Source organism: Quercus suber, unplaced genomic scaffold, assembly GCF_002906115.3.
Source record: "Quercus suber isolate HL8 unplaced genomic scaffold, Cork oak 2.0 scaffold_1004, whole genome shotgun sequence".
In the NCBI taxonomy this organism is placed as follows: Eukaryota; Viridiplantae; Streptophyta; class Magnoliopsida; order Fagales; family Fagaceae; genus Quercus; species Quercus suber.
Window position 1 is genome coordinate 43,826 of NW_027070419.1, and position 72,089 is coordinate 115,914.

Below are 72,089 nucleotides of genomic sequence, written 5' to 3' on the forward strand. Positions count from 1 at the left end.
TCTTTTTTTCTTTTTTTTTTTCCTTCTTATCCCTTTTTCCCTACCACTCCAGAACATTCCACTTCTCATTTTGTCTTCATTCTTTCCTTTTTCCTTTCACTTCCTCCACAACGTTCCGGTCAGTTGAGCTCTTGTTTTTTTTTTTTTTTTTTTTGACAATTCGAAAGCCGAGAGGAATAGAGCAGAAGATGATGATGATGAAGATGAAGATGATTGAAACCTTTCACTTCCTCTCAGAACGTTCTGGTCCGCTGAGCTCTCTTTTTTTTTTTTTTTTTTTTTTGACAATTCGAAAGCCGAGAGGAAGAGAGAAGATGATGATGATGAAGATGAAGATGATTGAAACATTGGGTTTGTATTTGATTTTGATTTTGGGTTTGGGTTATGGATTTTCAGTTAATAGTTTAATTTTGAGTTGATTTTCTGTTTGATTTTGATTTTGGGTTTGGGTTTGATTTTGAGTTGATTTTGTTTTGGGTTGATTTTGAGTTGGGTTTGGTTTGATTTTGTTGATTTTGTGCGCGTTAAAGAAGACGAAAGAAAGAAGAAGAAGAGGAAGAAGGTTCACGGAAAGGGCAGAGCAGAGAAGAGATGGACCTCCGCAGGGTAATTTCGTAATCTGAAAGAGGCAACGGGTAGAAACGCGCATTTCCTTTTGATTATGGACCTCCTCAGCTGCATTTTTCATGCGCGTTTTCAGATCAATTTTTGCCTTGGCCCAAAACGCGGCTTTTTTCAAAAAGTTGCATTTTGGGCTGAACCAAACGCAAATAAGGAACGCACATTTTGCAAATGCACATATTGGCTTCAAAACGCCAAAACAAACGGGCACTAGCTCTCTCTTCTCAATTCTTCATCGTCTCTAGAAACTCAATCACACTCTCTCTTTCTTGCCCAAGCTATTCTTCTTTCTCTCTTTCTCGCAACAAGGTTTGTCTCTCTCAACTCTGTCACGCTCTCACTTCCTCGCCCAATCTTATAATAAACCAGAAGCTATTTTGACCTACTTGCATGCTTAGCAACAATTAATGGAACTGAAAGATATAAGGCTGAAGACTAGATCTCTATCTCTTTGCAATCTGTCAAACACAGTGAAATTCGGATTTTTTTAAAATAAATTTTTTCGTAATTATTTTCTTTAGGCATGCATATATGATTGGATGTGTATTTCATCGATTTCTAGAGCGATAATATATTTGCTATAGCACCTTCGTCACCTACTCGGTAATTAACAATATTAAATGATAGCTAATTTCTAAATTAAGAGCAACTTTAGTTTTTAATTTGTATGTGGGTTTTGTTTGATTTGTTTTTGCGTTTTATTTCATAGTATTTTCAATAATTTATTTTGGGTTTGGCTTTATTTTCTATTTTGGGTTTGTAATGTAAATTATGTGTTTGATTAAATGCTTCTATGAACGGTAGATATACATAAATAGAGCATGTGAATTGTTATATGACTATACTGCAATACATATTATATTATCCAAATAAATCAGTGATCAGCTTGAAATAATTTTCACCGAGGACAGAATCATAACGTGATTAGTAAAGTGGTTCTTGTTATAATTATTTCTGAATAGAATTGCCATTGTTTCTTTTGGATTAGTTGTCCGGTATTTTCAGTGAGGCTGTTCAACTAAGAATTTTTCTTTAATTATTTGAGAACCAAAAATCTTGGAATCATTTCAATTGAGGACGGAATCATGGTTTAACTAAAATAAAATTTCTTTTGTTTCTTGTGAGATATAAGCTTTTGGTTCATTTTTTTTTTTTCAAGATTCATTGTGTTTGTGAGACAAAAGCTTTTGGTTCATGTTTTTTCAAGACTTATTGTATGTGTGTGCAAACAGTTCTTGTCGGCTATTTGTTCAATTGTTTCAATGAAGTTGTTCAACTAAGTGTTGGGGAGATAAACACCTTGGGAAGCTTTCTTGAATAATTAATATAATATATTGAGACACACTTTAACCCAAAAGGCCTAAGCCTCAATGGATATGTGGTCAATTATGTTATATTAACTACTCAATTATGGTATTGGCGATATTTATTTCCAATGGTCATTAAATTGGATTGAAGATGACCATATACAAGTCAGTGTTTTCATGAGTTATTCATTCACTTGTATGTCAGATCAGAGCCAGAACTTATGTGAGCTTTCTCTTATGGTGTTTAAGGGGGTGTTTGGTATTATTGTTTAAACAATAGTGTTCAATGTTTAAACAACATTATACGTATTTCCATATACTTTTTCACCCACACATTTATCCACAAAATAACAAAATCTCTTACCAAACGAACCTTAAGGTTTTCATGTCAACTCAATTTATGACTCTTGTTTAGCATGCATGTCCTTTTGTCTTTTCTACTCCTATTTGTTTGCTGTCTTAGTTAATTGGATTATCAATATTGCCTCATTTATTTAAAATTAAAATATAGAATGATTAAGAAAAATAATAATTAAAAATATATTTTATTAATCTTAAATCCAAATCCAAATCCAAATTTAGGTATCCAAACAATGAAATTTCAAATGATGAATTTCAAAAACAAAGAATTTTAAAATCAAAGGATTTCAAATCAAGACACTTTAAATTAATGGATTTCAAATCCAAATTCAAATCCAAATGTTGTAATCCAAACACAACCTTGCTGTTTTTCATTATTTGCATAAATCTTCAATCAATGAGGATCAACTCTAGCCTATGGAATGCTAATGACTGAGCCACAAGGGGTGGGCTAGAGGTTGAAATGGGTTCAGAACTCAGAAGAACTACTTGAAAAAAATACAAATACTGCAGACTCAAAGAGATTCCCCCCCCGGGCTTCCCTCTAGAATGCACCATGCCCTAGAGAAAAAGCATAGCTTTTACTTTAGTTTTAGTTCAATTGTTTTCTTTTTATTTTTTGGACATTCCCAATTCATTAAGTAATTATATCACCCTACGCCATTTATACAATCAAATTCTTTTATTCTTTGACATCTACTTTCACATCCCAATATTGCCTATAAAACAAGTATATTTAAACATCTATATAGCCACAATTATCTAACGAATCATATATCATATTTTTTATTGCAAAAGATATTAAAGCATTCACATCAGATCATCTAAAATACATCTACAGTACAAATTTTACACATTTTGAGCAAAAAAACACCCACATCAGTGGGTGTAAAATTGTGCAAAATATATACCGACTGTGCAAATGAGCAGTAACCCGTGTATATATACACGGTTACTGTTCTCGTGTAAACGATTTTTTTAATTTATTTTCTCTCTCCTCTCTCAAACTACCTCTCTTCCCCAACCATTACAACAACCCAGCGCGCCAGATTAACTACCCAACCACCAAACACCGCAATCTAGCACAGAATATTAACCAAAATCAACTGAAAATTAACCCAAAATCAACCCAAAAATCAACTGAAAATTAACCCAAACACATCCACACAGACAAATTAACACAGAGATACACTTGTTCAAAAAAAAAAAAAAAACACACANACAAACAAACCCAAATAGACAAACAACAAAGAGAGATCGGTGCTTATCGAAACTGTGGATCGAAGCTATGGGTCTCGCTTGATCAGAGCTTGTGGGTATGGGTCTTGCCTGATCCGAGCCTGATCAAAGCTGTGGATCGGAGCGGTGGTTCGAAGAGCGTGGTCAGAGCGATGGTTCGGAGCTGTGAATCGGAGCTCGTGAGAGCTGTGGATCGGAGCGGTGGTTCGGAGTTGTGGATCGGAGCTCGTGGGAGCTGTGGATCGGAGCTATGGAGCGGTATGGACCGAGAGGGAGAGTTGATTCAGAAATACCAGAGATGGGTTATGGGTAGAGATGGGTACAGAGAGAGAGCAAAATCAGAAAAAATGGGCTGAGAGAGAGAGAGAGAGAGAGAGAGAGAGAGAGAGAGAGCGCACGCGTATAATAAGAGGTTAGTTGAGAAAATAATAAAAAATTGAGAAAATTGATTATTTAAATTAAAGAGGTGATAAAATAAATAAACTGATGTGGGTGGTTTGTAAAAGTGGATGTGTAAAATAGAAAAAGTAGGTTTTTAGTGTAAAAATAGATGTATAAAATACACGGACTGATGTGAATGCTCTAACATTTGATTTGATTTGATTTTTTTTATTGATAATTGAGCCAAAAAAAAAAACTCTTGGCTTGAATTTATTAATTATAATGAAACTAAAGTATCTCCTTGTCACGTCAAAAAGTCTCGTGTATGAAAATCTCAAAATTCAGAAAATTCACTCTCTCTCTATTTTCTCTTTCCACATGACACTCTGTATCCAAATTTGGCATTTTATCTGCCAACTTTTTCTCACATTTTCTATCTTCTAAATCGATTTTAATTCAACCAAATTTGGTCAATCTTCTCCCTCCACTCAACTCAAGTAGGAAGAACGGTCAGGTTTGGGCTGAGCAAGGGAGAGGGAAAATCAACACCAACTTTGGAAAACTGAATACAAAATTTGGTGTCAAGACTTCTCTCTCTCCCTCTAATTCAGAAATTTGTGTGCAAAATTACTATAGAATTTGGCAATTTAAATGCCAAATTTGTTATCCCTCCTCAATTCCCTCAATAATGACCTGCAGTATTTTTACTAACATTCACCCAAAAGACTAGCTAACCCAACTATTTTGTTTCGCAATATCAATGCAAAACCGCGTCCCATTAATTTAAAAAAAAATAATTTAGAGACACTAAAATTAATAACAAATTTCATACCTATTTGAGATGACAAGTTATTAATGGTGAATAATTATAAAGTAGTGTTTAAAACGAGACTATATGAGAATCAATAAAAATCTATCAATTCAGCAAGTATATATAAAATTTATTGTATCGGTAACCTTTCAAGTTTAAAAATAAAATTTGGATAGCTAAAGCTAGGAAGCATGATCCTAATAGCCAAAAATATATTTTCCTTAGTTATCATTGTACATACCTGTTAAACCCAACAAATGTCAGTACAGCTGACTTGATTAGTAGACCTTCCTATGGAACTTTAACCTACGTTACAGTATTACACTATAAATAGTTAGATACCAATTAACCAAAGCATACCCATCCCTTCATTTCATAAGCTTTTTACTCCTAATTTCAATTATACACTACTATCAAATTTCCATGGCTTCTTTTCCTTCAACTTTTCCGGTGATGCTGACGATCAGTACGCTCTTGGTTGGCTCTTTTATATTGCCCACATTTGCTAGTAACTTCTACCAAGATTTTAATCTTACATGGGGAGATGGCCGTGCAAAGATACTGAACAATGGTACACTTCTTACTCTCTCACTTGACAAAGCCTCTGGCTCTGGGTTCGAATCCAAGAATCAATATTTATTCGCAAAGATTGATATGCAACTCAAGCTTGTCCCTGGAAACTCTGCAGGCACAGTCACCCCCTACTATGTAAGCTCTCTTGCTGTTTTTCGTTATTTGCATAAATCATATATTATACCTAGATATGTCCCATATTCCCATGCTTCAAGGTATACTTAACATATGTTATCCTTTTATACTTTGCAGTTATCCTCAAAAAGAGTCAAAATGGGATGAGATAGACTTTGAGTTCCTCGGCAATTTGAGTGGTGATCCTTATATCATTCACACCAATGTGTACACCCAAGGCAAGGGCGACAAAGAGCAGCAATTCTATCCCTGGTTTGACCCAACTGCAGATTTCCACAACTATTCTATCCTTTGGAACCCTGAGCGCATTATGTGAGTATCTAGGGACAATTTAACTGAAATTCATTTCACAGATAAATTGCAGTACAACAGGAAAGATGAGCGAAGGAAAAAGACAATTAAAGACATTCCTGCCTGAGCAGCAACTGAATACAAGGAGGGTCCATCCCTTTCCAAATCTGAGTTACCCCGCTAGCTCTAGCTAGTTGGGCAAGCTCATGAGCTGCCCTGTTGGACTCCCTTTTTAAGTGCTGAACTGTGATCGAAAGAACATTATTTCATCTTAATAGTTCTTTTATATATTATGCACCAATCATAACAAATTCATGAAAAAAATATTTTGTATTCAAAGGCTTGTTGCTTCAAAACTACGAAGTCTTAGTGTTTTGTTTCCTTTTTTTCTAGCTAATCAAATTTTATGTTTACTGTTTCAGTTTCTATGTGGATGGCAGTCCCATGAGAGATTTCGAGAACCGGGAGTCAATTGGTGTAACATTCCCAACCAGCCAATGAGGATCTACTCCACCCTCTGGGATGCTGAAGACTGGGCCACAAGGGGTGGGCAAGTCAAGACAAATTGGACACTAGCTCCTTTCACTGCCTCCTATAGGAACTTCAATGCCAAGGCATATGTCTGGTCCTCTGGTGCATCATCTTGCAGTTCAAACTCCTCCACTAGCAATGCATGGCTCACGGAAAAGTTGGACTCACATGGTCTGGAGAGATTGAAATGGGTTCAGAAGAACTACATGATATACAATTACTGCACAGACAAAAAAAAAGATTCCCCGAAGGCTTCCCTCCAGAATGCACCATGTCTTTAGAGAAAAAGAACATAGCTTGTACATGGAAATATTTTGGCATTAATTAATTAAGGTCTTGTTAATAGGTGCTTTTAATGTATTTTTTAATGAACCATTTTAGTAAAATTTTCATACAATTTTCGTGAGAAACATAAAAAACTATAAACATAAAAAACTAGAAACTAAGATTTAATGAAGTAGACAACGCTTACTTTGGACTAAAGATGGTAAGAAAGTAAGAAAGAACAATGGAAAAACGAGTGTTGGGCAAAGAAGTTCTTTCTCGGCAATGTCCGAGAAGAGTAGTTCTTGAATCTCTATTTCTCTTAAATTGGGTTACAATTATAATTCTCAATGCTACAATGTTTTTACACAGATTCCCCGATCTCCCACTGTAATGGGATTTTTCTCCTTTATATTACCCTCCTTTATTCTATCTCCACCATTCACATGTAGATCAAATGGCAGACTCTTATCCTTGTCCCATCAACACCTTCCTAAAGCTTTTAGTGGCAGTTGTAAGGCTGAACATCATTGTTCAAGTATTACTTTCACATTAATGCAGCCAGAGAGTTAGTTACAGAACATTTAATGCGGTGGTAACAGCTTTTCCTTAGATATTTCTTACCTTCCCCTTCGTCTTATTCCTTCCTGATATTTGTCCTTTCCATTAGAACTGCCCAGAATGTTGCCGTTGACGACACGTCAACCCTTCTGACCTCTGCTCTGTTAAGCCGAGGATGCATTTGTCCTCGAACCACCTTCCGGAACCCTTATGACCAACCACCTTCCTCCATTCACTACCTCTTTATCAATGTTCCCTTATCCTCGAACTACTAAATGTTCTCGGACAGGGCCTAAGGCCCAATATGCATTTCTAGGCCCATCCTTCCTACAACATCCATTAACTTTTTCCATTAATTAATATACCTATATAATCAAATTCTTTTATTCTTTGGCATCTACATTTATCTTCATATCAAAGTATTTTCTATTAAACATGAATAGTTAAATTTGTTCAAAGCGTCAAATGAGATTAGCATTTGAATCCATTTTGAATTTATTGATTGTAATGAAGCTGCACGAGTATGCATGCTTGCCGCATGGCCCACATTAGAGTCTCGCGAGTATTTCCATAGTGGTAATTGTTGGTTCACTTGGTGTTCTATTCAACAAGATTCATATGCCCTTAAAAATAAAATAAAATAAGAGGTGCTGAAACTTTTCTTGTCGAATCTTTGTATTTTGTATTTTATTTATGAATGAAAAGATTGTATTACATCAAATGAATAATGTATTCTTGTCGAAATTGTTATGGTATTCTAAATATATATGTTACTTGTAGATTTTATGTAAATATTTGTGTAAGTCGTCATGCTTTTCTTTTTTTCTTTTTTCTTTTTTTTTGGAAAAGTGTAAGTCGTCATGCTAGTTGTGAGGAATCTGACATTATTCTTTGCAGCCTAAAAACACCTAAATAACCAACAGTTTAGACCCGATAAACATTAATAGGCCCGACCCATCAATAATCAAGTAAGGGTCATGAGATTAACAACATACTTTAGTCTGACCTAAGGGTCGTCAATGGGCCGAGTCGGGCCAGTCCAGCCCATTTTTACTTGGCCCATGGGCACAATGGGCTGGGCATAATGGGCTATTAACTAGTTAATGGGCCGGGTCGGGCTGGGCCGAAAGAGGAAGCCTTAGCCCATGACCCTGCCCATGGGCAATGCCCATTTTGTCTTTAACGAGATGAGCTATTGGGTTGGGCCTAATGGGTTACCCATGGGCTTGTGTTAGCATATTATTTTATTATTTTTATAAGGAAAGAATCAATTTTTTATAAGGGGATAATCAATCTATTTTTTTAAAGGAAAGAATTAAAGAATTTAATACTTAATTACAAATTTTTTTTATAGTCAAATCTATTTAATTTTTTGTTTTGTTGATGGAAACCTATTTAATTTTTTATTTATTAAGGCTTTAAATAGTTTTTTTTTTTAATTTTTATCTTTAATATAAAAAAATGTCAAATGGTTAATTCAAATTTGATAGACTACTAGAAAAATATATATCTAGCAAACTAAGTTTAGCACAATTACTTTATGTATCTTATTGGTTGAGGGAGTTCTTTTAAGAAATTTCTCTATAATATCTCAAGATCAATCCTTCATACACTTCCTATATATTTTTGTTATGAATTATGGGTTATTAGGCTGGGCCAATGGGTTAGGCCAACGGGCTGGGCAACGGGTTGGGCTACTGGGCTAGCCCACCGGGTACCTATGTGCATAAAACTAGCTCACGGCCTAACCCACTGGGCTAGTGGGCTATCCATGGTCCTCAATAACAATGAGCTAGGCCGCCCATTAGCCCGGTGGGTCATCGAGTTTCTGGGTCGGGCTGTGAGCCATGGGCTATTTGATGACCCTTAGTTGTGGGTTATTAGTGAAATGCAAACCCTGTGTAATCTAATGCTTTAAGCCCTTGTGATATTGTTTTATATATAAATAACAGAGAGATTTGTGTTACACTAAAATCTCAAGGGATTTGAGTGTTACATAATTAATAGTTTATACATTAAACAATATCACATGAAGGTTAAGTCTTGCACTCAAAATCTCAAGGAAGTTTTGTGTTTTGTTAGGAGAAAACACAGGGAGTTATGTGTATTTTTTTTTCATTAAAAATTGAATGAAAAAATGATAACTGAAGTAGCAGTGCTCGTTGAGATCATTTCATTGTCAAGTTTTTATTTTAAGGATTGAACAGTGTACAATCCACAAAATACTGAATTCATCTTTAATTTTTTAAATATTTAATCTAAACCTTGACATAAGTCCATTTCAAATAGATAGAATTCTTTTCCGTTTGTTGGTGGCCTTGACTTTCTTTAGCATCTTGTCAATAGCCTCTTGCAGTTGAGTGTCCCATGCTCCCAAATGTATTAAAAATGACAAAATGAGAGGGATTAGATACAAAATATTTCTTGAGAAACAAACAAAACAAATTAAGTGTATACTATAGTTCTACTTTGGAGTGAAACTTATGCAGTTTATGAAGGGTGTTGGAATAGATCTAGCTACACCATCTGTTTCTGATATCATTGTACTTAATAATTTAATCTTGTTTTTCTTTTACCATACATTAAATAGTTAAGTTTGGAAAGTTTTTGCCTTGTACACATGCATGCTGGACATGTTTGCACCATCTCAAGAACAATACCAAGATTTTCCAGTTCAATTTCCCATTTTTTTTTATTTTGTATTATTGTGGTTTTTTTAGGTTTGTAATGAGAGGCACTTTTCATCCTGAAATTAGTTACCATTTTGTCATAGAAGTTTGGCATCATGGTATAAAATGGAGTGTCTACAAATTCAGATCTTCTCAGTTATTATGTTTAAAAATTTTAGGTCAATGACACAAATATGTACGAGCAGTTACAAATCATTGTTATAGCATCATTTCACCACTAATTTTACTGCGTCTTCAAGGAACATAATTCTTTGACAAAAATATTTAGATATAGCAAAAAGGTTGGGACCTGTATAATATTTTGGAGGTGAGAAAAATAGTACACATCTTTTTTTTTTTTTTTAATTAAAATTAAACCGCTTTAAAATATTGAAAGTCTTAAAAATAGGGCGTGGCTTCTATCTAATGTCCTGTGACACTGGACCCGTTACAATCATGACACATATTTGAAAATGAACACATGTCATGATCGTAGCAGGTCCAGTGCACTGAAGGCACTGGACAAAAGCTGTGCCCTTAAAAATACTATAAATTTTACTATATAAAGTATACAAATTAATATGGTAATGAATGCAATTAGTGTGCTAAAACCAACTAATATATAAATGTTTATTTGTTTGTTTTTTTTTTTTTTGGTGAATGGTACGCAAAAAATTGTAATATTCCTAACATTACTTTACAAATTTGGGCTTTTTTATATGAGATGAGGCTTTCTTATATAAATGTTGAAATCATTAAAAAAAAAAAAAAATTTGGGGCCTTAGGCCCAGACCTAGAGCCACTACTGAAAAGTGATATTGTGAAAAAAAAAAAAAAATACTTACTATAGAACAAAATTGAACCGATTTGTATGAGAAATTATGAAGAACAAAATAAAGAAAATAAGGAAAAAAAAAAGGAAGAAAAATAGAGAGAACACAAGGTATTTATAGTAGAGAACATGGTTCAATCTTAGAGAATTACATCCACAACAAATAACCATTGATGACCAAATCTTTGCTATTATCCTCTATGTTTATAATGAACCACTTGGAAGGATCTTTATAGTTGGCTAAACTCATAAACTAAACACAACTCAGGATTATGATTATTTTACTTCCATTTCAAGTAAAATTAGATACAGTGAAAATGAATTTGAGTTATGCAACAAAAATTTTTAGATAATGAGATTTTGTATTGTTAAAAAAAAAAAAAAAAAACCTATAAAAAAGTGGAAGACAATTAGATTTTTGCGATGAATTCAGTTAGTTCAATTAATAGATTATTTTATTCCATTTCTAGTAAAATTAGATACAGTGAAAATGGATTTGAGTTATGCACACAAAATTTTTAGATAATGAAATTTTATATTGTTAAAAAAAAAAAAAAAAAAAACCCCATAAAAAGTGGAAGACAACTAGATTTGGCAATGGGTTCCATTTTTTTTTTTTTGAAAATTGCGATAAGTTCTAGTTAGTTCAATTAATAAAGTTTCTGATAGTTGAATAAGAGATTTGGGATTCAATTCTCACTTATACCAAAACTGATTGATGTCTTGTCTGATATAAAGATATAAATTAAAACTCTCTAAAATAAAACTAGGTTTTGCCATCTTGTAAAGCTACTATGCAGCTATTAAAGAGGTTGATTGTACTTAACATTTTAATTTATCTTATAAGTTAACAAAATCATCATTACAAGGATTCTTTATATATATATATATATATATATATTTCCCGTTAGCTTATTCAAAAGCAGTCAAAGTAACGTAAACAAATGAAGGAAATGGAGGATTAAGTAACCCCTATCTCAGTCTCAAAAAAAAAAAAGTAACCCCTATCTACTATCTTAACTAAGAAGGGTGAGGGACAATTATCTCTTTTGAAGATTGAAGGGCAAATGTATGTTTCAAGAAATTAAAGCAAAGGGTAAAAGAAGAAAGTGCTAATGACATTTTTCGCATAAATCTTTGACTTATACACTTCTTGCTAAAAAACCTTTGACTAATACAAAAAAAGGGCAAAAGAAGAAAGTGTTAATTTTGCATAAACCTTTGGCTTATACAAAAACTTGCTCAAAAAACCATACCGATTCCTATTAATTATCTTCTTCTTTTTTAAATGTAACTGCAAGAACTTTTTTTCTTTATTTATTAATTTCGTTTCTAAACGAAGTAGAAAACAATATGAGGTTTTTTATTATTATTATTTATTTTTTTAATAATTTGAAAGTTGGGAAGAGAAATTTGAATCTTGGATTCTACTTTAGAAATACTAAGATGTGCCAACTAGTTGAGTTATAAGATTTTTGAGAAGATAACAAAGTTAGATCAAATGAAAATTAGGAGATTCATCATCAATATGTCCTTCACTTGCGCATTTGCTATACATTCTTTACTTGTATTTACTATTTATTAACTTTTTATTGGATTAATATTTTAAAATTTCTACTACTGGATCATAATCTCTCATTCTTCTTAACACACACACTAAATTTCATGTTAGTTTGATGTTATAGCTTATGCACAATTCAATCCTTAAACTCTTTTTTTTTTTTTTTTTCTGCATAATTTTAAAATATAAAATAACCTTGAAAATTTAAATATTTGGTAGATGAGAGATAATGATTAATCTCTAATTATCTTCAAATTTTGCAAGTATGGAAGGTATAAGAAAAAAAAAACATATTCCAACCATAGATGTTTCAAAATGCACATCCAAGTAAAAAAAACTATTAAGTGGTGTAACTTTCTTAAAAGTTATTGTTGGTGTAATTTCCACATACATATAGGGCTAGATCAAGTTACACCAAATATAAATTTAAATAATGTTACACCACCTAATAAGTTTTTATTAATTTAATACTTTGAAAATTATATCATTGGATATATGTTTGCAGCTTTTGTGTCAATAAGATGTTATTTTTTATTTGATCTATAAACTCATCTTTTATGCATAATTTTAAAATACAAAGACTTGTTACATATGAGAGAGAGAGAGAGAGAGAGAGAGAGAGTTGTAAAGAAATGTTACACCACTTAATTTTTTTTTTTAATTGAATGTGAATTTTGACAAATTTACTATTGGATTAAATTTTTTATGCTTGCAAAATTTCAAAATAATTAAAAATTAATAATTATTTCATTGATCAGTTGTCCTTTTTTTTTTTCTTTTTTTTTTTTTTGTAAGAAGTTGTATTTCCTTTAAATCTTGTAAACCATTGGAAAAAAAAGTTACTCACTTTCTCATAGATCAAAGTGCACGTATCTTAAGCTATAAGTGCTTTCTAAATTTTTTTTGAAAAAAAGAAGAAGCTTTAAGTACCATATCCCATATCACTATTTATACTTAAGAAAAATATTATTCATTTTTCATATGAACATGTAATGTAAGTTCTAATTAACTTTGAATAAGAGAGTTTTTATTTTAATTTATTTTATTTAGAGAAACAAAAATACACACATAAGAGAAAGGAAAAATGGTTTTAACAAAAAAAAAAAAAAACCACAAAATCCTTTCAAAAGCTATGGTAAGTTTTAACTTTTAAAGGAGAGCAAGACAAATTATACTACACACAACACACTCTCTTAAGCAATATAAGAAAATGATAAAGTTTAGTTATAAAATTAGTTGTAACCTTAGGTTACAACCTTACTCAATAAAATAAACATTACCATATATTTTGAAAATCTAATCGTTGAATTGCATGTTCTTTATACTCGTAATACACATGTAAATTTTTTTGTCAATTAGATATTATTTACTGTATGATTTATAAGATTATATTTTATGTATAATTTTAAACTACAAAATTTACAATTTAATCAATTTATTAATGACTTAGCTATTGATCTTTAATTTTCTAGAAATTTTGCAAACATGGAGGATATAAGAAGAAGATGTAATCCAATGGTGGCTTTGTCAAAATTCATCTCCAATAAAAAGATATTTAGTAAGGTTGTAGCACAAAGCTATAACTAATTTTGCAGCTAAACTTTGTTTATAAAAAAAAAAAAAATCTATTCTTTTTATTAAAAATAACACATACACATGGAAAATAAAAAGTGTTTTGAACTGATTTTAAAAAACAATTATTATGAAGCGTACACTAAATATTCGTAACACCATTACACCAATTAAGGTTAGTCAAAAGTCATAAGAGCATTCTTATCAAGAATGCTAAATATTTTAGCATTTACTATTTGAAAATCCTACTTTATCAATTTTAACATACCACTTTACAATCCACCAAACATCAAAACTTCTATTATTTTACCACTTCATTTAAATATTCTTTTTTTATTCTTTCTTTAGGTTTTCTTTATTCTTTCTTTTTATGTTTTCAAATAACTACCATTAAACAAATATTAAACAATTTTTTTTTATAGTATTTATAGCATTTTGAAGCTGGATTGCAAAATAAATAAGATTTGAGAGTATTGATGGAGTATGCTTTTTAGTATTTATAGCATTTTGTATGTTAAATTTTAGCATTTATAGCATTTGCCCTTCTTGATAAGAATGCTCTAAGCTGTAGTGTTTAATATTGGTCAACCTATATGCCAAAACCCAAAAGATCCCATTTATAAAAGTCTTGGTCCTCTTGGATACTAGCCTCCTAGGATAAATTTAAAAGTATATAGACTAAAATGAAATACTTAGAGCATCCACATCAGTGGATGGAAATCTTGTATAATAGAAAAAACTACCATTTTTACACATTTTGTCTCAAAATTGCTCCATGTCAGTGCTTCCAAAATCTTGTATAATCATGTATATTTATCCATGAGCTACATAGCTCATGTATTTATTATTTTAATAATTTCAGTTCGCACCAATTTTTCTCTCTCTTCTCCGTGCACAACGACTTCAGCTCCTCATCATCTTCTCCTCAGATGCACACAAACACAAACACACCCACACACAAACACATCCACATAGACAAATCAATACACAAATACACCCACACACAAACAAACCCACACAGACAACCCACGCTACAGTTGCTTGATCGGTGCTTGACCGAGAGGGAGTGGGTCTTGTTGGAGATCGGTGTTCAGAGATCGGTGCTTGTTGGAGATCTAACCGATTAGTGCTTGCTGGAGATCTAATCGGGAATAGAGTTTGGTTTTGTTTGGAGATTAGGTTTTTTTTGGAGATTGGGTCTTATTTGAGAAGTGAAGCTGTCTATGGAGATCTGATCGGTATAGAGATGGAGATAAAGAGAGAGATGACCGATTGGTGCTTGCTGGAGATTTGACCGATCGGTGCTTGCTGGAGATCTGACCGGGTATAGAGATGAGTTTTGTTTGGAGATTGAGTCTTGTTTGAGGAGTAAAGCTGTGGAGATCTGACCGGTATAGAGATGAAGATAAAGAGAGAGATGAGTAGAGAGAGATAGCAACAAATCAGAAAAATGGGTAGAGAGAGTGAGAGAGAGGGAAAAAGCATATGTAAATAGGTAGTTGAGAGAAATAATAAAAAATTGAGAAGAATGAATATTTTATTAAAAAATCTTGTAAAATAGATAAACTGATGTTGAGATTTTGTAAAAATGGAGGTGTAAAATAAAAAAATAGGTTTTTAGTGTAAAAATAGATGTGTAAAATGGATGGACTGATGTGGATGCTCTTAGAAGGCCAAATGACCATTTCTTTTTTCTTTTTCTTTTTTGGTTTTTTTTTTTTTTTTTTTTTTTTTTGTCAAAGGATGAGTAATTAAACCTTTTAATATATATCTTTATATCAAAAAAAAAAAAAAAAACCTTTAATATATAAACCAACAGAACAGCAGAGGGAAAAACAAACACAAGCAGCGTAGCGGAAGAGAAGAGTCAAGAGACAGAATGGCGAAGATGAGTTTGACCGCTCCAATGTTCCTCTTGTTGCTCCTTTCCACACTAGGTTAGTACATAGATGAAAAGAAAGACAACATTTTTCAATGAATGATTACCTTCTTAATTCTTGTTATATGTAATTAGCTTTGTTTTTTAATATGTAAGTCTTATGGTATGGGATTAGATCTGAACATTCACGTTAAACATATGGGTTTTTGATCTAATATAGTTTTAAGAATGTCATTTCCAATAATGGGTTCATTTTTTTTCCCTCTTTTCTTGTTCAGTTTCTGCGAAGAAAGGCGATGTCACTGAGTTGCAAATTGGGATCAAGGTAAATTTTCTCATTTCGTTTTTGCTTTTGTTTTTCTGTTTTTGTTTTGGGTTTTTTGAATCGGACTCTTTATGTGAATTGAGGTTGTAACTGGAAATGACCTATATCAGACTTGCTTGTATTGGAATGTTGGGTTAGTGGTGAATTTGAAAATTAACAAAATGAAAATACGTACGTGTGTTGTCTACTAAAGTTCCTCTGTGTTGATTTGTGATGGCATATGTTAAGGTATCTCATTTATCCGATATAGACATCCTCCCTCTTAGACTGTGTAAGTCCACACGCTATGAGAAGGAGGATACATAAAAGATAATTATTGAAATATGTGAGAGTGAAGAATTCGCTAGACAGTAAATTTTTGATGGATAATAGGGTTGAATAATTGAATTGGTAAGCTTTCTACACCGGGTATGACCTTTATTTTTTGTAAGTTACATACATAGCTGGTCAATCTTGAACCCATGATCCCACTCTCCATCCTATTGTTATGGAAGTAGGATGCGCTAGGATTTTGACGGTTTTGATCGTTTGTTTGGATATTACGGAGAGGATAAGGACCCCTGTGAAAATTGGTTGATAACCATAGAACCTAGTAGTTTGTTGGAACTCTAATAGTTTGTTTGGTACTCCTTGTATACTTATATCGTAATATTCGCCTAAAGTTTCAATCTTCTTATATTTGTATTATTCCCATATGAATTGCCTGATATATGCCTAACTTTATTTTGCATCAAATCTAATATGGTCAGATGTCATCAATGAATTCTAGCTCAACTTGCACCTACTCTTCTTATAAGTTCTAGACGAAGCTTCAGGTCATGGGTTTCAGACTCATCTGGTGTCTATGTAACTTACCAATGATAAAAAAAAAAGAAGGTTGGACGTCATTCAAAAGTGAAGATTCTCTGTTATGATCAATGCCATTCAAGATTCATAGACACCCGATGAGTCTTAAACCCATGACCTGAAGCTCCACCTAGAGCTTACCAATAATAAAAAGGTTGGATGTCATTTAAAAACTGAAGATTCTCTGTCATGATCAATGCCATTCAAGACTCATATAAGAATTCATTGCTTTAACCTGTCTAGCATGTAAGTTACATTTACCAGGACTTCTTGGACCTTCGTTCGTCTTTAGAATGAATGATTTGACGGTTAACTCAATTTTGACATACTTATAAAAAATAAAATAAAAAACTCAATTTTGACATGGATTTGGGAATGACCATTGATACACCAAAAACGTGGCAAATCTCAGGAAGTCTTTTGTGTTCAACTGCTAGACACACTCCTACACCTGACACTATAATTTAAGTCTATGCACCAAGGTTTATATATGCATATTCCTAGTAAAATCTATTTATTCCTTTGGAATTTCTTAGAAAAGGATAGTTTCATACTTTCTCTATCATACTTTTTAAATATAATTATGAAAGAGAATTTGTGAGGCTTGAGCTTGACTTCTGCTGATCATGAATATCTTGTGAGTAGAATACATGGTTGGAACTGCTTTACCTATTTTGAATTTCATCTAGCACCATGCAATGGTACTGTCTACAGCACATTTATTTAAATATGTAGGAATGCCTGTGCAAAGTCCAAGAAACATCTGGTTAATAGTGGAAAAATTGTGGAAAATGAAACTAAAAGGTTTTGTGTGTCCCTTATGAAGAACATGTAGAACTTCTTTCTTTCTCCTCTTTAACAGAAAGGACTATAGGTTATTAATTAATTCATGCTAAGATGTTTATGGTTCTATTATATGAACTTGATACTTTTTTATTCCTCCATGCTACCAAAAGTGAAATTACTATCTTCTTCCAACTTCAACATCTGAACTAAGTTTGACATAACATTTAAAAAGTGAAAGTAGTGTATTGGATGAAACGAAAGGAAAACACTGTAGAAATTGATAGTAAGAAGAAATAGTGACCAACTTAAACTTGAATTGGTTTTACCATTATAGAATTACATGTGTAAAAGTGGTGTAGGTATAGGAGTAATTGATAGTTGGTGACCATGGTAAACCAAACCCACTGGTACAATGGTTAAGTTGATGGTGTTTGGTGAGGGAGCCTGCCTGGTCACGTGAATGGGAGGTTTGGCATTTGCAGGCTATATAGGGATAATTTGGAAAACATAATGAAAAAGGATATATAAAACTAGAAATGCTTTTATATGTATGTGTGTGTGTGTGTGTGTGTGTGTGTGTGTAACTGAACCATAAATTTTGGGACTAAGGCTTGGTTATTGTTATAAATATATCATTTGGATGTTCTGGATATGGATATGCAATTAGTTGCAATTAGATGACCACTTTGATATTATTCAGAATCACAGATCATTAATTACTATTTTCAATTTTAGCTCATGCATATGGGTAGGTGCTCATGCATGTATACATAAACAAAAGACATAAGTCCACTATATCTTTTACCAGTCTTCCTAATATGATTTTTTTCTGCTTACTAATTCTTAGCGTCATTTATTTTTGCAGTATAAGCCAGATTCTTGCGAATTTAAGTCTCACAAAGGCGATAGACTTAAAGTACACTATCGAGTAAGTTGCATTGCAGGTTTAGTTGCATGATTGATTACGTGATAATTGTTTCAATAGAAAATGATATTTTTTTGTTTATCAACATATCATTACATGAAAATCACAACATTTCATAACTTGGTCTATGTTATTTTTATTAAGGTTCAGAAATTCTAATTGCCACATTTGTTGAAAATGCTTCTGGTCTGGAAAACTTAATTATTATTAAGGAATTAGCAACTTGCTTGCTTACTGGACAGAAGTCATTTGATGAACTGATCTGGTTAAGAATTCACCTCAGTTATGTATTTAAAGAAGCATAAGCCTCTGTAACAGTTTGAATAAATGTAAAACCTCATCAAATTTTATAGCTGTTGTTATAAAGAAACAACTCTATTTCCTCATAGACAAGGAAATATTTCAGAACCAGGCAAGACAAGTGCATTAAGGGTATGCACAATTCAGTTTGATTGGTGTTGAGAGGTACCTTTACATCAAACCATTTTTTTCAATTTGAAGAATTCTCAAACCGACACCAACTAGAACTGAGTTTCTCCTTTCTAAGTTTCTCTCCTTTCCCCCTCAATTTTCATGGCAAATAAATAAAGCAAAGATAACCTAAAATAAATAGAAATTTGAAGATTGAAAGACATATCTAAACACAAACCGCGGTAGGCGGTCGTCCAATGGGATGATCAAGTTGAGGAAGGGTTTGCATTTGGTTGGAGTGAGTGGAATGGAAGGGTAGTAAATCTCTGCCTGAATAGAGCCAAAAGTAGTGAGAGGCTTGGGTTGATGAGCATGACAGCCATTGCCACCAACTTCACCATGCCATCAAATGAATTGCTTATTTGCATTGACTATTATAGTAGTTTAGATTAAGTTTTTGAATAATCAATTTCATAATTGAATATCGTATTGGATAATTTTGGTCAATTGCTTATTAGTAAGTACAAAATTTATGTTAGATTGCCTCTTAATTAATTAATTAATTAATTAATTTTTAAAAATAGTATGAATTTATTTATTTATTTATATAGAAGTATTGGTGTTGATTAAATTATTATTCTTGAATTAATTATGTTTAAGTTTCTCAAGAGAAAACCAGGGTCAAAGCAAGTACCACTTAGAAAACAATATTAATAATGCATTTAAGCTTTTTGTATTATATTTAAAGTTTGCACTGCAAAATCCTAATTACTAGAGATGATTGATCTCTCATTTATTGTTGACTTCCTGATTTTCTTTAGGTTTTCAGTAACATGGTCATAGTAATTCAGTACGAGTGATAATTTCTTCCCTTTCCTTGACATTGCTTGTATTGGAGGCCTAATTGCCTCATTTCTCACGTTGACTAAATTGTTCTTTTTTTTTTTTTTTTTGATAAGTAATAACTTTTATTGATATCAAAAATTGTTCCACACACACACACACACACACACACACACACACACACACATACATTTATATATATCCTTAATGTAATTTGGTACTGGTAGCAGTTAAATTTGTTCATGTCATTGATTGAAAATACAGGAAGGGTTGGATTTGTCCAGTGAATGAAAAGAACTATATTTCCTTGAATGTCACCAGAAATATTTATTTAAATACAACTTTTATGTATGCATAGATACATTCACATGTATACACACAAGATTAACTTTTTCTTGTTACAAGGTAAAATATTAGCTGAATTTATTTTAAATTGCTATATGGTTCAGTTGTAACTTGTAACTCTATAAGTGCATTATAGTTTCTACTTTTATTTTGCAGGGAACACTTACAGATGGAACTGTTTTTGACTCTAGTTTTGAAAGGGACTCTCCAATTGAGTTTGAGGTTGGGACTGGTCAAGTTATAAAAGGTATGTGGTGCATTAACAACCACGTACTGTTTAAGTACTGATTCTCCTTCAGTCATTGCAATTACCTAGGTCTAGCATTTGAATTGCTCATGCATGCGTGTGCATGAATATGAGTGTGATGAATGAAACATCAATAAAAATGATCTAGAGTGCAAAAATGGGCAACAAAACAGGGATTTGAATCCATACCCTATTCAGAGGGGAGAGAGAGCTGTATCACAAGGGTTGGTGGTAATGCTCATTATCATGGAATCTAATATTTGTTAAATCTATAAGTTACAATGAAGACAAATGATTTGCAAGCCCCTTGAAATCCGTTAAATGATATATGATGCATTATAAAGACCTTAATATGANTATTTTATTTTATTTTATTTAGAGAAACAAAAATACACACATAAGAGAAAGGAAAAATGGTTTTAACAAAAAAAAAAAAAAAAAAAACCACAAAATCGTTTCAAAAGATATGGTAAGTTTTAACTTGTAGGGACTCAATTTGGATTGACCCTGAGTTTGGATGGGTTTTCAGCCCAACAAGCCCAAACAATAAATTTATAGAGAGTGTGTTAAAGGTTTAGGCGCTGGCCGTCGTTCATCAAGCATGAACTTTTATTTATAAAAAGATACTTAGAGTTTCTATACAACCGGGAGGACGCTCCTCGGCCCATGGCCGAGGAAGCCTTTTTCTTCTCTTTTTTCCTCCTCCCTCCTTTTTTACTTTACTTGCTTTCCTTATATAGTCTTTATCTTCCTATCTCCTTATTCCATCTGTTGATCATTCATTTGCCTCTCTTCTTGCCGTCCGTCCCATCAGAGGCCTTATCAGTACTCGAGTGGTTCACTCTGATCAACGTTGCCCTGCTAAGGGGTTATATTCCCATTAATGCGGCCAGGGGGGTTAGGTGAATGCATTAAATGCGAGGGTGACAGCTTACTTTGGGTCTGGTCTTTCCCGAAAATCACCCTCGTCAGGCCGAGGATAAGGAGGTTCTCGGCGTGGATTGGGAAAAGAATCTTTCCCCAATTTAGCCTTGAATAGTCAGTGTTCCTCGGCATGGGCCTTGGGCCTGCTACCCGATGGGCCGAGGCTATCAGGCCCATGGGCCCCACATAACTTTTAAGGGAGAGTAAGATAAGTTATATTACACACAACATACTCTCTTAAGAAATATAAGAAAATGATAGAGTTTAGTTATAAAATTAGTTGTAACCTTAGGTTACAATCTTACTCAATAAAATAAACATTACCATATATTTTGAAAATCTAACCATTGAATTGCATGTTCTTTATACTCTTAATACACATATAAATTTTTTTGTCAATTAGATATTATTTACTATATGATTTATAAGATTATATTTTATGTATAATTTTAAACTACAAAACTTACAATTTAAACAATTTATTAATGACTTAGCTATTGATCTTTAATTTTCTAAAAATTTTGCAAACATGGAGGATATAAGAAGAAGATGTAATCCAATAGTGGTTTTGTCAAAATTCATCTCCAATAAAAGGATATTTAGTAAGGTTGTAGCACAAAGCTATAACTAATTTTGCAGCTAAACTTTGTTCATAAAAAAAAAAAAAAAAACTATTCTTTTTATTAAAAATAACACATACACATGGAAAATAAAAAGTGTTTTGAACTGATTTTAAAAAACAATTATTATGAAGCGTACACTAAATATTCGTAACACCATTACACCAATTAAGGTTAGTCAAAAGTCATAAGAGCATTCTTATCAAGAATGCTAAATATTTTAGCATTTACTATTTGAAAATCCTACTTTATCAATTTTAACATACCACTTTACAATCCACCAAACATCAAAATTTCTATTATTTTACCACTTCATTTAAATATTCTTTTTTTATTCTTTCTTTAGGTTTTCTTTATTCTTTCTTTTTATGTTTTCAAATAACTACCATTAAACAAATATTAAACAATTTTTTTTTTAGTATTTATAGCATTTTGTAGCTGGATTGCAAAATAAATAAGATTTGAGAGTATTGATGGAGTATGCTTTTTAGTATTTATAGCATTTTGTATGTTAAATTTTAGCATTTATAGCATTTGCCCTTCTTGATAAGAATGCTCTAAGCTGTAGTGTTTAATATTGGTCAACCTATATGCCAAAACCCAAAAGATCCCATTTATAAAAGTCTTGGTCCTCTTGGATACTAGCCTCCTAGGATAAATTTAAAAGTATATAGACTAAAATGAAATACTTAGAGCATCCACATCAGTGGATGGAAAATCTTGTATAATAGAAAAAACTACCATTTTTACACATTTTGTCTCAAAATTGCTCCACATCAGTGCTTCCAAAATCTTGTATAATCATGTATATTTATCCATGAGCTACATAGCTCATGTATTTATTATTTTAATAATTTCAGTTCACACCAATTTTTCTCTCTCTTCTCCGTGCACAACGACTTCAACTCCTCATCATCTTCTCCTCAGATGCACACAAACACAAACACACCCACACACAAACACATCCACATAAACAAATCAATACACAAACACATCCACATAAACAAATCAATACACAAACACACCCACACACAAACAAACCCACACAGACAAACTCACGCTACAGTTGCTTGATCGGTGCTTGACCGAGAGGGAGTGGGTCTTGTTGGAGATCGGTGTTCAGAGATCGGTGCTTGCTGGAGATCTAACCGATCAGTGCTTGCTGGAGATCTAACCGGGTATAGAGTTTGGTTTTGTTTAGAGATTAGGTTTTTTTTGGAGATTGGGTCTTGTTTGAGAAGTGAAGTTGTCTATGGAGATTTGACCGGTATAGAAATGGAGATAAAGAGAGAGATGACCGATCGGTGCTTGCTGGAGATCTGACTAGGTATAGAGATGAGTTTTGTTTGGAGATTGGGTCTTGTTTGAGGAGTAAAGCTGTGGAGATCTGACCGGTATAGAGATGGAGATAAAGAGAGAGATGAGTAGAGAGAGATAGCAACAAATCAGAAAAATGGGTAGAGAGAGAGAGGGAGAGAGCGTATGTAAATAGGTAGTTGAGAGGAATAATAAAAAAATTGAGAAGAATGAATATTTTATTAAAAAATCTTGTAAAATAGATAAACTGATGTTGAGATTTTGTAAAAATAGAGGTGTAAAATAGAAAAAGTAAGTTTTTAGTGTAAAAATAGATGTGTAAAATGGATGGACTGATATGGATGCTCTTGGAAGGCCAAATGACCATTTCCTTTTTCTTTTTCTTTTTCTTTCTTTTTTTTTTATTTTTATTTTTTTTTTGTCAAAGGATGAGTAATTAAACCTTTTAATATATATCTTTATCTAAAAAAAAAAAAAAATTTTTTTTTTTTTTTTTTTTTTTTTTGTCAAAGGATGAGTAATTAAACCTTTTAATATATATCTTTATATCAAAAAAAAAAAAAAAAACCTTTTAATATATAAACCAACAGAACAGCAGAGGGAAAAACAAACACAAAGCAGCGTAGCGGAAGAGAAGAGTCAAGAGACAGAATGGCGAAGATGAGTTTGACCGCTCCAATGTTCCTCTTGTTGCTCCTTTCCACACTAGGTTAGTACATAGATGAAAAGAAAGACAACATTTTTCAATGAATGATTACCTTCTTAATTCTTGTTATATGTAATTAGCTTTTGTTTTTAATATGTAAGTCTTATGGTATGGGATTAGATCTGAACATTCACGTTAAACATATGGGTTTTTGATCTAATATAGTTTTAAGAATGTCATTTCCAATAATGGGTTCATTTTTTTTTCCCTCTTTTCTTGTTCAGTTTCTGCGAAGAAAGGCGATGTCACTGAGTTGCAAATTGGGATCAAGGTAAATTTTCTCATTTCGTTTTTGCTTTTGTTTTTCTGTTTTTGTTTTGGGTTTTTTGAATCGGACTCTTTATGTGAATTGAGGTTGTAACTGGAAATGACCTATATCAGACTTGCTTGTATTGGAATGTTGGGTTAGTGGTGAATTTGAAAAATTAACAAAATGAAAATACGTACGTGTGTTGTCTACTAAAGTTCCTCTGTGTTGATTTGTGATGGCATATGTTAAGGTATCTCATTTATCCGATATAGACATCCTCCCTCTTAGACTGTGTAAGTCCACACGCTATGAGAAGGAGGATACATAAAAGATAATTATTGAAATATGTGAGAGTGAAGAATTCGCTAGACAGTAAATTTTTGATGGATAATAGGGTTGAATAATTGAATTGGTAAGCTTTCTACACCGGGTATGACCTTTATTTTTTGTAAGTTACATACATAGCTGGTCAATCTTGAACCCATGATCCCACTCTCCATCCTATTGTTATGGAAGTAGGATGCGCTAGGATTTTGACGGTTTTGATCGTTTGTTTGGATATTACGGAGAGGATAAGGACCCCTGTGAAAATTGGTTGATAACCATAGAACCTAGTAGTTTGTTGGAACTCTAATAGTTTGTTTGGTACTCCTTGTATACTTATATCGTAATATTCGCCTAAAGTTTCAATCTTCTTATATTTGTATTATTCCCATATGAATTGCCTGATATATGCCTAACTTTATTTTGCATCAAATCTAATATGGTCAGATGTCATCAATGAATTCTAGCTCAACTTGCACCTACTCTTCTTATAAGTTCTAGACGAAGCTTCAGGTCATGGGTTTCAGACTCATCTGGTGTCTATGTAACTTACCAAAAAAAAAAAAAAAAAAAAAGGTTGGACGTCATTCAAAAAGTGAAGATTCTCTGTTATGATCAATGCCATTCAAGATTCATAGACACCCGATGAGTCTTAAACCCATGACCTGAAGCTCCACCTAGAGCTTACCAATAATAAAAAGGTTGGATGTCATTTAAAAACTGAAGATTCTCTGTCATGATCAATGCCATTCAAGACTCATATAAGAATTCATTGCTTTAACCTGTCTAGCATGTAAGTTACATTTACCAGGACTTCTTGGACCTTCGTTCGTCTTTAGAATGAATGATTTGACGGTTAACTCAATTTTGACATACTTATAAAAAATAAAATAAAAAACTCAATTTTGACATGGATTTGGGAATGACCATTGATACACCAAAAACGTGGCAAATCTCAGGAAGTCTTTTGTGTTCAACTGCTAGACACACTCCTACACCTGACACTATAATTTAAGTCTATGCACCAAGGTTTATATATGCATATTCCTAGTAAAATCTATTTATTCCTTTGGAATTTCTTAGAAAAGGATAGTTTCATACTTTCTCTATCATACTTTTTAAATATAATTATGAAAGAGAATTTGTGAGGCTTGAGCTTGACTTCTGCTGATCATGAATATCTTGTGAGTAGAATACATGGTTGGAACTGCTTTACCTATTTTGAATTTCATCTAGCACCATGCAATGGTACTGTCTACAGCACATTTATTTAAATATGTAGGAATGCCTGTGCAAAGTCCAAGAAACATCTGGTTAATAGTGGAAAAATTGTGGAAAATGAAACTAAAAGGTTTTGTGTGTCCCTTTATGAAGAACATGTACAACTTCTTTCTTTCTCCTCTTTAACAGAAAGGACTATAGGTTATTAATTAATTCATGCTAAGATGTTTATGGTTCTATTATATGAACTTGATACTTTTTTATTCCTCCATGCTACCAAAAGTGAAATTACTATCTTCTTCCAACTTCAACATCTGAACTAAGTTTGACATAACATTTAAAAAGTGAAAGTAGTGTATTGGATGAAACGAAAGGAAAACACTGTAGAAATTGATAGTAAGAAGAAATAGTGACCAACTTAAACTTGAATTGGTTTTACCATTATAGAATTACATGTGTAAAAGTGGTGTAGGTATAGGAGTAATTGATAGTTGGTGACCATGGTAAACCAAACCCACTGGTACAATGGTTAAGTTGATGGTGTTTGGTGAGGGAGCCTGCCTGGTCACGTGAATGGGAGGTTTGGCATTTGCAGGCTATATAGGGATAATTTGGAAAACATAATGAAAAAGGATATATAAAAACTAGAAATGCTTTTATATGTATGTGTGTGTGTGTGTGTGTGTATAACTGAACCATAAATTTTGGGACTAAGGCTTGGTTATTGTTATAAATATATCATTTGGATGTTCTGGATATGGATATGCAATTAGTTGCAATTAGATGACCACTTTGATATTATTCAGAATCACAAATCATTAATTACTATTTTCAATTTTAGCTCATGCATATGGGTAGGTGCTCATGCATGTATACATAAACAAAAGACATAAGTCCACTATATCTTTTACCAGTCTTCCTAATATGATTTTTTTCTGCTTACTAATTCTTAGCGTCATTTATTTTTGCAGTATAAGCCAGATTCTTGCGAATTTAAGTCTCACAAAGGCGATAGACTTAAAGTACACTATCGAGTAAGTTGCATTGCAGGTTTAGTTGCATGATTGATTACGTGATAATTGTTTCAATAGAAAATGATATTTTTTTGTTTATCAACATATCATTACATGAAAATCACAACATTTCATAACTTGGTCTATGTTATTTTTATTAAGGTTCAGAAATTCTAATTGCCACATTTGTTGAAAATGCTTCTGGTCTGGAAAACTTAATTATTATTAAGGAATTAGCAACTTGCTTGCTCACTGGACAGAAGTCATTTGATGAACTGATCTGGTTAAGAATTCACCTCAGTTATGTATTTAAAGAAGCATAAGCCTCTGTAACAGTTTGAATAAATGTAAAACCTCATCAAATTTTATAGCTGTTGTTATAAAGAAACAACTCTATTTCCTCATAGACAAGGAAATATTTCAGAACCAGGCAAGACAAGTGCATTAAGGGTATGCACAATTCAGTTTGATTGGTGTTGAGAGGTACCTTTACATCAAACCATTTTTTTCAATTTGAAGAATTCTCAAACCGACACCAACTAGAACTGAGTTTCTCCTTTCTAAGTTTCTCTCCTTTCCCCCTCAATTTTCATGGCAAATAAATAAAGCAAAGATAACCTAAAATAAATAGAAATTTGAAGATTGAAAGACATATCTAAACACAAACCGCGGTAGGCGGTCGTCCAATGGGATGATCAAGTTGAGGAAGGGTTTGCATTTGGTTGGAGTGAGTGGAATGGAAGGGTAGTAAATCTCTGCCTGAATAGAGCCAAAAGTAGTGAGAGGCTTGGGTTGATGAGCATGACAGCCATTGCCACCAACTTCACCATGCCATCAAATGAATTGCTTATTTGCATTGACTATTATAGTAGTTTAGATTAAGTTTTTGAATAATCAATTTCATAATTGAATATCGTATTGGATAATTTTGGTCAATTGCTTATTAGTAAGTACAAAATTTATGTTAGATTGCCTCTTAATTAATTAATTTTTAAAAAATAGTATGAATTTATTTATTTATTTATATAGAAGTATTGGTGTTGATTAGATTATTATTCTTGAATTAATTATGTTTAAGTTTCTCAAGAGAAAACCAGGGTCAAAGCAAGTACCACTTAGAAAACAATATTAATAATGCATTTAAGCTTTTTGTATTATATTTAAAGTTTGCACTGCAAAATCCTAATTACTAGAGATGATTGATCTCTCATTTATTGTTGACTTCCTGATTTTCTTTAGGTTTTCAGTAACATGGTCATAGTAATTCAGTACGAGTGATAATTTCTTCCCTTTCCTTGACATTGCTTGTATTGGAGGCCTAATTGCCTCATTTCTCATGTTGACTAAATTGTTCTTTTTTTTTTTTTTTTTTTTTTTTACACACACACACACACACACACACACACATACATTTATATATATCCTTAATGTAATTTGGTACTGGTAGCAGTTAAATTTGTTCATGTCATTGATTGAAAATACAGGAAGGGTTGGATTTGTCCAGTGAATGAAAAGAACTATATTTCCTTGAATGTCACCAGAAATATTTATTTAAATACAACTTTTATGTATGCATAGATACATTCACATGTATACACACAAGATTAACTTTTTCTTGTTACAAGGTAAAATATTAGCTGAATTTATTTTAAATTGCTATATGGTTCAATTTTAAATTGCTATATGGTTCAGTTGTAACTTGTAACTCTATAAGTGCATTATAGTTTCTACTTTTATTTTGCAGGGAACACTTACAGATGGAACTGTTTTTGACTCTAGTTTTGAAAGGGACTCTCCAATTGAGTTTGAGGTTGGGACTGGTCAAGTTATAAAAGGTATGTGGTGCATTAACAACCACGTACTGTTTAAGTACTGATTCTCCTTCAGTCATTGCAATTACCTAGGTCTAGCATTTGAATTGCTCATGCATGCGTGTGCATGAATATGAGTGTGATGAATGAAACATCAATAAAAATGATCTAGAGTGCAAAAATGGGCAACAAAACAGGGATTTGAATCCATACCCTATTCAGAGGGGAGAGAGAGCTGTATCACAAGGGTTGGTGGTAATGCTCATTATCATGGAATCTAATATTTGTTAAATCTATAAGTTACAATGAAGACAAATGATTTGCAAGCCCCTTGAAATCCGTTAAATGATATTTGATGCATTATAAAGACCTTAATATGAGAGAGAGAGAGAGAGAGAGAGAGAGAGAGAGAGAGAGAGTCCAAAGGTTTACATTTTGTAATAATTAGCTTTTGTGGCATGGCTCTTAGAGAGAGAGTCCAAAGGTTTACATTTTGTAATAATTAGCTTTTGTGGCAATTGCCAAGAGCCATGTAGCTCAATTGACACCATAGAGTATTTCCAGCAAAGACATTTAGGGTTCAAATCCCCACACCCCTATCATAACTATTAATGAAAAAAAAAAAAAAGCTTGGTGGCAATTGCTTTATATCTAAGTTCAGCAGACTTTGAGCTGTGTGCTACTTGGATCTTACTTAATGGAATTTCAATGTACACATGGCTTAGCTTAAGGTTCCTTTTCTTTTCAATTATAGTGGTTCAAAACTAGAAGCAGTCTTTCGTTTATAATGAGGCCCATCTTTGTATCTACACTTGGCTCATCATGGTGAATGTTGGACTGCTGCTAGATATTTTGCATGGAGGTTTCTAATGGCTGAAAAACCTCTTCTTTCAGGGTGGGATCAAGGGTTGTTGGGAATGTGTGTAGGTGAAAAGAGGAAGTTGAAAATACCTTCAAAACTTGGTTATGGGGACCAGGGTTCTCCACCAACCATCCCAGGTAACATTTTCTCTCATTTCGTATTATAATCTAAACATATTGCTACTCAATATAATTAAAATTAATGTTTAACAGTGTCAAGATTGAGTGCTGATATAGTAGAGATATCTTTCACACCGTCCCCATGAGGGTACCCTGGTTATGGGCTCATTGGCCTAGGATGGACATAAACTTGGACTTGGAGGTCCTAGGTTTAATCCACCGCACTATCGTTCTATGACATTTCCGGGGTGTCTCATGGGAATAGCTAGGGTTGTCTATGATATATTTAAAAAATTACTAATAAATAAAATAAGATGCCATGGAATTTCAATTGAGCAACAATTATATATATGCATGGACACACATATATGAACTAATTTTTCTTTCTAAGTTTCAAACTTGAGTTGACAAATTTCTGCCATGTATTTGACAGGCATTAAATTTTTATAACTAATTTTACCATTTTTTAAATGTAGGATCGTACTTCTAATTAAGAAAAATCCTAATGGTTAAACATTTAACGATAACCTCTCTGCTTATAGAAAGGCAATACAAGAAAGAAAACACTTTGCACATGATAACAAAAGTTATCATTATTATTTTTTTGTTTCATTAACGTGTGCATGTGGGAAGGTTTAATTCATGTTTACAAGAGAAAGAACATAAATTTAGTAGCTATCAAAAAGAAAAGTACTATCTTTTCTTGGAAAGACACTTGTAGAAAACTTTAGTTCTTTACTCTTTTCATCTACCTTTGATACTTCATAAGAATTTCTTGGAGAAAGACAAGGAATATGTTTCAGCAAAAGTTTGCTCTCCTTCCACAGCAGCTCTTTTCTCTCTTTACTTTCTTGTTTCCTCTAATTTTTTTTTCTTCTCAATTACGGCAGTACTTTTTCTTTAGGAAGCTAAGAGAGTTTTTGGATTTGACTTAGCCTCCAAAGCTCTACTCACAGTACATGTCAATATTAGCATAATTAAGTAAAAGACAATAAAAAGTTGAATTTGTATAGTTGCTTGTCATGTTTGTCTCTTATGTGAAACTATACGTGTTATACATCATTGTTCAATATGGGTTAATTTGTATTTGTTTGAAAATTACAGGTGGTGCAACACTGATATTTGAAACAGAGCTAGTTGCAGTGAATGGAAAACCATCAAGCGATGAGAAAACAAATGATGATGAGCTGTAGGCGGAAGAATTGTTTATTAGCAGTTTCGGTGTACCTGATATCTTAATTTTGTGCCACCAGATTGTCTTTTCCATCAGACTATGATTTTGAATGTTAAATGACTAGATGGTCTATTTATCTTGAAATGGAAGAATTTCTATGCAAGCCATTTTTTTTTTCTTATTTCTTAGTTTGGATAACAAGTATTCATGCTTCAACTGTGATCAGTGTCTGCCTAAACTAGGCTCCATATATAAGAACATTTTGAGATTTATCTGGAAGCATAAGTCTCCTCACTATAGTGGGAGTTTTTGGTTATCAACATGGAGTGATTTAGAGATGAGTGTTAATGCCTAGTTGTCTACCATCGACTTCTATTGTAAAACTTAGGTATATTTCTTCAGTTGTTGAACCTTAGGTCATTCACTTAAGTTCAATCATATGTGCTACATTGATCAATGTAACCACACGGTTGAATTTAACTTTCAAAGGCCAAGCCTGTATTGATGTTGAATGATGCCAACCAACTGACCTTGGTTAACAGGAGACTAGTTCTATCGACTGCTGTTCTGGGAATTAAGAGGCTAATTTGGAACTTCTCACTAAATTTAACATGGCATTTTGTAATTGGCTAAACGAATTTTTGCCTCCTACAATTGCACTTTCTCCTACTCAAAAATGATTTATAAATTTATAATATATATATATATATATAAATAAATATAAAACTCAAGTAGTCGACTTAGGGTGAGGCCAAATGGAACATTTATATCCCAGGAGTTGCAGCTATTTAGCACAGACATTGTTTATCGAGTGTATGCTTCTAGTTCCAGAGGATTTACTAGAGGTATGGCAACCTTGTTTTAATGAGGTAAAAACTTGTAATTTCATGCTTTCTTTTTTAATATTGTTACATATTTTTATTTTACTATAATACATCTAACAGTAACAGCTTTTCTTACGGACCTCTATCATATCAATTAACAAGTTGTTACTACTATAACGAATACCTACAAATGCAATTTTATATCTTTGAAAATTTTACACATGAAAATATTGTAATTTTTGTTTTTTTGGCAATGGTTAGAAATTAGGAGTGTAAGATGTTGAATGATGCCAACCAACTGACCTTGGTTAACAGGAGACTAGTTCTATCGACTGCTGTTCTGGGAATTAAGAGGCTAATTTGGAACTTCTCACTAAATTTAACATGGCATTTTGTAATTGGCTAAACGAATTTTTGCCTCCTACAATTGCACTTTCTCCTACTCAAAAATGATTTATAAATTTATAATATATATATATATATATAAATAAATATAAAACTCAAGTAGTCGACTTAGGGTGAGGCCAAATGGAACATTTATATCCCAGGAGTTGCAGCTATTTAGCACAGACATTGTTTATCGAGTGTATGCTTCTAGTTCCAGAGGATTTACTAGAGGTATGGCAACCTTGTTTTAATGAGGTAAAAACTTGTAATTTCATGCTTTCTTTTTTAATATTGTTACATATTTTTATTTTACTATAATACATCTAACGGTAACAGCTTTTCTTACGGACCTCTATCATATCAATTAACAAGTTGTTACTACTATAACGAATACCTACAAATGCAATTTTATATCTTTGAAAATTTTACACATGAAAATATTGTAATTTTTGTTTTTTTGGCAATGGTTAGAAATTAGGAGTGTACCAATTCATGTCTTATATATCTTGGATCTACTTTGGAATTTGAGGTTAGGATTTTATTCAAAGAAATTAAAATAATGGCATAATAACCTATTGTGTTATGGGTAAGTATTTCCAATATCAAAGAGGTCCTTGGACGACTAGGCTCTTTAATCAATAACCAATTGGAAAGATAAAAAGCTTTCATTCAATAATGTACAACCCCATACTAAGAAATAATATACATCCAAATATATCAAATTAGAATTGTCAAAAAATTTATAAGATTCATCCAAATAAATCCAAAAATTTAGAGGATGATAAGTCTGCTCCAGACATTTTGTTTATATTCATGAAACTTGAAATTGAAATTCCATTGAAAAATGTCCTTGTGATAAATTAATGTAGCTTTTTTAAATATGAAGAATTTTTTTTTTTAATTCCAACTTGGTTACTTTATAAGAAAAAAATAAATAATATATAATAAGTTGTAATTAATGAAGTATAATATGAAACATTCAAAGTGAGACAGACTAACATGCTTAATATGCTATATATTAAGCGTTTCTATGTATTAAGAAGCGATTGGTTTATATGCATTTATGCATTATTTCTAAATTCTCATGCCACCTAACTAAGCCCCCCCACCCTTTTTTTTTTTTTTCAGGCCAACCTTTTTTAAAATTATTTTAGTAGTAAGCTAGTTTTATGTAATTATTATGGAAGATCACTGGTAGCCTTTGTTGAGTTTTGCATGAGCTAGTTTTAGTTTTATTTAGTTTTGCTTTTCATTTTTAGTAGTTTTCCACTTAACTTTGTACGTATGTCTACGAAGCAATAGTTGATGCCAAAAATTTTAGATCTAATCATGGATTTTAGTATGCCAACTACTAGTATTTTCAAAATTGATGATTTGGACATGATTTGTTTATCTAGTTGCAAAAAAAAAAAAAAAAGGATTATAGGTTCAGCAAGCGTTTGGATTATATTCACGTTTGGATGTTTTGCGTTTCAGCCCTTTTTATTTTTTTGGACCAGCGCCCATGAACAGTGCACCTAGGCATATGAACAGTTTTTTTGTGTGAATAGTAACTAAAAATTATTTTTTATTATTTTCAGTTTTCAACAAAATAAGCGGTATTTAAACACACCCTTAATTTTACTTGTGTTAATATCAAGCTTAGTCTAAATATTATCAGGTTGATCATGGTTATAAATCAGTAATACGAGTTTGAGTCATGTCATAGACCTCTTTATATAACAGGGAGATCTCCAACCTTCAATTCTAGGACGTTGGAATGGGTGCAAACATATATTTCACTTAGTCAATGTCATAAACTTGAGCATTAATTTTTTTTTTTTTTTTGGGAGATCATTATTACTTTAACGAATGGGTACTCTATCGCTGCTTTTTTGGAACCACTACACCCTAAAAAAAAAAAAAAAATTGCAGCAATCTTTAAAAATGCCATAACTGAGTAAAAATGCTTCATATAAAATTCTGGTCGAAATTTTTTTTATTATTCAAAGGAAGCTGTGTCCAATCTTTAGACCAAACCCTCTTTGTCCATGGATTTCTAGACTGTATCATGGACGGAAGTGGTTACAATTTGCTCTTTATTGACTACAAATGCAAAATTCTTAAGTTCCTGCCGGGGGCCACAAGGGTGGATACAGTAGCAAAAATAAGTAGGATTAAGGCCACCTGTTTTCTGTAAGCACCGTCCAGTGCCATTATACTGTTGAAAGCACTGCTTTCCACAGTCGTTAAGGACACAACTATTGGGATTCAATATTGTGCCAGTGATACAAGATGCATCAGCATCGGGCACCATAACTGCAACCACAAAAAATGATAACAAGATCAACAACTTTCACCCACAAAAACAAAAAATGTTACATTCAAACTAATGAACAAAAAAAAAAAAAAAAAAAAAAAAAAAAAACCAAAGCCACTCACACAACATGTGTTTTGCATACGTGAGGAGGTTAGTATTAATATAGCATATATAAAATAAAATACAAGCCTTGGGCTATTTATTGACTTCTTATCATTTTATCACATATACTTTTAAAAGCCCATATTTTCATATTTTAATTAAATTAAGTTTCATATGCTCTAAATATATTTAATTAAATCGACTATATTATTTCATACGAAGTCATTAATTTACATCTGTATTCATATATATATATATATACACACACTAGACTCTTCCACTCGTGTTGCACATGTTAACGATTTGTAAATATACAAAATAAAGAAATATTTATATAGCCTTCTTTTGCTAGCTTTTTTTAGAGCTTTTTCTTCCTTCATTTTGTTAGGCAAGGTAATGCAAGTACTCATATCTTAGCCCAAAGAACAAAGCTTTCTTATCTACTCTTAGTCTAAATAGAGTTTACTCCTCCAAACATAAATAATATTGTGACTTCTCATATACCAACATATTTATAAACTTCATGATGTTCTGTTTCTAAATAAAAAATAAAAAACCCTTACCAGTGAAAACAAGGAAAACAAATAGGAATAAATGGAAAAAGGAAAGCTTAGCCATCTGATGCAGTGTGGACTGTAGAAGCAAAATATGTCAATAACTACAACTGTTCCACAAAAAATAAATTCTACAAGAATTATAGACTAGTAGGCAAAAGAATATGACAAATCCTCTCAATAGAAACCAACTTGATAAAAACTTAATGATCATCATCTCCTCCTAAAGAGTATTTACAAAAGAGATTTTCACCTACTCCCTTCCGAAAAAGGTATTATTTGTAAAAATTCAATTCTATATAGTGGATTGATTTTTGCCTTTGGGATCTATAGGTTGTACCCTGATAAAATCCATAAGTATATATGTACCGGAGTTTCTAATCTTAAGAAAGTCTTTATTGTAAGTGACTTCAACAAAAAAGTCCTAATTAGTAGTGAGCCAACTGGTCTCTCTCCTGCCAATAGAACCCAATGGTCCCAAAAATCCTTGTTTGAAATAAGTACAAAAAACGAGATCACATAACAGAGACTCTGATTTTTGGACTAACTGGACTTGTTGGTATGCAAGACAAAGATAAAATGGTGATCGTATTTGTAAGAAAACAAATTACTAAGCATGTAAAAGCTAGGCTATATGATATGAGGATATACCCTTGGGAATTAAAAGAAAGGACAAGTGACATACGGGCAACATATTTAAAATTGGAACAGTCAATAACATCATGAATTCATGATCAATATGAATATCATTGTGGTACATGAGTCATAGAAACATATCTGGCACTGTTTCAAAGTGGTATTCCTTGAATATCTTTCCCATTTATATATATAATTATTTGGATAGAAGAGTGGAAAAATAGAAGATTTGGATAAAATGAACAAACAATATGAACTGTTATACTTAGAGCCGTGTCTTCTACTCTTTTTAGCTCAATCCTTTTCTTTTTCTTTTTCAGCCTTTTTCCCCAGTTTCCTTTCTTTTTCCTTGTTCTTTCTGTTAGGTGGTTTTTGCCTATATTGAGTTAGCGTGTTAAATCACGTGAAACAATGCATGGTCCAAATAAATCCCAACCTCCCACTACCAATAATATATTGAGATATATAATTATATGTATATACATAAAAGAAACGGTGACTTGGAGTCTTCATGAAAGTTAATCATAGAAAAAAAAAAAAAACCTTTTTCTAGAGGGCCGGGTTAGGTCTAAAACCAGAACCCTCAAACCAAACTGGCATACATTAGTATCACTGTTATTGTACATTTTTATTTATTCTATTCTCAAACACAATTTCTAAAGTATGTAGTAAACAGTTAGTGATTAATGGGTCCTTAATTTCACATGGAAACACAGGTTGTCCAATGGTGGCAGTGGCAGCAATTTTTTTTCTTCTTGTTTACTAATAAATAGAAAAGAGAGGAAAAAGAAGGAAATTTTAGTTTCAGAAACTTTTCAGATTTTGATCACTAGGGACCAATATATAAGATCAGTATGTATTTAATATCAACAACAAAATCAAGTCTTGTACGACTATCCAACCGAGCTTTTCTTGTGTTCACTCCAAATACAAATCAAAATATTGCATGTTTCTTTTGCTTTTCCACATAGACAGAGGGAAAATAGGGAGTGTAAGAAGATTATAGAATAGGAAAATTATAGAAACTGGTAAATAACGTGAACTATTAAGAAAGTATAAAAGATAGTATGAACATAAGGAATGTAATACAGAGCAAGATACAATAAACCAAAAGATATTATTATATTTAACAACCTTTTTACATCAAACATATGAAACTCAGAAGAACTCGGAAGAACTTATAATAAGTATGAGGTCTTTCCTCACTCTCTCTTGCCTTCCCAAGCTTACAAGGACTCTATTTAAAGAAATAAAGGAAAAGCAAAAGAAACATGCACTATTTTGATTTGTCAATTTGTGCTTCCACTGTAACATGAGCGATGGAATACTTGGAGTCTAAGGAAGATTCTCTTACGTGTCTCTTGGCATTTGGCAACCATACGTGGAGGCTAAGTGGACTTGAAGTGACGTGAGGGCATAGCATGCACCGCATGAATCAGGCCTCTCGGTCTCTATAACAGCTAAGCCTTAGATATCCAAATTGCTCTCTCTCTCTCTCTTAGAGTACTATACAATATATGCAAAAGATGGGGTACCTATGTAATGTAATACAAAGCTCGAAGCCAGGGATTTTAATGGTAGTAGTTCAGATTGTATATGCAGGGATGAATATACTATACAAACTTGTATCAGAAAATGGAGTGAATTTGAGGATCCTTATTGCCTACCTTATGTTGTTTGCCACTGCCTTCATGGTTCCTCTTGCTCTCATCTTTGAAAGGTGTTGTTTTTCAAATACATATATAAAAGCTATTTCTTTGGTGTAAAAATCCCATTAAATAAATATTGCATTCTACTTTGATTATATATCTACTTGTTAAAAATGTTTTTGGCATTTTAAGATATGCCTTCTAATGATTTTACATTTTGTTAATGTAATCTGTAATCTACGAAAATAAAACATAGGGAAGAGGGAAAATATAATGGAAGCTATATATATATATATATATATGCTTATGCCGCTTCAGTTAATGATTGTTGTTTACAACTTTGGCAGGAAGACCAGACCAAAACTAACATGGGTAGTAATGTTCCAGGCTTTTATTTGTGGGTTACTTGGGTAAGTTTCAGACATTATACTCAACATTGTAACTGGCTGGAAGCCAAATTTTTGCGGGGCGATAACAAGTTAAAATGCAATAAATAAATTGTGACATTAATCCTATTTTATCTAAAAAAATCATGGTGGAGAACTAATTGAAATATCACATCTTCCTTCTCTCTAAAAAATGAAGGCATTATATGGGGGTAATTATCCTCATTTTTTATAAGAATTAGAAAAGCTTAATCTAACAACTATATCTTGAAAATGATTTCCAACACCCAAACATAAAAAAGGTTTTGTCACACAAATGTGTGCTCTGGGGCCATTTCACCCCTTGACTTTTCAAAAATCTCTTGTCCCTTTTATATATAAATATATATATATATATATATATATATATGAGTAATGTTATAGACACAAACTATTTTTTAATATTTTTACATACTGCTGATGTGGTTTTAACATTTTCCAAATAATTATTATAAGTAAAAATGTGATATTAATGATGGGCCCATATTAGAACTGGTAAAAATTTGCCATATTAGCAATTTGTAAAAATGTTGTAAAATAGTTTGTGTCTGTAGTATTACTCTATATATATTTTTGGTAAAGAAAATATATAAATTTAGTTATAAATTTAAATAATGGCTCCCTAGATTTTACTAAAAACATGTAACACATTTATTTAGATGATTAACACATCTAGGGTACATAGTATGTTCAAAACTACTATATTAATTTTTTTTTCCCTTAGCTTTGCTTGTTAAATTTAACCATTTCTTATTATTTCTGCTTTTTCTTAAGAGATGTTCAATCATCAATGTATCATCCTTTCCCTTGGAGCTATCTATTGTTTATCTCATATTTAGTTATACAAAAATGCTTCAAAAAAGTACCTTAATCCAAGATTTTGAAGTATGATGGAAAACTTTTTTGGACAATTTTTTGAATAGCAAGCACATTCGCATGTACAATTAGTGGATAATATTTTTTGGACAACATATTTGACACAATTATTTGCATAGGATATCTAACAATTTGGACAATTGATATATTTTGTAACAGCTCTTTTGGATACCTTTTTTAACTAATGAAGCAAAACAAAATTGTTACATTCTATATTTGCATTTTGATTTGCTTCTAGTCTAACACAAATTATATTTGAAAATGATGATTTTTTTTTTAAATGTAATAGTAAAGTTCATTTATATAAACCATGAACTATGCAGTATTTAAGAACCAACAACTAAGTATCAAGCATCAAGAATCAAGAAAAAAAATAACCCCAATCACACTTACATCACCAATCTTCACTACTGATAGTTAAAAACAACTAAAAAAAAAAAAATCTCTCCAGAAAGACCCACATATATCATTTCACTTAAAAATATGGACGGCAATCCTGCCTGACCCTGCTTTGCCCCATGCGGATTTTCCCCACTCTGTAAAGGTAGTAGGCGGGAATGGGGTGAGATTTTAGCCCCATGCCATGAGGCGGGGCTAGGATGGGTTTAGACTTTTTAAAACCCACCCTGCCCTGCCCCACCTCGCATTGATAAAAGTTATAAATGTAAATTTTTCATACACTAAAACCCTATTATTTAAATAAATATATCAATATTAGCTTATTTTATTCTACCTAACGTGGCTTTTTTATTCTATTTTGTTATTTGTTATACTATGAGATTTTTGTTTTTGTTGTGATATTGTCTTGTTAAATGCTTGGATAATATTATTTAGTTTTTGCTAAAAATCAATTTGATTTGATGGATAAATTTAGTTGTAATATCAAGTATATTTTTATTAATGAAATAGGTTTTATTAAAAAAAATGTAAAGGTTGTGAGGAAAATTAACAAANTATATATAAATATATATATATATATATATATATATATGAGTAATGTTATAGACACAAACTATTTTTTAATATTTTTACATACTGCTGATGTGGTTTTAACATTTTCCAAATAATTATTATAAGTAAAAATGTGATATTAATGATGGGCCCATATTAGAACTGGTAAAAATTTGCCATATTAGCAATTTGTAAAAATGTTGTAAAATAGTTTGTGTCTGTAGTATTACTCTATATATATTTTTGGTAAAGAAAATATATAAATTTAGTTATAAATTTAAATAATGGCTCCCTAGATTTTACTAAAAACATGTAACACATTTATTTAGATGATTAACACATCTAGGGTACATAGTATGTTCAAAACTACTATATTAATTTTTTTTTCCCTTAGCTTTGCTTGTTAAATTTAACCATTTCTTATTATTTCTGCTTTTTCTTAAGAGATGTTCAATCATCAATGTATCATCCTTTCCCTTGGAGCTATCTATTGTTTATCTCATATTTAGTTATACAAAAATGCTTCAAAAAAGTACCTTAATCCAAGATTTTGAAGTATGATGGAAAACTTTTTTGGACAATTTTTTGAATAGCAAGCACATTCGCATGTACAATTAGTGGATAATATTTTTTGGACAACATATTTGACACAATTATTTGCATAGGATATCTAACAATTTGGACAATTGATATATTTTGTAACAGCTCTTTTGGATACCTTTTTTAACTAATGAAGCAAAACAAAATTGTTACATTCTATATTTGCATTTTGATTTGCTTCTAGTCTAACACAAATTATATTTGAAAATGATGATTTTTTTTTTAAATGTAATAGTAAAGTTCATTTATATAAACCATGAACTATGCAGTATTTAAGAACCAACAACTAAGTATCAAGCATCAAGAATCAAGAAAAAAAATAACCCCAATCACACTTACATCACCAATCTTCACTACTGATAGTTAAAAACAACTAAAAAAAAAAAAATCTCTCCAGAAAGACCCACATATATCATTTCACTTAAAAATATGGACGGCAATCCTGCCTGACCCTGCTTTGCCCCATGCGGATTTTCCCCACTCTGTAAAGGTAGTAGGCGGGAATGGGGTGAGATTTTAGCCCCATGCCATGAGGCGGGGCTAGGATGGGTTTAGACTTTTTAAAACCCACCCTGCCCTGCCCCACCTCGCATTGATAAAAGTTATAAATGTAAATTTTTCATACACTAAAACCCTATTATTTAAATAAATATATCAATATTAGCTTATTTTATTCTACCTAACGTGGCTTTTTTATTCTATTTTGTTATTTGTTATACTATGAGATTTTTGTTTTTGTTGTGATATTGTCTTGTTAAATGCTTGGATAATATTATTTAGTTTTTGCTAAAAATCAATTTGATTTGATAGATAAATTTAGTTGTAATATCAAGTATATTTTTATTAATGAAATAGGTTTTATTAAAAAAAATGTAAAGGTTGTGAGGAAAATTAACAAAAAGAAAAGTTTTACGAGGTGAGATAGGACTTAATGGGGCCCCAAGGGGCAGGGATGAGGTAAGAAAATATTTCCTTCATGCGGGACAGGGCGGGAATAGGGCAAGACAAACTATGCAGGGCAAAGGTAAAGACCTCATCCTTCGACTTTGTCCCGTCTCATTGTCATCCCCACTTAAAACTCCCTCAAAACAAAGGAGAAAGCTTAACATTAAGGAGGCCTATATACACGCAAGGGAACTGTGATTTTTTATTATCCTAGATAACAAATCTAAAGGTAGAAATATGACCATAGGTCGGAGAAATGGAGAGATTGATAAGGAGGGTACAGTCACAGTCATATCTATTTACCACTCTGTTTTTTGAAAGTACTAACTGTGTGACCCGTGGGATATAATGGGCTCTTAGGCCAGGTGAATACAAGATTGAGCTATATGGGCATGTTAAGTATATGATCCCTAAGTTTTGTGTTTCCTTCGGCAGTAATAAAGGTCCCTTATGATGATAGTACTCAAAACAACTTTGTTTTGAGAAAACTCCTTAATCAAGCTGGGCTTCAATCTTGTCTAGACTGGACACGAGTGAAAAGAAAAATGGCTGGACTAAGGGCCTTGAAGTGAAATATATGCTAGCACCCATTCCATAGTCTGATTTTTTTTTTTTTTTTTTGAGAAGAAACTGAAATATCATTCAACTACAAGAAAACAAATACAAAGGCCACTAGGAAAAAACCACAAAACAACAAACACAATTACAAGGAACCAGCAATAGTTTAGACCAAAAACATAGCACCCTCAGATCTGGCTAACTCAAAAAAAGAATTTGGAATCTCCATTCTCCACATGACAGATTCTTTGATTCTTCTAGCTTGCTGAGCTAGTTCATGGGCTATTTTGTTGCTAGTCCTATTAATGTGTCTAATTTTTGACTCCTAGAAACTGCATAAACTTTGCACAATGCCCTTCACAATGTGGCTAACAACTCCTCTAACATCATTAGCTTCAACAACTTGGATAGTCAAGACAGAGTCACTCTCTATCATAACTCTCTCTAGGCCAAGCTTTTTTGCCAGCACACATCCCTGCTCCACTGCAGCTGCCTCAGTTTCCTCAACAGAATATCTTCCTTGGAGGGGCAAAGACATGGCTGCTACAAATCTATTGTCACTATCTCGAACTACAACTCCAATTCCTGAATGTCCATTGGCCAAAGGGATAGCACCATCCACATTAATGGTGTAAAAGCCCACAGGAGGAGGTTCCCAATGATCCTTCTTATACCTCGTGTTTAATTTTCAGACCATTTGCTTCTTTGAAGTCTTTAATCATATGAATAGCAGCCCCCCAGATGTGAGCTTCTGAGGTTCCATTTGCCTCATAAAGCACCTGGTTTCTATTGTACCAAATCCTCCAAGCCACCCTGAAAAATTTCTCCAAGTCCCTTTGGGTTCCTTGGTGCAGGATCTCAACAGCCAAATCTGGAATATCCATGTTATTTCCCATTAGACTAATAGGATAATCATCCCACATCCTCCAAACGTTACTAGCTATGTTGCATCTTAAGATAGCATGATCAATAGATTTAACTCCATCATTACACAGCGGGTATATGGGATTTACATGGATTACTTTTTATTTATATTTAGCATAGTGGGGATTGCATCCATACATAACCTCCATGCAAAAATCTTTACCTTTGCTGGAATATTTAGGTGTCATATCTTCTTCCACAGTGGAGCTTGAGTATCACTAGTAGATGATTCTCCTTTGTCACACCCTTCCAAAATTTTCCTAGCAACATAGTATGCACTTTTCATTGCGAAGACTCCACTTTTATTACCCACCCAAATTAATTGGTCCTCTTGTACATGGTAGCTGATAGGGATGTTTAAGATTGTCTCTACTTCAAAAGGCAGGAAGATTCTTTCTAATATATCTCTTCTCCATCTCTTCGTGTCTTGGTCAATCAAAGCCAAGACCATTGGGAAGTCCCCAAAATCTTTCCGTGGGGAAATAACCTTGTAAGTGGTTGGGGTTGGTAACCATTTATCATCCCATATGTGGATTGTTTTCCCGCTTCCCGCTCTCCACCTGATGCCTTGCTTTAAAACTTCCAAGCTCTTTTGGATGCCTTTCCATGCATAAGAAGGCTAGTTGCCTAGGCTGGCATTTAGAATATCATCATTTGGAAAGTATTTCACTTTGTACATGCGAGTTATTAGTTATGAGGGGTTGAATAACATTCGCCATCCTTGCTTTGCTAGCATGGCAAGGTTAAAAGCCTGAAGATCTTGGAAGCCCATCCTTCCTTCAATCTTAGATTTACACATTTTAGACCATCCTACCCATGCCATTTTCGACTCATTGTTTCGCTGCCCCCACCAGAAATTCCTCATCATCCCTTCAATTTATTCACAGAGGCCCTTTGGAAGAAGAAAACACCCCATTGAGTAGGTCGGCACTGATTGAACCACAGCCTTTATCGAAATTTCTTTTCCTCCAATAGAGAGTAGCTTCTCTTTCCAGCCTGGCATTTTCTTTCCCACTCTCTCCTTTATCTTAGTGAATACTTGTTTCTTTGATCTTCCAATTAGAGAAGGGATGCCTAAATATTTCTTTGGTTGGGTATCTTGCATTGCCCCTAAAATCTCCTTGACTTCTTTCTTGGTGTCTTCATCAATGTTTTGGCTAAAGAAAATTGAGGACTTCTCTGCATTTATTCTCTGGCCCGCTGCCTCTTCACACTTTTGGAGGATGGTTTGGAGTTCTTTGCTTTCTTGCCCAGAAGCTTTACAATATATCACGCTATCATCTGCAAAGAGTAGATGGGTTATGGATGGGCTTCCTCTACATATAGATATCCCCAAGAGCCTCTTGTTTCTTGCTACCTCCACAATCAAGCCTGTGAGACCTTCTGTACAAAGAAGGAAGAGATATGGGGATAGAGGGTCACCTTGGTGTAAACCCCTAGTTGGGATTATACTGCCATGGATCACCTCATTGATTAGAACAAAGTAAGATACAAAAAATGCAATTCATCATTAAGTTGATCCATTTGTTATTGAATCCCATTTTTTCCATAATTTTTTAAAGAAAGACTCATTCCACTCGGTCGTAAGCCTTACTCATGTCCAGTTTTACAACTATAAACCCCTCATTTCCATTTCTTTTTTTCTTCAAGTAGTGCATATTTCAAAAGCAACAAGGACGTTATCAGTTATAAGTCTTCCCGGCACAAATGCACTTTGGTTTTCTGATATGATGGAATTAAGGATTGGCTTTAGTCTATTTGCTAATACCTTGTAAATAATTTTATATGACACATTACATAAGCTAATGGGTCGAGATTCATTCATCTTTGTTGGCCTGTTTGTTTTGGGGATAAGAACAATATTTGTTTTATTTAGATTAGTTAGAGATGCATTAGCATTGAGGGTATTCAAAATTATATTACTAACATCTTCTCCAATTATGTCCCAATATTTTTGGTAAAACATAGCGGACATACCATCAGGGCCTGGAGCTTTTGTCAGGTGCATTTGACTGATGGCTTGGATAATCTCTTCTTTATGAAATTTTTTGGTCAGCTGCTCATTCATCTCTTTTGTAATGCATCTTTGAATAGTCTTTGCAACCTCCATTGCTTTTGTTAGAGAGGATTTCGTAAAAAATTTTGAAAAATAATCTATAGCAATATTTGCTATATCCCCCATGTTTTTGCACCATCTTCCTTCCTTGTCCCACAACCCTTTGATTTCATTTTTCCTCTTTCTTTGTGAAGCTCTGTGGTGAAAATATTGTGTATTTCTATCCCCCAATTTCAACCAATCGACTCTTGATCTTTGGTTCCATCTAATTTCCTCCTCATCTAGAAGCTCATTAATCTCTTTCCTCAAGGAGTCAATTTCATCCCCCTTACTTCCATCTCGGTATGCTTGAACAGCCTCTTGAAGTAGCTTTCTTTTTTCTTTAATCTTCTTTACATAGAACCCTAGGCCGTTTCGATTCCACTTTGTTAGTGTTTTAGCGTACTCCTTTAACCCACCAATTAAATAAGTTTATGAGTTGATACCCATTTGGTTTCTCCAGGTTTCTTGGACAATTTCTTGACATTTTTTACTTTTTGTTTTACTATTGAATGATATAATGTATTTGTAACAATGAAATTCTTCCCTCATATTGATGTAATGGTATCTGAAAGTACAATAAATTCTCCTGACCAAGACACACAAGGACACTCAAAAGTGAACACTTTCCTAAATTTATTTAATAATTGATTGCTGGATTTTAAGTGTAATTTCACCATACCGCTAGAGAATTTATTTTTCTTGTATTATCAAAATAGGACCACTAACATACTAATTAGCTATTGTGAAGTATTTTTATTGGGCGTTTGTTGCTATTTTGTCAAAGTGCAACCTTTATTTCTTGCTTGGATAGGCTTATAACCACATTGAAAGCCTCTGGCCACCATCTTGAGAGCCGATCATTGAGTTTCAGCTTTATTTCCCAATATTTTACTCAGAGGCATCAATTTCCCCCCAACAAAGATCAAGACCAGAAAATGTCTTAATCAAGAAAAATTTGACTTGAGGATGTTTTGTGAAAATCTCCTTCTTTGATTCACTATTTTTTAGCGAATATTGTATGTTTTGCCTCCATTTTGTCCTTTGAAAAAGTGCCTTTTATAGTTTGTTATAGTGGTAAAATAGGGATGTGGGGCGGCTCCTAGACGATGTGGGATTCGTTCTAAACCAGAGCTAAGTGCAAAAGGTTTTCCTTACATAGTTTCTAGAACCCTAGCTGTGTACGTATGCTTGTGCATGCCTGCGCATGGATAAGCATGCGTACGCTTTCGCGTGTATGTGTGTGCACACTTAGGGTTTCTAGCAACCTTTCTTTTCCAAAAATAGTTTTATTCCTTCTGAAAGTAAGTTGCATTTTCCATAAATATTTCCTCAAGTCAATTTTCACGAGATTGGGCTCTAAACCAGCCTTAGGCTTTAGAGTACTACCATTATTGGAAAATGGGGGCTCGTGTCGTAAGGGGTTCAAAACGAGGTGTCTACACCCGTGAAGAATTTCCTGACTCCCATACTATTATCACATCTCTTCTAATCTATCTATTATATCGATTAATCTATTATATCTATCTATCTATTATATATATATATATATATATATAAATATTATATAAAATTTGGATTCCCAAACTGGAGAATGCATAAAGTAATGACATGTGTCCCTTTCTCAAGGTATACAAGCAGGGCACATCATCTTTTCTATTGCTTTCAAGGTTCATTAATTACTTTTTCACATTAAAAAAAAATTGGCAAAAATGAAAATTACACCCTCTTTGTTTGACCAAAATTTATTTTAATTCTTTGACTTTACTTTTGTTTAATTGAGTCCTTTAAGTTTCAAATTTCTTCAATTAAGAACTCTCATCCACTTCTATTAATTGATTGCCGCTAAGTGCCCAATTAAGTTTTCACCAAAGATGTCCTCATAAGATGTTATATAGTGCTCCCATAAGATGTTTTTATGTTCTTGTAAGGAAAAATGTTTTCTTTATGAAATGAGATATATTTTGCAAGTATGCAAATTATTTTCAAGAATTGTATGAAAGATTTGTTTTAAAGTTCATCAAGAAATTATTTATGCACGATCAAAGAAATATTTAAGCATATCCGTGTATTAAGAAGCCTTTGGTTTATATGCATTATTTCTAAATTCTCATGCCACGTAACCCCCTTACTGAGTCTTTTTTTTTTTTTTTTTTTTTTTTTAGCTCACCCTTTTTTGAAATTTTTTTTAGTAAGCAGGTTTTATGTAATTGAACTATGGAAGAGCACCGAGAGCCTTAGTTGAGCTTTGCATGAGCTTGTTTTAGTTTTATTTAGTTTTGCTTTTCATTTTAGTAGTTTTCCGCTTAATTTTGTAGAGATGTTTGTATTTATGAATCAATAGTTGAGTGCTGGAAATTTTGATCCAATCATGGATTTTAGTTTTCAAATTTCTGGTATTTTCAGAATTAATGATTTTGTTATGATTTGGAGAAAAATATTATTAGATACTTTGTTTATCAAGTAGCAACTAGCAAATAGAAAAGTTTTTGGTTTACAGCTTTAGTTTTGACTGGTGTTGATGGTATTAACATGTCGATCGTGGTTGCAAATCCTTCATTTGGGTTTGAGTACACATATCTCTTGTAGAACTAGATCTCTGGCCTTCAATTCTCAGGCTTTGGAATGGATACTAGCATATATTTCACTTAGTACGTTAGTGTCATAAACTTGAACCTTAAATGATTTTTGATTTACATAACTTTGAGTTAATTAGCTCTTGTGAAAGGTAAGATATCGTTATTATTTTAATTAATAAGCTGCATATTATTGCAAGGAAGGTTGTCAAAATCTTCACCAACAGAATAGGCTAGAGTTGGTGTTAGTACCAAGGATGGTTGTATTAGTTTTTAGTTACCTTTGTTTTTTCCTCATTCTGTTCTTAAAACTCGTAATTTATACCTTATAAGCTTTAAATTTCTTTCCTGTTTCTCAAAAAAAAAAAAAAAAACTTTTAATTTATTTCCTCCCATACTCCACCTCAATTATTTTGGAGCCTGTGGCATTATTTCTTCAATCGATGAAGACTACATTACAGCTTTTGTTCTCTCTTTAAACATCTTCGATAAGGTATATTCAAAATCTCTAATCTTGTCTGCATCTTAGGCAAGCAATCTTAGACAGATTAAGACTCGTTTGTTAAATATATATTTCCAGAGATCATTAGCTCAAGGTCATTGACAACCAATCCTGATGGTTATAGGTTTTTTTTTTTTTTTTTGGCAGTATTATTCAAAACTCTTGTAATACGTACTTACTCTATTGCGGCATTTTTGGAACCCTTGCATCCAAAAAATGCAGCAAACTTGAAAAATGATATTATTGGGTAAAAATATTTCTTATAAAATTCAGAATTTTTATTATTCAAAGGAAGTTGTTTTGACCAAACTCTGTCCATGGATTTCTAGAGTGACTCATGGACAAAAGTGGTTACAATTTGCTCTTGACGACATATGAAGTTCATGCAGTATGGGCACAAGGGTGGATGCAATTGCAATAATAAGTAGGATGAAGGCCACCTGATTTCTGTAAGCACTGTCCAGTGCCTTTGTACTCTTCATAGCACTGCTTTCCACAGTTGTAAAGGACACAGCCACTGGGATCCAATATTGTGCGACATTGGGCATCAGCTTCGGGCACTAAAACTGCAACTACAAAAAATGATAACAAGATCAACAATTTCCACACACAAAAAATTTGTTACATTTTTAAACTAATGGAAATATATAAATAAAAATTAAAAAACCATAGCCACTCACTCAGCATGTGTTTTGTATATGTTAGGAGGTTAGTATTATAATAATATATGAAATAAAATATAAGCCTTGAACTATTTATTGACTTCTAATTTTGTCACATATACTATTAAAAGCCCATATTTTTCGATGTCATAATTCTAGTAATTTTTCAGTCTGGTTTTTAGAATAACAAATTATGCTAAGTATGTTGGTTTAAACTTTAAACTAATTAAAACTCATATTTTTTTTTTAATAAAACAACTAAATACAGAACAAATTCTAATTAAATTAAGTTTCATATTCTCTAAATATGTTTTTATTAAATCAACTATATTATTTTATAACGAGTCACTAATTTAAATTTGTAGTCATTAATAATTATATATAACTTCGACTCTTCCACTTGCGTTTCATAAGTTAACAATTTGAGAAAATATACAAAAATAAATAAATACTTTTGCTAGATCTTTGTAGAGTTTTTCATTCTCTCATTTTCTTAGCCAAGATAATGCAATTGCACATGCCTTAGCCTAAAGAGCAAGACTTTTTTTTTCCCTTTGTTAGTCTAAATAAAGTTTGTTCCTCCAAACATAAATAATATTGTAATTGTTTATGCACCAGCATATTAATAATTTTCATGATGTTCTGTCTTTCAAAAAAAAAACCCTTACCAGAAAAAACAAGGAAAACAAATAGGAATAAATGGAAAAAGGAAAGATTGGCCATTTGATGCAGGTTAAGTGTATAGAAGCAAAATATGTGACACACAATAACTACAATTGTTCCAAAAAAGCTAAATTCTACAAGAACTTTAGGCTAGCAGGCAACAAAATAGGAAAAACCTCTCAAAAGACACTAACTTGACAATAACTTAATGATCACCATCTCCACCTAAAGAGTATTTATAGAAGAGATTTTCACCTACTTCTTTTCGAAAAAGACATATGTGAGTGCACTGCGCCGCACTTGCGTGTTGCACGGCCTACTTTCTCATTTCTTTGAGAGTCGTCACCTGGTTTAGGCTCACATTTAATTATGAATATTATTACCAAGCCAAAAATTTCTAATATGCAATTAATACGCACATAAGGAAATATCTCATCACATCATGGAATAAAAGGAAAGAAATTCAAATAAAAGTAATTAAATCAAGATTCAGATCCTCTAGATTTCTTAGGGTATTCTACCAAATAAATTTCCTTAAATCTTAACTATTCCTTAATGATCTAGATTCTGCCATGTCAGCATTCTACTAACAATAATCTTAATTATTTTGTTTGCAATATTATTTTATTATTTTAAGAATTTTGTTAATAGAATGCTAACATGGCAGAATATTGACCATTAAATCATTAAATAGTGGTTAGGATTTAAGGAAATTTACTGGTAGAGTATCCTAGGAAATCTAGAGGATTTGAATCTATTAAATCAAATCAAGTCAAACATCTAATTAATTATATGTGGTTAGGATTTAAGGAAATTTATTGGTAGAGTATCCTAGGAAATCTAGAGGATCTGAATCCATTAAATCAAATCAAGTCAAACATCTAATTAATTATATAAATCAAATCATGCTTTAAAAGGAAACATTTTATTATAAACATGCCAAATATAATGTGGAGAATTCAGGAGAAAAGCATGTCAAATATTACTTATCATATTTCTATCCTAAACAGAGTCAAACCAAGTCATCAAACATGGAAAATATCATAGAAATTAATTCAATCAAGCAATCAAAACATGACTGATAATATTCTCAGGAGAATAAGGAATTTGAAAAATAAATTCAAAAGTTAAAATTTTAGTTGTATAGAAAAATTTGTGGTAAACCTAATGTACTATAACATAATTTAGAAGAATATGTACCGGCCACCTCAAAAAAGAATAATTATCAATCAAAAAACCAATATAATAGAATGATATATTTGTAGAGATAGAAATATGAAAAATATTTACAATTTTTTTTAAAATTTTTAGAACAAATTAAATTAAAAAAATTATATATTATATCACATTACAAAATAATTATATATTTACACGCATTATATGGGTATACAACTAGTGCAATATAATTTTGCAAAGCATGGGTCAACAACTAATATAAAATTAAATTATAATTCAACTAGAAAGAGGAAAAAAAAATGTATCATAACTGTCATGACCCAACGAACCCTGAATTCTGGATTTAGAACCATCATTGACATGTCAATACCAAGTTTAAACCTTTTTTTTTAGGGGGAATACCAAGTCTAAACTTGATATTAACAAGAACCAAATAAACCCATTAAAAAACAAAATAGGAAAAACCTCTCAAAAGACACTAACTTGACAATAACTTAATGATCACCATCTCCGCCTAAAGAGTATTTATAGAAGAGATTTTCACCTACTTCTTTTCGAGAAAGACATATGTGAGTGCACTGCGCCGCACTTGCGTGTTGCACGACCTACTTTCTCATTTCTTTGAGAGTCGTCACCTGGTTTAGGCTCACATTTAATTATGAATATTATTACCAAGCCAAAAATTTCTAATATGCAATTAATACACACATAAGGAAATATCTCATCACATCATGGAATAAAAGGAAAGAAATTCAAATAAAAGTAATTAAATCAAGATTCAGATCCTCTAGATTTCTTAGGGTATTCTACCAAATAAATTTCCTTAAATCTTAACTATTCTTTAATGGTCTAGATTCTGCCATGTCAGTATTCTACTAACAATAATCTTAATTATTTTGTTTGCAATATTATTTTATTATTTTAAAAATATTGTTAATAGAATGCTAAAATGGCAGAATATTAATCATTAAATCATTAAATAGTGGTTAGGATTTAAGGAAATTTACTGGTAGAGTATCCTAGGAAATCTAGAGGATCTGAATCTATTAAATCAAATCAAGTCAAACATCTAATTAATTATATGTGGTTAGGATTTAAGGAAATTTACTGGTAGAGTATCCTAGGAAATCTAGAGGATCTGAATCCATTAAATCAAATCAAGTCAAACATCTAATTAATTATATAAATCAAATCATGCTTTAAAAGGAAACATTTTATTCTAAACATGCCAAATATAATGTGGAGAATTCAGGAGAAAAGCATGTCAAATATTACTTATCATATTTCTATCCTAAACAGAGTCAAACCAAGTCATCAAACATGGAAAATATCATAGAAATTAATTCAATCAAGCAATCAAAACATGACTGATAATATCCTCAAGAGAATAAGGAATTTGAAAAATATATTCAAAAGTTAAAATTTTAGTTGTATAGAAAAATTTGTGGTAAACCTAATGTACTATAACATAATTTAGAAGAATATGTACCGGCCACCTCAAAAAAGAATAATTATCAATCAAAAAACCAATATAATAGAATGATATATTTGTAGAGATAGAAATATGAAAAATATTTACAATTTTTTTTTAATTTTTAGAGAGAACAAATTAAATTAAAAAAATTATATAATATATCACATTACAAAATAATTATATATTTACACGCATTATATGGGTATACAACTAGTGCAATATAATTTTGCAAAGCATGGGTCAACGACTAATATAAAATTAAATTATAATTCAACTAGAAAGAGGAAAAAAAAAAAGTATCATAACTGTCATGACCCAACGAACCCTGAATTCTGGATTTAGAACCATCATTGACATGTCAATACCAAGTTTAAACCTTTTTTTTTAGGGGGAATACCAAGTCTAAACCTGATATTAACAAGAACCAAATGAACCTATTAAAAAAAAAAAAAAACTATATGCTACTTGATATTCAGAGTATCTAATATTTTCTTCAAAATATAAGCAGAGTTAAAATCTCTTCCGAGTTAAGCGCAAGTCCCCCATAATGAAAAGTGTTAGGACATATGTGTTTTCACTTGTTAAGAACATATGTCACTTATTTATGTAAATTGGCTAAATCCTTTGACAAAACGCACTCTACTTGTAATTGGGTAGTTCTAGGTATTTTTAATACTTCAAGAAACAAGGTTTCAAGATCAAGTGTTGAAGTCATCATGTCTGTCAAAGAAAAATCAAGCTAAAGTGCAAATTCATTAAAGCTCGACACCTGCTCGATAGCTACCTCTACACTTGCTATCTGTTGAGATTTATAATTTCAGATTTTCTGATCTGATTTTCTTAGGATCTGTGAATATGCTTTTGGGTTTTCTTTTCTTCAAACTCTAAACATATAAAATGAAAAAAAAAAAAAAAAACTATATGCTACTTGATATTCAGAGTATCTAATATTTTCTTCAAAATATAAGCAGAGTTAAAATCTCTTCCGAGTTAAGCGCAAGTCCCCCATAATGAAAAGTGTTAGGACATATGTGTTTTCACTTGTTAAGAACATATGTCACTTATTTATGTAAATTGGCTAAATCCTTTGACAAAACGCACTCTACTTGTAATTGGGTAGTTCTAGGTATTTTTAATACTTCAAGAAACAAGGTTTCAAGATCAAGTGTTGAAGTCATCATGTCTGTCAAAGAAAAATCAAGCTAAAGTGCAAATTCATTAAAGCTCGACACCTGCTCGATAGCTACCTCTACACTTGCTATCTGTTGAGATTTATAATTTCAGATTTTCTGATCTGATTTTCTTAGGATCTGTGAATATGCTTTTGGGTTTTCTTTTCTTCAAACTCTAAACATATAAAATGATTGTTTTAAGAGCCGTCAAATTGTACACAAGTTGCAAAAGCATTGAGCAATCTCTGTTTAAGCAAATTGTGATCAAAGATGAAGTTCTTGACCTAGTTCATTTTCTCTGAAGAAGTTGCTGTGTATTTGCACCAAAGGGTTTTGTGACCAAGCATCTTCCTGATCTTCATCGTGTAGGATGAACTGAAGAACTTTGCAGCCAACCTCTTCTCCTTAGTTGGTGCTTTGAAGTCACGTACTGGGATCCGTGCATTGGTTAGTCGCGTACTAGGATCCGTGCATTGGTTCAAAAGGGAAATTGTCACTACTGATCAAGTCCAATTGGGTATTGGGATAAGGGTTCAACTATTGGTTAATAAGGTACTTGGGATTCTTTTACTTGTAACTGCTTGATTTGATAATAGTAGAGTTTCGAGAGTGGTGACCTAAAAATCACCCGGTGGGGTTTTTGCCTCGAGGTTTTTCCCCATTCGTAAACAAATTACCATGTCATTTAATTTTCGCTGCATATTTAGTTATTTGGGGATTTGTTTGTGCTTCCACGCAATTGCATGATAAATTGATTAATTAATAACTTAGCTAATTAATTAATTGATTTAATCACAAAGGGTCATTCAGTTTATGGCCTATCAAGTGGTATCATAGCAGGCACACTTTGATTAGGTTTAATCTTTGCTGTGTTGATCCATTGACCCCTGTTTGTCATGGATAGAGGACAGTCATTAATCATACCTCTTTTATTTGATGGCACTAACTATGCATACTGGAAAGTACGCATGAGAGCTTTCTTGCAGTCTTTAGATGAGAAGGTGTGGCAAGCTGTAGAGTTTGGCTGGACTAAGCCAAAAGAAGAACCGGCTGATTGGGATGATGCAAAGATCAAGGCGGCTAACTTCAACAGCAGAGCATTAAATGCCGTATTTAGCGCAGTCACCAATGAGGAGTTCAAGGAGATATCCTCAACTGAAACTGCTAAGGAGGCTTAGACCATCCTCCAGACAACCTATAAAGGAGCAAAGACTGTCAAAGATTCAAACCTTCAGAGGCTTACTACAAGTTTTGAAGAAATTAAGATGGAGGAAGATGAGTTGTTTGATGAGTTCTATGACAAGCTCAAGGACATAGTAAACTCAGCCTTCAATCTTGGGGAAACCATCCCTGAACCCAAGGTTGTAAGGAAGGTGCTCAGATCTCTACCTGAGAGATTCCATGTCAAGATTACGGCAATAGAAGAATCAAAAGATATTAACAAAATTCCTTTGACTGAACTGGTTGGAAACTTGCAGACCTACGAGCTAGGACTATCTAGGATTGACAAAACAGGTAAAAGCAAGAGCATGGCCTTGAAGGCAAAGAGCAGTGATACAGATGAGTCTTCTGATGATGAAGATTCCAAGATGAAGTCCTACATTACAAGGCAGTTCAAGAAGTTTATGAAGAATGCCAATGGGAGGAACTTCGACAAGGACCACAAACAATCCAGTTCTTCTCAGTTTAAGAGTCAAGACAAAGGGGAGAAGGATGCTAAGGATGGCGGTCAGTACACTATTCCTACAGGACCAAAGTGTTTTGGATGTCATGGATTCGGTCACATGAAGTGTGAATGCCCGACATATCTCAAGAGCATTGGAAAGAGTAAGGCACCTTGCTGCAACTTTGAGTGACACTAAGCCCGAAGATGATTCCGACAATGAGAATGACGAAATCTTAAATGCCTTCACTGCCACAGTCAATCCTACTGAACGGATTGTTGAAGAAGTGGATGAAGAAAAAGAATTTGTGAAGTCCAAATTTGAGAAGATGGATGATCAAGATGATATCCATTCAGCCTATGAGAAGCTTTACAAGCTCTCTGAGAAGTATGAGAAATTGTATAGGCTGGCCACCAAGAAGTTTAGTGATGTGGAACTTGATCGTGAAAAGTTGTCCACAAAGTTTGATGAGGCGAATCAAACTATTGGAGCATTGAGGTTTGAGAACAACTTTTTGGTTGAGAAGACCAAGAAGCTTGAAGAAGAGCTATCTCAAGTCAGAGCTCAATTGGAGAGGACTTTAAGTGCAAAGTTTGATGAGATGCTTAGCAATCAGAAATCTGCTTCGGATTGAACAGGCTTAGGGTATGGTCTTTCTTTCTCTAATACTGCTTCTACTAGTAATACTGTTTTTGTTTGCCCTACTAATGACACTGAAATTGAGAACACTGATGTTAAAACTGAATTAGCTAGTGAGAACTTAGACAAGGGTAAATCTATCTTAGGAGTACCCCCTAAGCAAGATAAGAAAAATACTAAAAACCCTAGGGCTAAAAAGGATAACTCTTAAAAGCCTAAACAAAAGAAGTAACATCTCTGTCATCATTGTGGAGCTACCGGTCATACTCGACCAAATTGCTATAAGTGGCTGGCCACTCAACAGAGCAACGGCATGATAGCATCTAAAAGCCAAAATCAGCTTCAATCCACTCTTACTCCTCTTGGAGATCTTTTAAAAGCCCTTATGTTCCTTTCGAACTTGAACAGGTTCAATTCTTTCCCCTCACCGCCGGTTCAAGGGTTCAATCAAAGGAAAGGTTCTTCCAAGGTGTGGAAGAAAAAGGACTCTAAGTGATTTCATCACTTTCTTTTCCCTTCTTGTTTTCTTTTTCTTGTTTGCTGCATTGCTTATGTGTTTTGCATTTTTTTTAGTCAGTTTAGTTTTATACTTTGTTTTGTTTAACATGTTTTTGTGTGTTTACTTTCAGTTTTGTTTATTTTTGTTTTTAATATAAAAATAAAAAAAATTTAAAAATTAGAAAAATACAAAAACAGTGTGTGTTTTGTGTACTTTGGTACTTGTGTACCTTGGATGGCCATTGAAACAAAGTTTCTAAACTTTGTATCTCTTATAACTTAGATGAGCATCTCTATGCACAACTAAGCAAGTGAGCTTTGTGTCTCTTGTTTGTGATGAGTAAGATTAAGTTATCTCTTAAACTTAACACTCGTATCACTCTTTTTGACGGGTAGGACTAGAAAATTCTAAGAGAAAGGCATAAATAACCATCTCACCACTGTTGCTCGCCAATCATAATATGACACCTGTATGCTTCAGCATAGGAAAAGTGTAGTGTCAAAGACACCTATATGCTTCGACATAGCAAAAGTGTAGTGTCAAAGACATTCGTATGCTTTGGCATAGCAAAAGTGCGATGTCAAATACTTAACATCTTGGGTATTTCTTTTCTCTCTTTTTATGCCCATGTATGATATGCTAAAAATAAAAAGAAAATATGCAAAGAAAATAAAAAGAAAAAAGATCAAAAATGTTTTAAATATGGTTACAAGCGTGTATTCTAGGAGATGTGGGAGTTATAGGATGTACCTCAAAGGTGATAGTCCCCATCAAACAGTTATGATTGTGTGCGAGTTAAAGTTATTTTCTCATATCTCAGATCGTCATAACATGTATACACGTATGCAATCTTGCGATGTTTTTCACACACAACACGCAATATTCTTTGCTACTTTTGATACATGTGCAGGTACAATGTGATTTGGCCATCATAGGTTTTACATGTGCTATTATATGCTTACTAAACTGTCTTGACTTGTTTTTGAAAAATAAAATTAGTTAAACTTGTTTAGTGTGTGTGTGTGTGTGTTTTTAAGGATCCATGTGCTTAATTCTTTGTTGAGAAATGATTTTGAGAGCTTTATATGTTGATTGGATCAATGGTTGAGGTGTATGTTAGATTGCATTCATGTCTGTGTTTTTCTTTTCTCGAAAAACTGTTTTTAAAAGTTGTCTCGACACCTCCTCGACACCTCCTCGATACCTGGTTATCTGTCGAGATTCTTAAGCCTTTTTCTTATCGCAATCTCGACACCTCTTCGACACCTGATGGATCGATCAAGAAAGTTCCTGTCTCCTCGATACCTCCTTGATACCTGGTCGATCGATCGAGCTCCTGCTCTTTGAAACTGGTTCTTATACCTCGACACCTCTCGATACCTTTAACTGTCGACGGCTATTTCCTTGACACCTTTCTCGACAGCATCCTCGATACCTCTCGACACCTCAGCTGTCGAGATTTCTGAGGTGTTTATTTAAGCTCCTGTCGCGATTTTCTCTTATTTCACTTGATCTCTCTCGATCTGTCCGAGGCGGTTCCTCTTCCAAACACCCTTTTCTCACTCAAATCTTCAAACCCACTTGATTTTTGGTCTTCCCTTGGTTTCAATCACTTGGTAAGATCTTATTTCCCTTCCTTTCTCATGCATTTCATGTTTTGAAACTTAGGTTTTGAGATTTTTGGAAATTTTTGGGGTTTTTCAAAATTAATGAGTTTTTCTTGAAATTTTGGGTTAGGTTTTCACTTAAATGTTTTCAAAATGTCATACATTGCATTTTATGTGCATTAGAATGATTTTACATGCATTTAGATGTGTGTTCTATGTTTGTGTGCTGGTAGGATTGGATTGGGCTGAGCCCATGATGTTCTTCAATTTGCATGTCACATGTTCATGCATTCCCATGCATACGTACTTCTTGCTCAATATATTTGATATATGTGAACTTTGTTAGGTCTTTTCTGATTGTCTCCCTCTCTATCTCTTTCTCATTCTTTTACGTTAGTAGTGTCTATGGCACCCAAACGTAAATTCACTCTGACTCAGAACCCTCTGCATTCTGGAGCTTCCTCTTCTTCTGATTCTGCTCTTCTTAACCTTCGGTTTCGTGATGGAGATGCCCACAAGGCATTTTTGGAGAACTTTTCTCGATGATGTGTTCATCTAGAACGCCAAGTCATTTTGGCGGACTTCACCGACACTGACCTTCCCTTTGTCATTCACAGTAGGGGATGGGAGTCACTGTGTGACGTCCCGGTCACTTGTCCTCTTATGTTGATTCAAGAGTTTTGCTCCAACATGCACGGGATAGATAGTTCAGTACCTCTCTTTTTCACTTACGTTCGAGGTATGCGCATCCTTATCACACCGCAGTTAGTTGCGGATGTGCTTAGGGTTCCTAGGATAAAGTTTCCTGACTATCCTTCCTGTGAGTGTCTGAGGACTGTGTCCAAAGATGAGCTCATTTCTGCCTTTTGTCAGCGCCTTGCTGATTGGGGTTAGCATCAGTACACATCATGTAGGCCTTTTGCTAAAGGTCTTAGATTCCTAAACATGGTGATGACGTTTGTACTCCATCCACTCTCTTACTACAACTCCATCACAGAGCCTCGTGCTCGATTTTTGTTATCTCTTTTAGAGCATCTTACTATAGATTTTTCTTCTCACTTTATTCTTTCTATCATAAATGTTCATCTTGATTCTGCGTCCCGTGATAAGCTTATCTTTCCTTCCGCTATCACGAGGATTTTACGCCATTTTTCTATTCCCTTTCCTATGTCCAACCACTTCACACACATCTGTGCCATAGATGTCGCTACCATAAAACGTAGTGAGGCTCAGTTTAAGTCGCGATAGACGGATTCCACTCCTCCCTCCCATTCAGCTCCCTCCAGATCTGCTTCACCTATATCTGCTCCTTCTTCCTCTACGGGTGATGTATCTCTTGGAGATATCATGGCGCAGCTGCAACGCATGGATACTCGCCTCAATACACTCTCCTCTGAGTTATATCAGGTGAATGTTCATGTTGGTCGTATTGCACGATGGCAGGCGACCATGAGTGGTTTTGCTTTAGAGGCTACTCCTTCACCATCTCTTCCAGCGGCTTCTGACTCTGAGGATGATGATGATGATGGTGATGGTGATGACGCTTCGGATGATGATAATGGAGATGCTAGTTTTACTGATGAGATGTCTACATGACACTCTACCCTTTGTCACTCGTGACAAAAAGGGAGAGTAGTTTTGGGTTATGAGAGTAGTCATCTTAGGGGGAGAGTTAGTATAGGACATTTTTGATAGGGGGAGTGTTGATATTTTTGAGGGATGTAGTGGGGTTTTGATGTATCTTTTCTTTTCTATTCTTTATAGATACATTGATTTTGTATATGAGATCTTTTGACCAATTTTACATACATTGTACTTATTTTCTCTATATGTGGATGTATATTTCTTTCACCTCTCTATCCATGTGTTGTTTCTTCTCTATCTTTATACACATATTCTTTATACTTGTATGCAATTTATTATTTCTGTTTCACACAAGATGCCTTGATGAGTTTTGTTTAAAGTGTTTCAGAAATACAGGTTGTCAAAGTCTACTTGCCATAAACTCTCTTCTTGCAAAATTTTTCAAAAGTTTGTGTTATAATAGATTTTATTGTATTCAACAAGTGAATATGAGTTAAGTGATTTATGACTTCTCTCATATGTTTATTTGTTTATTGTGGTTTTGTAACGGATTGCCAAAGGGGGAGATTGTTAGGACATATGTGTTTTCACTTGTTAAGAACATATGTCACTTATTTATGTAAATTGACTAAATCCTTTGACAAAAAGCACTCTGCTTATAATTGGGTAGTTCTAGGTGTTTTTAATACTTCAAGAAACAAGGTTTAAGATCAAGTGTTGAAGTCATCAAGTTTGTCCAAGAAAAATCAAGTTGAAGTGCAAATTCATTAAAACTCGACACCTACTCGATAGTTACCTCAACACCTGCTATCTGTCGATATTTATAATTTCAGATTTTCTGATTTGATTTTCTTAGGATCCGTGAATATGCTTTTGGGCCTTCTTTTCTCTAAACCCTAAACATATAAAAGGATTGTTTTAAAAGCCGTCAAATTGTACACAAGTTGCAAAAGCATTGAGCAATCTCTGTTCAAGCAAATTGTGATTAAAGACGAAATTCTTGACCTAGTTCATCTTCTCTGAAGAAGTTGCTGTGTATTTGCACCAAAGGATTTTATGACCAAGCATCTTCTTGATCTTCATCGTGTAGGATGAACTGAAGAACTTTGCAGCCAACCTCTCCTCCTTAGTTGGTGTTTTGAAGTCGCGTACTGGGATCTGCGCATTGGTTAGTTACGTACTTGAGAGCCGTGCATCAAAAGGGAAATTGTCTCTACAGATCAAGTTCAATTGGGTATTGGGGTAAGGGTTCAACTGTAAGTTGGTAAGGTACTTGGGATTCCTTTACTTGTAACTGCTTGATTTGATAATATTGGAGTTTCGGGAATGGTGACCTGAAAATCACCCGGTGGGGTTTTTGCCACGAGATTTTTCCCCATTCGTAAACAAATCACTGTGTCATTTAATTTCCGCTGCATATTTAGTTATTTGGTGATTTGTTTGTGCTTCCATGCAATTGCATGATAAATTGATTAATTAATAACTTGACTAATTAATTAATTGGTTTAATCACAATGGGTCATTCAATTCGTGGCCTATTAGAAAGCAATTACTAATCTATATATATATATATATATATATTGTTGAGAAATAGTTTCAACGGTAAATATTCAAAGTGTAAATTGATATATACTTGTATCGATGATCAATTATAAAATTCCGATGGTGGATGTTGACTTGGACCAAGGTTTGTTCTCTTGATTGATTTTGATACTTTAATTTGAATTGTTTCTTAGTTGTTTTTCTTAAAATAGTTTTCATTATACACAACCCCCCCCCCTGTTCACGTAGCATAAAATTAGGCTAGATACTCTCTGTGAGAACGATCCTTACTCGCACTACTACATATATTTTTAGAAGTATAGGTTTTATTTTTGGTTGCCTACGACAGCACACCAGTTCTATAACATATAAATGTTAATATGTATTTTAGCTATATAGTGTTATTTGCAAATTCAATTTATTTGATTGTATTAAAATAAATCAAGATTAAATCATATATGTTCATCAAAGAAATTAAATCATATATCATACTTAATACATTTTTTGTGCATCGCATGAGTTGGCGACTAATTAACACTAAAATTGGTTCTGGCAAAACTCAATTAGGGCTCCCACTGCTCCTCCATTACAGAAAACCTACTCACTAAAGTGATTTTTAAAAGAAGTTGAGTTGAAAAATACTCAATAAGGGGGGCTGGTGGCTTGAGGATTTAGAAAGAATGCAAAATGCATGTAAACCTAAAACTTTTCTTAGTACGTGGTTATACTTGAAGATAAACCTTTTTTTTTTTTTTGAGAAGGTACTTCAAGATAAACTTCTTTGAACATGTATAATTAATTTTTCTTGAAAATTATAAACAAATCGTTCCGTAACTTCAGAAATTAATTTGCACGTACACTTTCTTAAGAAATACCTTGTCACCTAAAGAATACACTTTTCTTAAGAAATACCTTGTCACATAAAGCAACCATTTTTCCTCAAAAGAACATTAAAATCTGATTAGAAAAACTCTTTCTTGAAAACTTTTTTATTCATAAATGACGGGGCTGACGAGTCCATGCACACACAGACGATCCCATCGATACGGACGAATCCAAACTCTGGCTAGGTGAGTCAATTATATGCTTTACTGACGAAGATATTCAGACCATTCAATGCAGGCAATCAAACCCAAAACGGTTACAGGAACAACTGTACAATCCGTTGAAGGACAATGATGGCACATTAAACGGCCCCAGACGTTACCAAAAGGAGCATTAAGACCTTCATAACTACCCCAACGGCTAGAAGCCATAAGAACATATATAAGTCTACCACATTGCTGAAGACCAGGTACATACACACTAAAACACTAAGAGATCTTTTTCATTCTTTCCAATTACCTTGTTCATTTCCTAGAGAGCTTCTTATACTGACTTTGGCATCGGAGGCGTTGTGGCAGGCACCACACCGGTGACCATCTTCAAAGGCTGAAGAATCATCTCCGTCCGACGAACAGTGCCGACAAGTTCACACTCATCAGTTTGGCGCCGTCTATGGGGAACGACATTTTTTCGTGTTCAAACTCGAAATAGTGGTTCCTTATTCTTGTTCTTTTTAGGATGGAGTCTAATCAAGATTCTACAGCCCTAGCTCAACAAAGTTCAAGCCCTTGCAGCCACAGTTGAAGAATTGACTAGGCAAAACCAAGAAATGAGGTTACGGCTTCAACAGGAGGAAAATCGTTCGAAGGGAAATCAGGAAGATGAGGGGGATAGCAACAGAAGAAGTGACCATTGAAGGCCAAACACTCCCGTCGAGCAAAATTCAGATATTCTTCGGGAGATGAGGAGGGAGATGGACGAACTAAGGAATGCCATCAAAGAAAAAACGGAGCGGAGCGTGGATCGGATGGTCCGGGCGACGGATTCACCATTCACAACAGCGGTCCTTGACTGCCCAGTGCTGTCGAAATTCCGATTACCTCAGCTCGAGCCTTTCGATGGGCTGAAGGACCCTCAAGATCACCTAAACACCTTCAAGACGACCCTGGGACTTCAACAGCCCCCAGATGAAATATTGTGTCGTTCCTTCCCAACTACACTCAGGGGAGCTGCCCGAGAATGGTTCACAAAGTTGCCAACATCGTCCATCGATACGTTCGAGCAGTTGAGCAACGCCTTCCTGCGTCACTTTATTGGAGGACAACGACCAAAGAGGATCGCTGACCACTTGCTTACCATCAGGCAGGGAGAAAAGGAAACCCTGAGGTCGTATGTAAAACGTTTCACGAGGGAAACACTGGAGGTAGACGAAGCCGACGATATGGTGCAGCTGACGACTTTCAAGGCAGGGCTGAGGTCCAGGGATCTCGTCAGCTCACTCGCGAAGAACCCCCCAAAGACGATGGCTGAAATGCTCCTCAAGGCGCAGAAGTACATGAACGCTGAAGACGCATTGGCTGCTATCAAGGACGGGGACAGACCAGGAGACAAAGGAAGAAAAGAAGACGATCGTAGAGGGCAGAAGCGGGACCGACCAGATCGTCGAATCAATGACGGAGTCAGAAGGAAGGATGAGAAAAATCTGCGAACGGTAAAATTCACCCCTCTCGTTATGCCTGTTGACAAAATTTTAACGCAGATTAAAGACGAGCATTACCTTAAGTGGCCACGACCACTACACTCATCTCCTAACGTCCGCGACAAAAGTAAGTACTGCCGATTTCACAAAGATCATGGCCACTACACCGAAGATTGTAGGGATCTCAAAGAGCAGATAGAAGAATTGATACGAAGGGGGAAGCTATAGAAATTTGTGAAGAAGGGGCAACACAACAAATTCCGAGATGAAAACAAAGGCCAACATGGGTTCTCATCCAGGAACGACGGCCATCAATCACAACCTCCTCAAAATGTGGTCGGGGAGATACAGACGATCGTAGGGGGGCCTACCACCGGGGGCTCATTCAAGTCACTCAAGAAAACACATCAACGACAAGTGAATAGCGTCCATATGACACCCCTGCCGAAGTACAGACGAACTGATCAGGATATGACCTTTAACGAGAGTGACTCCAGAGGAGTGAAACAGCCTTACAATGACCCCTTGGTCATAATGTTCACCATAGAAGGGTTCAACACCAAAAGGGTCCTCGTGGACAACGGTAGCTCTGCCGATATCATTTACTTTTCCGCATTCCAACAATTGAAGCTGGATCCCAAAAGATTTCGTCCGTTCGATTCTCCACTCGTCAGTTTCAGTGGTGACAGGGTGTATCCCAGAGGCATAGTGACACTAACAGTAACAGTGGGAACGTACCCAAAGCAGTTGACTCGTCAGATAGACTTTTTGGTAGTAGATTGTCCCTTATCCTATAATGTCATCATCGGAAGGCCAGCACTCAACAAGTGGAAGGCGTCCACATCCACCTACTGCTTGAAGGTGAAATTTCCAACAGAAGATGGCATTGGTGAAGTTAAAGGAGACCAAGTTCTAGCTCGAGAATGCTATCAAGCTGTTTTAGCAGCTAAGGAGAACCACACGTGGATAGTGGAAGAAAAAGAGGAAGAAAAGATGGAAGCACTGGAAGTAGTGGAGTTGATCGAGGGGGAAATGACGAAAACAACCAGAATAGGGACGACCTTAAGTCCTGAGATGAGAACGAGGCTCATTCAATTTCTCAGGGAGAACTTGGACGTCTTTGCTTGGAGCCATGACGACATGCCAGGCATATCTCCAGAAGTTATTCAACACAGGTTGAATGTGGACCCAGAGAGGAAACCCATCAAGCAGAGACGAAGAACTTTTGCGCCCAAAAGAGACCAGGCAATTGCTGACAAGGTGAGTAAACTCTTAACTGCAGGCTTTATCAGGAAGGTGTACTATCCAGACTGGCTGGCAAATATCGTCCTAGTAAAGAAAGCAAATGGAAAATGGAGAATGTGCATGGACTTCACGGACCTAAACAAGGCTTGCCTGAAGGACAGTTTCCCTCTTCCCAGAATAGACTAGCTAGTAGATTCTACGGCCGGGCACAAGCTGTTGACATTCATGGATGCATTCTCAGGGTATAACCAGATAAAAATGGCTAACGAGGATCAAGATAAAACCGCCTTCATCACCAGCCAGGGGCTCTACTGCTATAAGGTAATGCCCTTTGGACTGAAGAACGCAGGAGCGACGTATCAGAGGTTGGTGAATAAAATGTTCGTCAAGCAGATAGGCAGGAATATGGAAGTGTACGTCGACGATATGCTCGTCAAGAGCAAGGAAGAACTCGCGCATCTAGACGACCTTAAGGAGACATTCGGTACCCTCAAGCAATACCAAATGAAGCTAAACCCTGGTAAGTGTGTTTTTGGTGTCGCCTCCGAAAAATTCCTCGGATTCATGGTGTCTCAGAGAGGAATAGAAGCAAATCCTGAGAAGGTGCAAGCTATACTCAATATGGCATCACCCAAGACCGTCAAGGAAGTCCAGAAGCTCACAGGCCGGATTGCAGCTCTTAACAGATTCGTGTCTAGAGCAACGAACAAATGCTTACCATTCTTTAAGACCCTGAAGTAAGCCTTTGAATGGACTGACGAATGTGAAGCGGCCTTCCAAGAGCTCAAGCGTTACCTTAGCAATCCACCACTCCTAAGCCCGTCCAAAGAAGGTGAAAACTTGTACTTATACCTGGCAGTTTCATCTACAGCCGTCAGTGCAGCCTTAATACGAGAAGAAGATAGAAAACAGCTCCCAGTCTACTACGTCAGCCAAGCTTTCCAAAGAGCTGAATTCAAGTATCCAAAGATCGAGAAAATCACCTTTGCATTGATAGTAGCCTCGCGCAAGCTCAGACAATACTTCCAGGCAAACCCAATCTTAGTGATAACGGACCAACCCATCAAGAAGTCTATGAATAAACCCGAGGCAGCCGGGAGGATGGTCCAATAGGCGATTGAACTCAGCCAATTCGACATGGAGTACCACCCCAGGACGGCCATCAAAGCACAAGCTCTAGCTGACTTCATCGCCGAGTTTACCCACCCAGACGAGCCGAGCCTTGCCAACATGGACGAGACATGGGTGATGCAGACCGATGGCTCATTAGCCCAAAAAAGAGGGGGAGTAGGGGTCGTCATAACCACCCCAGACGGAGAAACATTGAAATATGGAGTCCAGCTGAAATTTCCAGCCACCAATAACGAAGCTGAGTACGAAGGAATTCTGACAGGTTTAAGGCTCGGAAGAGAGCTCGGGGCCAGGAACCTGCTAGTCCAGAATGACTCAAAGCTAATAATTGGGCAGATCAGAGGAGAGTGCAAAGCAAAAGAAGAAAGAATGCAGAAATACCTCAAGTTGACGAAACGCTTGACTCAAGAGTTCGAAAAAGTGGAGTTCATCCAGATTCCGAGAAGCCAGAATATGGCTGCAGATGAAGTTTTAAAGATAGCCTCGTCGAAAGAGACAGAATCAAGGACGGACTTGATGATGGAGATACAGAGAAACCCCAACATTGAAATATGGAGTCCAGCTGAAATTTCCAGCCACCAATAACGAAGCTGAGTACGAAGGAATTCTGACAGGTTTAAGGCTCGGAAGAGAGCTCGGGGCCAGGAACCTGCTAGTCCAAAACGACTCAAAGCTAATAATTGGGCAGATCAGAGGAGAGTGCGAAGTAAAAGAAGAAAGAATGCAGAAATACCTCAAGTTGACGAAACGCTTGACTCAAGAGTTCGAAAAAGTGGAGTTCATCCAGATTCCGAGAAGCCAGAATATGGCTGCAGACGAAGTTTCAAAGATAGCCTCGTCGGAAGAGACAGAATCAAGGACGGACTTGATGATGGAGATACAGAGAAACCCCAGCATAGAAGAAATTTCAACATTCGCAGTCGATGGCACAAATAGCTGGATGACGCCCATCATGTCCTTCCTCCAAGATGGCCATCTGCCCCAAAACACAGATGAAGCTAGGAAGATCAAGAAGAGATCTGCCAGATTCACAATTCTCAATGATACCTTGTATAAAAGAGGTTTCTCCATACCCTACTTGAGGTGTGTTGACGAAGGAGAGGCCGAATACGTCCTGAGAGAGGTCCATTAAGGGATCTGCGGAAATCATGCAGGCCTAAAATCCCTGGTAAGAAAAATTATGCGAGCAGGTTACTTTTGGCCGACCATGCAAGATGACTCAGCAAGGTTCATCAAGAAATGTGACAAATGTCAAAAGTTCGGGAACGTTCAACGGCTCCCATCAGAAAAGCTGACGACGATAACATCTCCATGGCCGTTCGCGCAATGGGGAATCGACATCGTTGGCCCACTGCCTCAAGGCAAAGGTCAAGTAAAATTCTTACTAGTTGCTATTGACTATTTCATTAAATGGGTTAAAGCAGAGGCACTGGCAACCATTACCGAGGCTAGAATCCAGGGGTTCGTATGGAGGAATATAGTTTGCAGGTTCGGGATCCCACGGATGATCATATCGAACAACGGACGACAGTTCGATAGCCAGAGTTTCAAGGACTTCTACTCGGGCTTGGGCATCAAGAACTAGTTCTCGTCACCAGGCCACCCACAGGTGAACAGACAAACGGAAGTAACGAACCGCACATTGCTCAAGATCATAAAGACCAAACTGGACGACGCGAAAGGAGCCTGGCCAGAAGAACTGCCCAACGTCTTGTGGGCCTACAGAACCACGGCAAGAACCCCAACGGGAGAAACCCCCTTCAGACTCACCTACGGTACCGAAGCAGTGATCCCTGTTGAAGTGAGAATAACCAGCACCAGGAGAGAAGCGTTCAATGAAGGAGAAAATGACGACCTACTGTGAGTCGACCTAGACTGCCTTGACGAAGTACGAGACAAAGCCTTCAGCAAGATGACAGAATACCAGAGAAAAATGACAGACTACTACAACAGAAGGGTAAAGCTCAGGAGACTCAACATAGGGGACCTCGTCTTGCGCAAAGTAACCCAGGCAACCAAAGACCCAACTCTAGGAAAGCTCGGCCCCACGTGGGAGGGGCTATACAAAGTCATTCACTACTCCAGACAAGGCAGCTACCACCTGGAGACCCTAGACGGACAAAGACTCCCAAGACCGTGGAACATTGAACACTTGAAGAAATACCATCAGTAGATGTAATGGAAAGACGTATTCGTCATTTACGATCAATAAATAAATTATTCAGCCAATATTTGTGTATAGATATGCCTAAAGCAACTAACGAAAGCCAAAAAACGGCTAAGTAACAAGATTCCGCCTAGACAGATGTAGGTTACTGACGAATATCACTTAGTGATTAAAAAGCCAAAAAGCGACTAAGTAACAAGATTCCGCCTAGACGAATGTAAGTTACTGACGAATATCACTTAGTGATTAAAAAGCCAAAAAACGGCTAAGTAACAAGATTCCGCCTAGACGGATGTAAGTTACTGACGAAGATCACTTAGTGATTAAAAAGCCAAAAAACGGCTAAGTAACAAAATTCCACCTAGACGGATGTAAGTTACTGACGAATATCACTTAGTGATTAAAAAGCCAAAAAGCGGCTAAGTAACAAGATTCCGCCTAGACGGATGTAAGTTACTAATGAATATCACTTAGTGATTAAAAAGCCAAAAAAGGGCTAAGTAACAAGATTCCGCCTAGACGGATGTAAGTTATTGACGAATATCACTTAGTGATTAAAAAGCCAAAAAGCAGCTAAGTAACAAAACTTCCGCCTAGACGGAAATAATTTACCGACGAAGATCACTAAAAAGCCAAAAATGGCTAAGTGATAAAATCTTGCCTAGACGGATACAAGCTACTAACATGCATCAAACAAAAAAGAAGAAGGACGTGCAATCACAAATACAAGTAAGTGCCAAAGAAATAAAATTAAAGGCCAGAGGCTGGCAAGCCAATAACCATTGTTTCTACAACTAAAAACCCATAAACGCTGGGCTAAAAATGCTGTCCTCAAAATAAATAAGATTGTTTAGCAAATAGATTTAAAAAAAAAAAAAAAAAAAAAAAAAAAAAAAAAAAAAAAAAAAAAGCCCAAAACATGACGGGCACCACAAAAGAAAGAAATCTTTTCAAAGAAATTTTTTCTGCTAAGTATCAAATTCGTCCAGCCGCGTCGCGGTAAAGCATCCTCGAGACGACGCGTCATCAGAGCTTCAGCTGGAGCCTCAGTCTCGGTGGCAGAGAAATTGAACAGCCTCGTCAGCGCATTTCTTGATCCACCTTTCCAGATCAAGCGTCTCCATGTTTACTCCTGAAGGGTGTTTGACGAGGTATCTCCTCAGAAGCTTGAAGCCCTTGAAGTACCAATTGAAGAGCAAGGTGTTGTACTCGTCAGTGGTCTGGAAGGCCACTACTGATCTAGCTGCAATAGGTCTTGAGGCTCTCCTTGGCGGCTACAATTTGCTCATCTTTCTCGATGTTCAGCTGACGCTCCACCCTAAGATCGTCTGTAAGTTTTTGTTTGCTCTCTCAGGGTATTCGCCGTGCCGGCCATGGACTCGATGAGTTCCTTCTTCAAACCCGAATTTTCCGCCTTCAACGCCTCCACCTAGAAGTTAGGGATGCCACCTTTGCCTCTTGAGTAAGATACTCAGAAGCAATGTGTAGGCTCTCTCCCAGAACCTGAAAAGAAGTACCAATTCTTCAGTAAAAAAAAAAAAAAAAGGAGGGTGCTCACGGAAAGAAGTAAAAAGCACTTCACCTGAACCAGCTTATGAACGTGGCCAGCAGCGACTGTATTTAAGGAGACCCCGAGAAAGCCTTCAAGTCGTCAGCCGTCACAATGCTGTGGGCCCGTTCAACTGCCAGCTTCTCATCGCCCCAGATGGTTAGCGACCAACGTCCTCTTTCTATTTCTCTTTCCCCGTCAAGCGTGGCCTCTTGGAGACGGGTGTGGGAAGCTCCTCCACTGAAGTGAGGAGAAGCTGTCCTCGTCACCTCAGTGCCGGAGACGAGGGGAGTGACTGAAGCTGGCGGAGTGGCAGAGAGACCCTTCCCTATGACACCACGGTCTTTTTTCCTATGTTGGACAAGGGCTCGTCCTTCTTGGCCCTCATCTTGGCATACATATCTTTGTTGAATTTCGACGTCATCTCTGTCAAAAGAAAAACATTAGCCCCAAAGAAAAGAACAGTACTGACGAAGCTAGAACTTACTCTTTTTCCTTCTATGTCAATATTTTTTAAAACAAAGGCAGAGGGCTCAGGCCCAGACAGTAGAATGCAAGAGTTCTGGATCGACGAGATCGCCCCAGCTCTCGATCGTCTGCCGTACTTGATGGCCTTCTGCACACGTTCTCTATACCTGTTCTTAAGCTTTTGTCGTCTTTTGACTAAAAAAAAAAAAAAAAAAAAAAAAGAAGAGAGAGGGTGTTAGGGGTTGTAATTGTAAGCACGACAGAATTCAAGAAACGAAGAAGAAATATTGACGCACCTAAAGTCGGGGTTTCCCACCGACGATGTAACACCGGGAGATCACCCCAAACCTCGCCCGAGGGCGCCTCAAAATCGTCCCCAGACACATAGAAGAATCTGGACTTCCAATACCTGAATGACGAAGGTAATTTTTTGACAATCCTAGTCCCTCTCTCCGAAGGCACTAGTTCATAATACCCATGCTCCTTTGACACTTTCAAATGGTACAAATACACCAGTTCGTCAACCCTGATCATATCCCCGTCATTAGCTGCCAGCCATATCCCCATACAGCTGATTAAAATTCTCCACGAGTTGGGCATAAGTTGCCCCGGAGCGATACCCCGGAGCGATACCAAAGTGATCTAACAACTCCATCAGGAAAGGATGGACGGGAAACCTCAACCCACAAATGAAGGCAGCCTCGTAAAAGCATACCTCACCTGGGAAGAAGTGACACGCCCGGTCTTCCACACTGGGCAGACGAACCCTAACTCGATCAGGAAACTGGAATCTATCTCTAAACCTCGCCAACGTGTCAGCATCTAGCCCACACTCCTCTCCCAGGGCATAAAAAGCCCTAACCTCTCGAGAGCCAGAGACGGCGGTATCTCCCTCCGCTGGGCTGCCGTTGGACGATAACCCAGTTTCAAGCTCGCTCGACCTAACTTCAGACATACCTACTCGCACTCCAACCTCGTTCACAAACCAATCTAAGACTGACGAAACAAAGGCAACAGATCAGCCAAAGCAACACTCAGACAGTTACCCTCAAAAACAAAATCCTCAATATTAGAGGAAACCCCAAAAACCCTCCTAAGCGAGCAAAAAGGAATGAAATTGAGGGGCAAGCTACCCTAACCTCAGAGCTACTAAGCATGAAAACCAAAAGACACAACAGCAAACTAAACCCCCATGGAATTTAGAACAAACAAAAAAAAAAAAAAAGAAAAAAAAAAAGATCAGATGCAAAGCCATAACAAGGTGAGGAAGAGTAACACAGGAGAATGGGCGTACCTTAAGAAAGCGATTAGAAGAGGGAGCACCACTACACCAGTTGCTAGTTCGCAGAAAGGTTGCAGAGAGAGGTCGCCGGAGAGGATGATCAAAGCAAATGATTAAAGGATTTTTGAAAAATGTGAACAAGAAGAGGTTTTAAACTAAGGCTTTGGAAAACTGAAAAAACCAGCGGGAAGCCCAATAGTCCCACCAAATCAAAGCATTAACTCCACCCACCAGCACGTGCCACGTGTGCCACGATTTGCGAAACGCCGCCGCTTTGCAGTTAATGCGGATCGAAATCCCAAACGACACTCATAAACTGTAAAACTCTTCACATTTTATGATCGTCATTTAACTGACGAACACAGAATCGGGGGGCAACTGACGGGGCTGACGAGTTCATGCACACACGGACGATCCCATCGATACGGACGAATCCAAACTCTGGCTAGGTGAGTCAATTATATGCTTTATTGACGAAGATATCCAGACCATTCAATGCAGGCAATCAAACCCAAAACGGTTACAGGAACAACTGTACAATCCGTTGAAGGACAGTGATGGCACATTAAACGGCCCCAGACGTTACCAAAAGGAGCATTAAGACCTCCATAACTACCACAACGGCTAGAAGCCATAAGAACATATATAAGTCTCCCACATTGCTGAAGACCAGGTACATACACACTAAAACACTAAGAGATCTTTTTCATTCTTTCCAATTACCTTGTTCATTTTCTAGAGAGCTTCTTATACTGACTTTGGCATCGGAGGCGTTGTGGCAGGCACCACACTGGTGACCATCTTCAAAGGCTGAAGAATCATCTCCGTCCGACGAACAGTGCTGACGAGTTCACACTCATCAATAAACATACAACTTTTTAGAAAGTTTCCTTTTTGAAACTTATTGACATATCATGAACATATCATCGCAATCATACTTCCTTTTTTTGCGCTTCACAATCATACTCCCTTAATTTAACATCACATGACAATTTTCTCGATCTTCTTAAAAAATTCTTTATCTTCTTAAAGAATAAATGTTGACAATTAAATAATTGCAAAACATAATTATTATTTTGATCTAAAAGTATGATATGCCTGTAAGATGTGAGCCATATAACTCCCTTGAGCTAAGCATCCAACAGTTCTCACAATTGAGAAAACTTGTTATCAGCTGATGAGAAAAACACTTTCTTGAAAACTTTTTAACTTCATAAACATAACATTTTTTTTAGAAAGTTTCTTTATTGAAACTTTTTGAAATCATTAATATATTATTGGGTTCCAGTTAGCTTAATTGGTAAAGTCTGTGATGATTAAATAAAAGATTTGGAGTTCAATCCCCACCTACACCAAAAACTAATTGATATCTTAGTCTAATGATAAAAAACTATCATCAAGAGCGAATATCATAAGTTGAAACTCTCTAAAAAAAATAAATTAACATATCGTCACAATCAACAAGGGCCAGGTACACATTTC

At 34.7% G+C, this 72,089-nt stretch overlaps 3 protein-coding genes, 1 long non-coding RNA gene and 1 pseudogene across 4 annotated transcripts; all 5 read left to right on the forward strand.

The window, feature by feature from the left end:
* The first annotated feature begins 93 nt into the window (after positions 1-93).
* On the forward strand, positions 94-1,006 carry LOC136065528 (uncharacterized). Its single transcript, XR_010627153.1, has 2 exons — positions 94-351; positions 531-1,006. It is a non-coding gene; the product is annotated as an uncharacterized LOC136065528 (long non-coding RNA).
* Positions 1,007-5,142: 4,136 nt separating this feature from the next.
* LOC112028392 (probable xyloglucan endotransglucosylase/hydrolase protein 23) lies at positions 5,143-6,577 on the forward strand (annotated as a pseudogene).
* Positions 6,578-15,551: 8,974 nt separating this feature from the next.
* On the forward strand, positions 15,552-20,371 carry LOC136065527 (peptidyl-prolyl cis-trans isomerase FKBP15-1-like). Its single transcript, XM_065768840.1, has 4 exons — positions 15,552-15,645; positions 15,866-15,912; positions 18,410-18,472; positions 20,225-20,371. The coding sequence occupies exons 1-4, from the start codon at positions 15,588-15,590 to the stop codon at positions 20,354-20,356; spliced, it is 300 nt and encodes a 99-aa protein (XP_065624912.1). The 5' UTR covers positions 15,552-15,587; the 3' UTR covers positions 20,357-20,371.
* Positions 20,372-23,749: 3,378 nt separating this feature from the next.
* LOC112024484 (peptidyl-prolyl cis-trans isomerase FKBP15-1) lies at positions 23,750-30,837 on the forward strand. Its single transcript, XM_024057109.2, has 6 exons — positions 23,750-23,885; positions 24,107-24,153; positions 26,649-26,711; positions 28,435-28,525; positions 29,396-29,500; positions 30,587-30,837. Exons 1-6 carry the CDS (start codon positions 23,828-23,830, stop codon positions 30,673-30,675), a joined length of 453 nt encoding a protein of 150 aa, XP_023912877.1. The 5' UTR covers positions 23,750-23,827; the 3' UTR covers positions 30,676-30,837.
* A 31,190-nt stretch (positions 30,838-62,027) lies between these two features.
* LOC136065526 (uncharacterized) lies at positions 62,028-62,993 on the forward strand. Its single transcript, XM_065768839.1, has one exon. The coding sequence runs from the start codon at positions 62,028-62,030 to the stop codon at positions 62,991-62,993; it is 966 nt and encodes a 321-aa protein (XP_065624911.1).
* Positions 62,994-72,089: the final 9,096 nt, after the last annotated feature.

Bases quoted from the DNA above. Each gene is read 5' to 3' on its own strand.
- LOC136065527 (XM_065768840.1), top strand. From the start codon at position 15,588: ATGGCGAAGATGAGTTTGACCGCTCCAATGTTCCTCTTGTTGCTCCTT. The intron at 15,646-15,865 runs GTTAGTACATAG...TTTCTTGTTCAG, and splicing joins GTTGCTCCTTTCCACACTAG to TTTCTGCGAAGAAAGGCGAT. The intron at 18,473-20,224 runs GTAAGTTGCATT...TTTATTTTGCAG, and splicing joins GACTTAAAGTACACTATCGA to GGAACACTTACAGATGGAAC.
- LOC112024484 (XM_024057109.2), top strand. From the start codon at position 23,828: ATGGCGAAGATGAGTTTGACCGCTCCAATGTTCCTCTTGTTGCTCCTT. The intron at 24,154-26,648 runs GTAAATTTTCTC...TTATTTTTGCAG, and splicing joins AGTTGCAAATTGGGATCAAG to TATAAGCCAGATTCTTGCGA. The intron at 28,526-29,395 runs GTATGTGGTGCA...CTCTTCTTTCAG, and splicing joins GACTGGTCAAGTTATAAAAG to GGTGGGATCAAGGGTTGTTG.
- LOC136065526 (XM_065768839.1), top strand. From the start codon at position 62,028: ATGAGGAGGGAGATGGACGAACTAAGGAATGCCATCAAAGAAAAAACG.